The sequence below is a fragment of the Olea europaea genome, chromosome 2, assembly GCF_002742605.1.
Source record: "Olea europaea var. sylvestris chromosome 2, O_europaea_v1, whole genome shotgun sequence".
In the NCBI taxonomy this organism is placed as follows: Eukaryota; Viridiplantae; Streptophyta; class Magnoliopsida; order Lamiales; family Oleaceae; genus Olea; species Olea europaea.
In genome coordinates this window covers 13,765,100-13,837,188 of record NC_036238.1, presented here as the reverse complement: position 1 = coordinate 13,837,188, position 72,089 = coordinate 13,765,100, and the positions used below count along the sequence as shown (strand labels likewise).

The following is a 72,089-nucleotide window of genomic DNA, read 5'->3' as shown; positions in this document are numbered from 1 at the left end:
TATGGTAGTGCCTCCCAGTTCTTTTATAATTAACCAACTCTTGCAAGACTTCTATGATTCACACATTGGGGGCCATTCAGCAGTGCTGCAAACATATAAAGACTTGCCCGTCAATTTTATTGGCCATCTATTCATCGGGTGGTACATGCGTATGTCTCCTTTCGCGATATCCGTCAAAGAGCAAAAGATGCAATATTGTCTCCTGCGGGACTCTTACAACCCTCACCCATTCCAAGTATGGGATGATATCACCATGGATTTTATCGAAGGACTATTAAAATGTGGAAGAGGAATTATTCAAAAATTAAAAATGTCTTTAATTCAATAAATAAGATTATCTAGATGTTCACATGTATATTATAAATTCAATTTTTTTCCTAAATTCGATGATCAATTTTGAATCACGAACTTTCAACTTTTTAATTCTAAAAACTTGATGCTTCAAACCTTCAAGTTTTTTATGTTATTCTCCAAAATCAAGACTATATTGGTGGGCAAGCACCTTATTTTAAATAAATAAATGAACTAATTTTTGATCTAGACAGTTGATAAAAGCAAGAAAAATAATTTCTCTCTCACTTTTTCTGTCTCTAAATTTGAACTCTATGAAATTATGTATTATTGTTGTTATACAATCCCATAGGATGTCTAGTATCTATCTAATCTCTATTCTTAGAGATGGAATAGATACAATCCTTGAACAATAATAATTCCATATTCAAATAAGAACTCTAGTTAAAAATCCAAGTAGGCATTTTAATTAAAGTCTAAATCCAATTAGTTTATATTTAGTTACACGTGTAGTCCTAAAACTTCGATTAAAATTATAATTAAGTTTACAAATTTCATAGTAATTATAACCAGGTACAAAACTTTATTGTAACTACAATTAAGCCAAAAACTTTTACAATTATCGTAATTAAAATCCAATACTTTATAGAGTTACTATAGGGACATGATTAAACAATACTATCCAAGTTCCAATAATTACATCCCGTCTAGTCGACCATAGACCATTCAATCTAATTATTAGTCTTTGCTTGTTCCACTAAAAGTAAAAGATTGAACTCTTAAAATAAATAAGATCACAAAAGTCAATAAATCTATAATACTTTCTTTTGACCTTCAGCATATGTATTATATTTCCGTCAGATAATTAGGTAGGAGCATAAATGATTGTTTTGCCCCTCTAATTATTCTCACTAACTTAAATATCATTTTCTTCAACAGTCCTGTAAACTAATCGCAGATGTCGAAGTTTAGCGGTTGCTAAACACAGAATTCGAATTTTAACCTTTCAATAGAAAAAACTTAAGTACTCACTCTACCACTTTTCAGGATGACGATTCCCGATACGAATTCATATTCTCAACTCTGCTCATTCTCAAATTCCCAACTCATCGAAATATTTGACCAATCAAATTGATATCACATATTGATAAATCAAAAAACCATTAATATCATGTAAAGATATGCATAATCCTGTAAAGGAATTTAGATGAAATATATAGCGGTCAAGTGGAATTTAATTCTCTGACGCTCATGCTATAGAATTAAATTTGACACGCGGTTCGTTCAATACACTCCAAGTATAATAGTGTCACCTTTAACTATTTTTTTTTATAAGAACAAATCACAAAATTGAATAATGAATCGCTCAACATTACAACCTTCCAACACCAGGTGTCAAACCTTATACATTGGTTGTGAACAAACTATTTATGATCAAAATATAAGCCGTGTCACACTATAACTACCCAATTTATATTAGAAAAATGCTACTCAACCACATTGTTTGATACAAAGGTTGACACACCTCTCATAGTCAAGGTGTGGGTCCCGCGCAAATAAAATAATGCCAAGCTCCCATGTGTTGTGATGTGTCAACCCTTGTGTCAACCGATGTGGTCATGTAGCACAGCCCTTTATATTATTACAAGTGATCATAGGCACTTTAATTTTCATGCTCAATAATAAATAAATAAAATCACAATTTATTTATTATAAATTATTATTTTATTATAACAAAATATACTATATGGACACACAACCCAACAAGGACTCTCTCCATCAAACGGCAAAGATACAATTTTAGTTGTAGTGGATCGTCTCAGCAAATCAGCACATTTTCTAGCCTTGGCTCATCCTTTTACAGCAAAAATAGTGGCTGAAAAAAATTTGTGGAAGGTGTAGTTAAATTAGACAGTATGCCTAGGTCGATTGTTAGCGATCGTGACCCTACTTTTATTAGCAACTTCTAGCGTGAATTCCTCAAGTTATCTGGAACCCAGCTGAAGGTGAGTTCAGCTTACCAATCATAGACGGATAGACAATATGAAGTTGTCAATCGATTCATGGAGCAGTATCTTCATTTCTTTGTCCACCAACAGTCGCGTAAATGGAGTTCTCTACTTCCATGCGTCGAATACTGGTATAATACAGCTTATCATGCATCCACAGGGATGACGCTCTTCCTGTAAGTATTATGCCCTAGGTCCAATCAACTTTGGACATAAATACTTTTGATATATAATTAATGCAATTTAATGGTAGATCTATTATTTAATTAATAGACAATTAAATAAATAATAGAGTCCGTAGATTCAAATTTTCGTAATTTGCTAATCACAAGGAGTTGTGATTGTGAGATACAAATTACATCTGATTGAATCTTAAATCATCCGTGGTCGTAAGTAATAACGAGATACGGATATCGTTATTATGGATAGACCGTCACGTGTGGCATTTCTTACTTGTGAAATAAGTAGCTGATCTCACAAGTTAAAGTGTATGAACACGTGGATGTTTTGTTATAGAACGAAACATTGGAAATTCGCTGAGAGATTCCACATGGATAACTATCTGAGTGTCAGTGGTTAATCTCTAACGTTCGGTAGTGGAATTGGTCCTTTGATTTGAGGTCATCATGGTACCTTATATGAGGACAATCATACTTTAGCGGTGTTGGATGTTGCTTTGAAAAGGGCCGCTAATACGACATCGTTCGAGTACGTCAAGAATCGTATGAAAGTTGTGATTGATCAATAAAGGATTTGTCACACTTAGATAGTAGGAGATTATGATCTGCATTTCATTCAATTAAGTCGATGATGAAATCCTTGGCTAAGGTGTACTCATAAGTCGAAAAGGAGTTTTCGACTTTTATTGACTTAATAGTAGAGTGAAAGATATGATTGATATTTGGGATTGACACAATTCCAAGTCTCTTAATTGATCGGATCATATTGACGAAGGGATTATAGTTTCACGATAAACGAACGAGTTTGATTTTGTCATACCACATGACATTTCCCGTCACATGTATTGCCCTGACATATTGCTAGATGTCAATCTGAGACGGCGAGTGTGAATTGACGATAAATTAAAAGGGTGTTTTAATTTATCAATTTTGATTAGATCAAAATAATATTTCACGTCATTAGGTATCGTGATCGGGAATCTGATGGGTCACACACAAAAGAGAATTGGAATATTAGAATTTGTCGATTAATTAATTTAAAAATCGTTGGATAAATTAATTAATTGGATTGGTTATTTATAACCCCGAATTAATTAATTGGATTAATTAATTCACGGACTGAATTTAATTAAATGGATTAATTAAATATTGGACCGGATCGAGTCAGGCCCGTTTGGGCTTATATAAATACATTGTTAGGGTTTTCAATTCATATGGTTTTCATTATTCTTGGTGGCACAAGAGGAAAATCCTAGTAGCTGCAATCTTGTTCTCTGTGTGGATCACCGTTGGAGGCTGGACAATTGGACAGCTGTGGTGGTGAATCAAGGTTTTATGGAACGAAAAGAAAAGCAAAAGGATTGCAGAATCCTAATCACCATATTCCTCTAAGAAATTTAGCAAAAGGCTTTAGACATTATTTACTGATCCATCATATCTACCATAGTATTCACCACCATGGCAATATATGATGTATTTTATTCTTTTGTTGAGTTGATTTTCTACCCCAAACTTAGAAACATTGAACATGTCCAGCGATTAGGATTTCTCATGAATGATATACATGTAGCCATAGTGAGAAAAATTCGTCTACGAACATAATAAATTACTTTTGACCATTCCATGAAACCAAAGGAAATAACCCATGGATATCCATAAGAGTTAGTTCTAAGACATCTGAAGTTTTTATCTCCTTAAGTTGGTTTGTTTTCTCTTATTGTAATTAACATAAACACTTGAGTCTGAAAAATTAAGGGAATCAAGAATTCCTTCTGACACAAGATTTTCAATTCTCTTTTGAGAGATGTGACCTAAACAATAATGTCATAATGAAGTGAATCCTCATTGGTTAATTTATGTTTAATACCACGTGAATTCACAAGCAATGTTTCTTTGTAAGAGACAACTGTATTAAGCAGATATAGGTTATCATAACCGGATAAAGAACTGATACCCACAATATTTGAATTAAGAAAAAGATGAAAGTAACTATTTTCAATTGAACAAAAGTAATCGAATTTGTTCAATATATAAACAAAATTTAATTTTTGTCCAAAAAGATGGTACCACAAATATCTTTCAAATCCAAATAATAATTAGTCTTTAATAATGACTTAAAAGCTCTTAGCCCCAACTTTAGCTAATTAGTCACCGTCTCACATAGATGAATCTTTCAACTTCTTGACTTTAGACTGTTTAGGCAACGCCGCATAGACACGCTTATTTGAATAGTGACAACAAAATTTATCAACAAAGCATGTCTAGGTACTGAAACTAAAATAACGTCAGAACAGACCAAAATAAGAAGTGTACTTGACTTTACACGTCAAGCGTGACATTTAGCATAATCTTTCTTTATGTGTCCTAGATTTTCACAAAAGTAACAGTGAGATGATTTATCCTTTTTAGGCATTTGCTATTTTTTTAATCAAACGATATGCAATTTTCTTATTCTTTAACTTGTCTTTAGAGGTACTTACCAAGTGAGTACTTCTAGTTTTCTCTTTCTTTAGACTTTCTTCTTCTTACTCAATATGAAATGAGCTCATTAAGAGTCCATTTCCCTTTTTGACAACTATAACTAATGTTAAGTTAATCGAATTGTGCAGAAAGAGAAATCAAAACCTTATGCACAAACAAATTATCTGACATTTCAAACTTCAATGCCATTGGTTTTAAAGCAAGATGACACACATCGATGAAGTACTCTCGTATGTTTTCTTTAGCTTTATACTTTAGTGAAATCAAGTTTGCCAAAATTGTACTAGTTTCAACCTTATCATTTTTCGCAAAGCGCTTTGAAATATTTCTTTAAGAAATTCATTGGCAGTTACCTTATTAGACACAGCGCCTCTGAATATTGCTGAAATTTTACGCTTCATGATCATAAGACTTATGCAATTTGAATTATCTCACTTATTCGAGTCCCATCTTATTAGCAAATCTCTCATTCGTAAGAGTAATGAATTGCTTGGTCCTTAATGCAAGGTCTAGATCTATGTCACGAAGAATGATACAAATGTTCTTGTATCATTCTTGGTTCAAACACAGAAATCAAATTGAGACATGTCCATGATGTTTGACTTGATTTATTGTCAATATTTGATCACTACACCAAGAGTACCATTTACACGGGAATTAAATTGATGTTGGCAGATATTGCAAAAGTATATGGATTAACCGAATAAAGAACCTAAACTTAATTAACATGTTCACATGAAAATTCGTATTGAACAATCAATAATTTCAAAAAGTGGTGGCCCCATCACAAGAGACAGAGCATAAAATTAATATTTAGTCTTTGGACAAAAATATCAACTTGTAAATGGTACTCTTAGTGTAGTAATCAAATATTGACAATAAATCCAGTCAAACATCAAGTATATCTTTGGACCGACTCAATGTTCACATAATGGAGAACTTTACAAATGTCATATATTTATAATCACACGTGTGCAAATAGTTCAGTCCAATATTGACCTTCAATTGGGCCGTGAATATCCACAAGAACCATAATATTTCGAATAAATTAATTTAGGCAAGAGGTTACTTTGATAACATATTGCTTCAACTAATCTATTTTAGAAAATTAGTAATCCGAAATAAATATTAAGTACCAAGATTTGAAATTGATGGTCCCTTTATACGAAAATCGTCGCTGCGACGGCGCTACGTGACCAGCGTTGTAGTGCTGGTCGTGCTGTCTTACAGTAGCTGACGGGCACAGCAGCACCCAAAAGTGAGGCCTCAAAGCAGCGGATCCTGTTTTGAATTAAAATTTTCGAGGAAAAAAAAACCAACAAATTTGAAATTGTGAATTTTAGGATTAAAATTCATATCGTAAATTGAAAATTTCAAATTATAACTCTCAACCCTAAAATTCTTTCTTAAAAAAAAAAAAATCTGAATTTCAAAATTTATGGCTAAAATTATATTCAAAATTAAAAGATTTCAAAACTCATATGAATTTCAACCATAAATTCTTCCTTTAAGCTCACTGGTTTAACATGGAGTTGGCTTTGATACCATTTATGAAACTTTAAAATTTTTAAAATTAGAAATTTTAGAATTTGAAAACCTAAATTCATTTATTATCAAAATCTTCCATGTCGAATAACCAAAAAAATTAATAATGTAGAACATACCTTAGTTCTTTGGAAATATTTTTTTATTATTGAATCTTGATTCAGGATCTTGAATCTTGAAGATCTAATGCAATCTATTCATGTTTGGCTTCTTCACTTTTAATCTTGAGTTTTGCCTCCATTGATTCTTTAATTATTTTCTTGGTTTTGCTTCTTGATCTAGTCTCGATTGTTGAATTTATTCTTCTTGATTCTTGATTATAGGTTTTGGATCTTTCTTTTCAATATGTTTTTTCTTTTATTTTTGTGTTGATGATATGACACGAAAAATAAGAAATTATATATGAATTGGAGACCATAACTCTATATATAGTTTTTACATATATTTCGCCCATCATAAAATACAATTTTAAAAGAATCTCTGCACATATAATCACGCCATACTTTATTTAGATGCCCTAAGTCCAACAATTTAATTCTTTATTAGATCATTTTAAATTGGAGCTTAACTTTAAAATAACTTTATACATAATTAATTACATATATAGACCCACGGGACAAATTAAAAATTTCCCAACATATATGCCATATTTAAGATGAGAAATCAATTTTTGTAATTCATATAGGTTGTTGATGGTCAGCATAGTCAATTTAGATAAATGATATTTTTCTTTTTTTCTTTTTTCTTTTCATACAATATAAAAATCAAATAAATTGGGACAATATTATTCCAAAAAATACAGTCATACAGTAGGATGACTTGTCCTCTTTTCTTATTTGTTTTTGTACAACGTGGGTATTCACAACCTTCAAAAAAATAAAGCTATTCACAACCTTCAAAAAATAAAATCTTTGTGAATGGTGAAAGTTTTTTATTCTTAATTCTTCTAGTTATACTTTTGTAGCCAAGCAAAGATAATTTGATTCTTGTATGATAATTCTACGAAAAAGTGATTCATCTCAATTTTGATTTTGAAATACTTCACAAAATACTGAATATATTATAGGGGTGTTTGCATCTTTAGACTCGTTATCAAAGCATTTCATGCATGTCATCAACTTATTTTTGTTCGTTCCCAAAACATTTCATACAAATTTAGGCCACCATTGATTCATTTGTTCTACACTTCAATCTATTCTTCGAAGTCCTTTCATTCTTCAACTACAGAGTAATCATGATGATAAAATCATTACTTTTCTCCACAGCTCGCCTAGTTATAAAATTCTATCCGATCTTGCAAGACATAATTGTAGAATAATTTCAAAGATTTGACCTTCATGGTGGGCAACTTCCCAAAGAAGGTGCTACACAGTAAAATTCTACAAAAAGAAATGATATAATTAGTAATTGCCACGTTTTAATTATACTTGTGTAGCTAAGGAGGACAATTGGGCTCTCCGGCTCGGGCCAAATGTGACTTGGCCCGAAAAATGCCGGAGCCGGCCCCGCTCGAGGCTCAGGCCGAACCCCATTTTTGGGAGTCAGCTCGAGCTCGAGCCCGAGCCGGCCCGTTAAAAAAAAAAAAAAAAAAAAAAAAAAAAAAAAGATAATCTCGAAGCTGCCTCAATAGGCAGCTTTATAGCTGCCAGCTACAGCAAATTTGAGCTGCCAAACAGGCAGCAAAGGGAAGAAAAAATTCGAGCAGGCTCGGCTCGGCGAGGTCGAATCCGAAAGTTCGGGTCGAGCCTTAATTTTTTGGCCGAGTTTTTGCTCAGCTTGGTTTGGGCCAAAAAAAAGTCGACGTAAAAAAGCTCAAGTCGGGAGTTTCGACTCACAAGCCAGCTCATTGACACCCCTTTGTGTAGCCCAATTGGTCATTACGGGCCCAATTTCTCTTTATGAATTTTTAAGACAGTTACACTTAAGTATCAACATTGCTAATATGTTGTTTTTTTCAATAAAAACTTGTTTGGGCATTAAATTGATGGATGTATTGTATTTTGATTACTCAACTTCTAATTTCTCATCACATTAGTCATCATACTCAAATCTGCATTGAAAAATATGTAAAATTTGGCACGTGGCAGGTGGAAATCCTAAAAGACAACTTATTCATCATATTTACGATTCCGCCAACGAAAGATTTCATCCACCATATGCAAGTTCCGTTAATTTTCAAAGACTGAGTTGAGTATAGTAAATAGAGTACGCCCATAAATTTTTAATGCCTAAAAAAGGTTTTTAACCTTATAGTTAGTACATGTTAGACAAAAGTTTTACTTTTTAGCTTTATGCTTTAAATAGTTAGAATTCAAATGGCAATTTTCGAAAAAAAATAAAAAAGTACATGTCCCTTGGACGAGATTAAAACTTTAGGGACGAGAACGAAACATAGACAATATCCTGGGGACGAGACTGTTATTTTCCTTTTCAATTTCCCAATTTTTGGTTAAAGTCAACTACCAAACGATACTGTGTGCCGGCACCAGAGCAGCTGCAGCTCCGTTCCTCCTCCTCCTCCTCTCCGCAGCCACTCTCAAGAATTTTTATTGCAAACTTTTCGAATCCCATTAAAATGCTGTCATCATCCAATTCCAATCCCAATCCCAATCCCAATCCCAATCCCAGTCAATTTGTAGAACACGTTGTGCTCTTCAAAGTGAAGCCCGATGCCGATCCTTCTGTAGTCAACGCCATGTTCAGCAAACTCAACGGATTGAACTCCCTCGATCCGGTGCTCCACCTTAAGGCCGGTCAAATCGCCCGCACTCTATCTTCCCCTCTCTATTTCACCCACATGCTCCACTCCCGTCACAGAACCAAAACCGACTTGGGATCCTACGCCGACCACCCGGCCCACATCAGCGTCGTGACGAGCTACGGCAGGACCATAGTCGACGACATCATGGCCGTCGATTGGATGTCTGATGACATCACTGGTTCGATGATCGTCCTTCCCGGGTCAGTCTTGCGGGTCACCTTTTTGAAACTGAAGGAAGGCGTTGAAGAAAGTGGTAAAAACGAGATTTTGGGAGTAGTGAAGGGGATAAAGGAGAAGTTTCCATCAATTAAGCAATTGACTGTTGGGGAGAACTTCTCCCCGGGAAGGGCTAAGGGTTTTTCAATTGGTTCTATTGCAGTTTTCAAGTGTGCGACTGAATTGGATGCGTTGGATTTGGAATCAGAGCTCGCGAATGAGCAGAAGGCGTTTCTCGACGGCATCCTGGCGTTTGATTTTGTCTTGCCATCGGTATATGTTGAGACCAAATAAATGTGCCTCACATTCTTGGCCCCTTTAAAGCTATTGGGTCGGGTTTATTGAAATGGTCTTGGTCCATTTACAAAGAGAAGTGCGTTCTCTTGAAATGCGATTTTTGCCATTCTTGAAGATATGATCTGGCCATACATCTGGCCATTTTCTTACCGTTGATCAATGACCATTGACTTACTTGATTAAAATGTTTTGAACGCCTCATTTTCTTTCAGAGAGATCTATTTTGAGTGTGTATTCTAGGTTTCTCTTTTCTCTCTCACCATCGATATTTTCTGAGTGAAAATCTCTTCTGTAAATCTGAGTGATTTTGATATTACACTTGATGTATAATTGTGATACTGCTTCGTGCGAGTTTGTGGTGGTGTTGTGATAGTTGTTTGTGAGGCGAGATAAAAAAACAGTGAAGAAACTTTGTGTTTCTTCGTACATTTGTAACATTCTTGGTTAATTTTTTAGTGGATCTAGAGCTAAATCTACTTAGTAGATGCTCAACGTGGTGAGTAGGCCGTAAGGCTGAACATCCGGGCCTTTGTAGCGAAAAAATCCTTCGTGTTCAATTTCTATTTTCTGCAATTTTAATTTTTCAGTAAATCTTGCGATAATTTGTATTCATTTAACCTCTTGAGAACTTATAAGTGGTATCAGAGCTTCTTCTCTGGAGGATCTAGATACGTTTTTTAAAACCCTAAGTTTTTGTTTAAACCGTTTTTTTTTTTTTTTTTTTTTTGTAAATCTGTAAATCTTTGAAACTTGAAGTTTTTGTTTTTTAAATTATACTTCTCTGAAAATTTGATGGTAAAAATTGTACTCCTTGAAATCTTGAATACTCTGTGGGTTGATTTGTAAGATCTTTTGATATTCATCGAGTTCTTTTTTTTTTTTACTCATTCTTAACTTTGTGAAATCTGCTGTTTGTGCTGAGTTCCTTGGTGAGTCAAATTTTTAAACTCACTATCGAGTCACAATGATATTCTTGACTCACTCCGAGTCCTTGGTGAGCTGAGTCAACTCGTTTCGATTCTTACTGAGTTTCCAATGAGTCACTATCAACAGTGAGCTGTCTGTGCTTATACTAAATTCTTGCATTGTCTCTGAAATACTCTGTACCCCCTTCTTATTATTGTTGATTACCTGTGTCAATCTTTGAAACTGGTTATGAAGGTAAATAACCCTCCAGTGCTTTCCTTTGTCCAAGGTCTCATTTGAGGACTTGGGAGTCTGAGGGAGTATTGGAACGAAGGGTAACCACTCCTTAAACCTTTTCAAGATTTGAGAATAGCACGTTTAATTACAATAACTGTGATTTCGTCACTACATTTATCATCATATCCATTGCACACAAAATTGAGATTGATGTATGGAATGGAAATGGTGACTTTAGTTTATGGAGACAAAAATTGAGGGCTCTGTTGTTACAACAGAGATGTGCACATGCTATTGATAACACTTATTTGCTGAAACTAGTGCATATAGAAGACAAGAATTAGATGTTATTGCCTAGAGTTCTATTTTCCTTCATCTGTTTGGTAGTGTAATTGAAAAAGTTGGTGAAACTACCTCTGCACAAGCCTTGTGGGATAAGCTGGAATCCCTTTACTTAACTAAATATATTCCAAATAAATGTTATCTTCTAAGGCAGTTTTACAATTTTAGATTTGATACATCCTTAGGACTAGAAGAAAACATTGATAAATATGTTAAACTAATTCAGGATTTAGAAAATTGTGATGAAAATCTCTCTAAAGATCAACAAGTTGTTGGCCTTCTAAACTCTTTAAGTGACAGATATAGGGAGATAAAAAATGCCTTGGAATATGGGGGGGCAATATCTTACAGTTGACATAATAATCTCTTTCCTAAGAAATAGAGAACTTGAATTGAAAGTTGAGTCAAAGGATTCTAGATATGGTGAATGCTTACACATAAAAGAAAACCAGAATCAAAATAAGAAGAATGCTATGTGTAACTTCAACTCCCATAAAAGAGGTAAACCCCAAAATTCAAAATTCAAAGACAAAAACAGAAACCAAGTAAAATCCAAAAATCAAATTAGAAAATGCTACTATTGTAGTAAAACGGGACACCTGATTAAAGACTGTTTTAAGAAATTATCTTATACAAAAGAAAAACAAAATTTTAATGGTTTTGCAGCTGTTGTCTGCAAAGGAGAACCAGATATACAAGGGGTTGTCCTTGTTAATACCATCAATAGGAACCCAAATGAGTGGGTTTTAGATTCTGGGTGCACTTTTCACATGTTCCCCATTAAAGATTGGTTCTCTGATTTTGTTAATCTGAATGGGGGGGCAAGTGCAGATGGGAAATGACATGAGTTGTCAGATAAAAGGGATGGGAAAGATGGATCTCTTGATGGAAAATAATTTTGTCCTCAAACTAGAAAAAGTGAGGTATGTGCCTGAACTAAAAAGAAATCTAATTGCTCTGGGAGAGTTAGATAAAAACTATGACATAAGAATCCATAAAAGCTCTATCAAGCTGATATCTAATAACAGAGAAGTTGTCTCTGCTCCTAAGATCAATGGTATCTACACTCTGCAAGCTGAACCTCTGGTAGGTTACAACTCTGCAGCTATTGATTCACAATGTGATAAGTCTTTAATCTAGCACAGGAGACTTGGTCACGTCTGATAAGGGATTAACTATTTTAAACAAACTGGAATTTTTGGAAAAAGATAACTTTGAAAAACTAAGCTTTTGTGAAGACTGTGTAATTGGGAAACAGAGTAAATTACCCTTTAAATTTGGAACTCATAAATCCACCTTTATTTTGGACTATCTTCATGCTGACATGTGGGGTACAGCATCCACTAATACCCTTAGTGGATTTAGATTCTATATACTCATAGTGGATGATTTTTCTAGAAAAGCATGGACTGTTTTATTAAAACAAAAATCTAATACCTTCCAAAATTTTAAACAATGGAAAACTATGATTGAAAATCAAACTGATAAGAATATCAAAGCACTAAGGACTGACAATGGCCTTGAGTTTTGTAATCTGGAATTTGATTCCTTTTGTAAAGAATCTAGAATATTAAGTCATAGAACTGTGACATACACCCCTCAGCAGAATGGGGTAGCTGAAAGAATAAATAGGACCCTTTTAGAAAAAGGTCAAATGTATGTTACACAGTTCAGGGCTTCCAAAATTCTTTTAGGGAGAAGCTCTAAAAACTGCAACCTTTTTGGTAAATCGAAGTCCTTCTAGTGCCATTGACTTCCAAATCCCTGAAACACTGTGGTCAAATACTTCACCATATTATAGTAGACTTAAAATGAAGGTAAGCTTGAACCAAGATCTCAAAAATGTGCTTTTTTGAGATATGGGAAAGAAACTAAAGGGTACAGGCTTTAGCTTAAGAGTCAAAATGGTTTTAAAGTGATCATTAGTAGAAATGTTATTTTCAATGAGAATGAGTTTCCCTGCAAAATACAATCTGAAACTGAACCTATTGGATATATACCTGTGAAAGAAACAGTTCTTGAAAATCCAGAAAATAATCCTAATGATTAAAATGATTTTATTAAGGTGGAGACTTCCTAGTCTGATGTTAAGCAGATCTGAGTGAACCTGAATCTGAGACTAAATATAATAATCCTTCTCTCATTGATTACCAGCTAACAAAAGATAGAGACAGAAGAAATAGGATTCCATCCACCAGATATAATAATGATGAATTTGTTACCCTATTTTCTGTCCTAAATTCTCTAAATTCAGAACCTGCCACCTTTGAAGAAGCTGTAACCTGTACTGATTCCAAGATATGGAAAGATGCTATGAATGAAGAAATGGACTCCTTAATCAAAAATAAAACTTGGATCCTTGTCAACAAACCTAAAAATTAAAAGGTTGTTGATTGTGAGTGGATTTTTAAGATAAAAGAAAGAGATCCTATTACTGAAAATAAAAGATACAAAGCAAGACTTGTTGCAAAGGGGTTCACTCAAAAGGAATGAATAGATTATAATGAAATCTTTTCTCCTGTTGCTAAATACACTTCTATAAGAAATCTTCTTGCCTTAACTACTCATTTTAACTGGGAGCTTGATCAGTTGGATGTAAAAACAGCCTTCTTAAATGGAAACCTTGAGGAGACTATTTATATGAGTCAACCAAAAGGTTATGAGGTAAAATCAACTGTGGAAAAGGTATGTTTGTTAAAGAAATCCCTCTATGGCCTAAAACAGGCCCCGAGACAATGATATAAAAAGTTTAACTCTTATGTTCAGACTTTGGGTTTCATTAGGAGCAGTTATGATTCTTGTTTCTTTTTCAAAGGGTCGGGTGGATCTGAATCTATTTATCTACTTTTATATGTAGATGATAAGTTACTTGCATGCCTCAACATATCTGAAATTGATGTTATTGAAGCAACGTCAAAATCTGAATTTGAAATGAAAGACTTCGGGCAAGGTAAGAAAATTCTTGGGATAGAAATAGAAATGATTGCACACTAATCCTAAAACAATCTGCTTATGTGCATAAGATACTTGAAAAGTTCTCCATGCTTGATTGCAAACCTGTTTCTTTACCACTTTCCAACCCTTTTAAATTGTCTACTGAACAATCACCAAAGACTGATGAAGAATTTAAAAGAATGGAAAGAATTCCTTATGCTAACACTGTAGGATCTGTTATGTATCTCATGGTATGTACTAGACCAGATTTAACTCATGGTATAAGCATATTAAGTCGATTTATGTCTAATCCTGGTGAATTACATTAGCTTGCTATGAAATGTATGTTGAAATATCTGAAAGGAACATCTAATTTGGGCCTATTGTTTAAAAGATGTGATGATAGCATAATTCTAAAGGGCTATACTGATTCAGATTTTGCTGGTGATTTAGATAAAAGGAGATCAACTTCCTCTTATGTTTTCACTTTGTGTGATAGTTGCATTAGTTGGAAATCACAATTACAAAAGCTAGTAGCTTTATCATCAACAAAGACAGAATATATAGCTACCTGCAATGCTATTAAAGAAAGTCTTTGGTTAAGATGTCTTCTGAATGAAATTGACTTTATAAATAGCTCTGTCAAAATTTGTACTAATAATCAAAGTGTCATCCATCTTAGCAAAAATCCAATGTATCATGATCGCACAAAACATGTTGATGTTAAATTCCATTTTGTTAGAAATATGTTTGAACAAGGTCTAATTAAGTTAGAGAAAATTTCAACTGAATATAATTCTTTTGATTTGGGAACTAAGGTTCTAGCCTTAAACAAGTTGAAAAACTGTTTGAAGATTCTAAACTTGAAGGGTATCAATTTTAGAAGATTCTAGATTCTAAACTTAAAGAGTATCATGTTTAGAAGATTCTAACTAAAATTATTTTTTGTCCTAATTTTTATTTTTTGTTTTTTACAGGAGAATAAGAGCAAATGAAACAAGTAGTTATCTAGCTACTAGAAATTGTCAAGAAGTGTTCAGCAAGGTGGAGATTGTTGAGCCCAAATAAATGTGCCTCACATTCTTGGCCCATTTAAAGCTATTGGGCTGGGTTTATTGAAATGGTCTTGGTCCATTTACTAAGAGAAGCGCATTCTCTTGAAATGTGATTTCTGCCCTTCTTGAAGATATGATCTGGCCATCTCCTTACCGTTGCTCAATGACCATTAACTTACCTGATTAAAATGTTTTGGACGCCTCATTTTCTTCCAGAGAAATCTATTCTGAGTGTGTATTCTAGGGTTTCTCTTTTCTCTCACACCACCGATATTTTCTGATTGAAATTTTCTTCTGCAAATCTGAGTGATTTTGATATTACACTTGATGTATAATTGTGACACTGCTTCGTGCGAGTTTGTGGTGGTGTTGTGATAGTTGTTTGTGAGGCGAGATCAAAAACAGTGAAGAAACTTTGTGTTTCTTCGTACATTTGTAACATTCTTGGTTAATTTTCTATTGGATCTAGAGCTAAATCTACTTAGTAGATGCTCAACGTGGTGAGTAGACCGTAAGACTGAACATTCGGGCCTTTGCAGCGAAAAAATCCTTCGTGTTCATTTCTATTTTTCTACAATTTTAATTTTTCTGTAAATCTTGCGATTATCTGTAGTCATTTAACCTCTTGAGAACTTACAGTATAGTCTGCTACTTGTCATTCCCAGATTATTAAGGTTGCTTTACCATTGGGCATTGTTTGTTTCTTCAGTCTATCGATGACATTTGGCTTTTCACATTCTGTAAAAACTCATAGCATCTCCAAAAAACTATTATTTGAAAAGCATTTATGAATTTATAGGGTTAAAATTTTAAGGGTCTTACTCGGCACACATAATTTAAGTAAATAGGGATGTCCACACCCCACCTCATATGGGTAGGTTCTGTGAGAGGTGTGAACATACCTATATACATATTTTATGTACAGCAAAACTCATCCAAATTTTAAAGTAGTCCAACAAACTCTTTATATTTAACACTTGGTTTTACTATTTTTTTTTAAAAAAAATTATTTTTCTCTATCTTTAATTTTAAATAACTTTTCTCTAAATTATTTTTCTTTTTTTTTTTTACTTTGAAAACTCCAACACTTTTAATTCATTTAACCATACTCTCTAAATTAAAATATTAATTTAAAGGGCCTCTTAAAGCTTGATTTTAAGAGTTTGACTCTTTAAAATAGATAACATCTCAAATTTAAAGAATATATTGAAAATGCTCTTAACATATAAAAAAATAAGAAAATAAAAAAAAAATTGCAAAACATTACTGAATATAAATCCATTAAATACATAATAACAAGTATTTCCACAAATGCTTAATCGATTTCTTATAACAAAAAGAATTATTGAGATTACATTTGAACATACAGTGCTGCGTAACCCGCAGAAGAAGAGCCTTGTGTTTTTGCCATCGTACATCATCTTTATAGAGGAGAATGAAACCATCAAACAAAACTGGCTGATTAACCTAACATTGTTTTCCTCCCTTTTGAGTGGAGGAAAAGCACGTTAAAATCACAATGACTCGGGACTAGTAGAGGGTCTGATTTTTGATGGCATCTGGACAAATCCATGTACTCTGCCTCCGAATTTTGCACTTGAATCTCTAGGCGTTATTGACATTTTGTCTAGAGAGTAGTCGAATTCATCAAAATGAGCAATGTCCTCATCAACGCTGATATCATCTGCCATGTCGACCCCAGCCTCAGTAATATCTTCATCACTTGCACTTTCATCCTCCTCGTCTTCATAATAACTGCTTCTTACCATTGACCAGTATACAAAATTTGGTCGGATGAATCTTCAGAACAATAAGAAACAAGTGCATAAGTATTATATCCGGTAAAGCTAAAAACTGGTCATTTTAATCTTAAAATAGTTTTGCAATTTGACAAATAATGATTCAAATTGGAAAATAAAGTAGGCATCTACAGACTTGGAAAAGTACAAATAAAGCAAAGACAAACCTGTCAGATTTCCTTAATAAGCAGGGATCAAATGGGAAAAACATGTCAAGCCTTTCTATCCCACCAAATGCCCGCGAAAGTTCTGATTCCAGCATACCGTAATCTGCAAAGGTGTCTGGCACGGCAAATATTCCATTTGTTTTTGCCAACCGGAGAAATTCTTCTACTATTGATGGCAGGCATACCTGCTCCAGAAAATTGAAGCAATGGAAGACCGAAGTTAACGAATCTACTATAGTGACCAATACAAATCCATCAGGTCATATACGAAAATGGAATTACAAAGACGTACGAAAAATGACCATGAGCAACCACCATCAATATATGCACTCAAAAACAGAGGTTCCATGACAACTATGGGTAAATTTGACAAAATTTCTACTACTTAATACAATATTTCACCTGTAATGGTTTCAAAGGATGCCTAAGGATGTCCTCAATACGCATAAGACGAAGTTGTGATCTGAGGCGAGGCACAGATATTATTGATTTCATGCGAAAGCAAAGCACATACATAATGGCCTGCATTGCAACAAAAAAAATCATTAACGAACAAAATTTCTAGCAAATTTATTTGATTTTTGGAGCAAAATAATACTAGTAGCCAATAGGTGCACATTTGGGTTCATTATAAGGGAATTATAACGAGTAATGTGTCCCATGAAATGTGTGGAAAACAAGTATTGAGGGAAACGAAGCCATTGGTGAAAAATACGTGTAAAGAACTATAACTGCCGAAAGCAAATAACCTTTAAAAGACGCCAGGATTCAGGAATGATTCAAAAAATTGAGAATCCTCTAAAGCTCAACTACACATCAAGGTTTTAATACCTGGCAACCAGCATAGAAGACTTTATGAGCTTTGGGATTAATGTCACCATCCTGGTTATTGCAGTATTCAAAACACCACTTCACCAAACTGGAACCTCAAATAGAAGATAAAAATACTTTATGTCAGACATTTAAATTCAATTCTTAGTGGTTTTCCTTCATCCACAAGCAAATCGTATAATTGACAACCTTTCCAGTGTAGTAGCAACAAAGGAGGGAGTCACAAACTTTGCGCGAGACAAATAACTAGCAAGATATGCAACAGCACTCATTCTGCAAGAATCCCAAAATGAAGACGAATAAATAACTTGTTAAGTAACCTTGATAAGTTAGTATAAAGTATAAACAACAAGCTAACCATAACCAGAATGGAAAATGGCTAAAAAGAATAATTTTGATTCCAAAACATAATCCTATAATTGGCCACAAATAAATGAAAACACATTTTACCAAAACAATGCAAATAAAGAATAACGTGTCGGCAGTCTTGCCCATGAGAAAAAAAGGAAAGGAGAGGCAGAAATCAGATTGAAGCAAGAGATCCATGCAATTCTCTAAACACAGAACATAGTACCATATAAACGTTAATTATGGAAACCAAGACACAGAAACTTCCAGTAAAACCAATAAATAATATCATACTATTTCACCCCACATGACAAATTTTCAACTCTATGCTTACACACACTAGATTTTTATTGTTATTAGAAAAGTCTTCAGCAGAAAACTTATGGTTTCATTTGAGATAAGATTAGCCACCATGTGGAAAATTTATAAATTGTTATAAATAGGATAAGTGGCAAATCCAGCACCAATGAGCACCGGTGACATTGCGTGCTGAATTCATTGGGAACAATTTTTTATTGGTGACAATAAATAAATTTTTTGGATAATACATCTGGTAATTTCTTTTGTTCTCAAAAGTCTGTTGTAGCTCAGTTGGTCAGAGCATCTATTTTCAAATTTGAGGTCCTGGGATCAGATATCTACCAAAGCAATTATTCTAGCTACATTTTTCTTGTTTTTTTTTTTACCAGAACTAAAACAATAGGGAGGATTAGAACCCGTGTGCTCTCCGTTAGATTATGGAAAACTTGACCATCTTGGCATTTGATGAATTTTGACACTAAATATAACAGAACATTATATGTTCAATTTTAGCAGTTTTAATGCAATTGGAAATATTTGAACCTGTGCTCTTCTTTTGAATTATGCAAACCTTGGCCACTACATCATTTGGTGAATATTGACAATAAATATAATAAAATTATATATGTTCAATTTTAGCGCAGTCATTGATATATTTAATTTATAATATTTTATTGCGGGTTAATGGTCGACAGTCAATGGTTAACGGCCGCCCATGTTCAGTCGAGATCCTAGATCTGTCACTAAATCGGAAATATTTGAACCTGTGCTCTTCTTTTGAATTATGCAAACCTTGGCCACTACATCATTTGGTGAATATTGACAATAAATATAATAAAATTATATATGTTCAATTTTAGCGCAGTCATTGATATATTTAATTTTTAATATTTTATTGCGGGTTAATGGTCGACAGTCAATGGTTAACGGCCGCCCATGTTCAGTCGAGATCCTAGATCTGTCACTAAATAGGATAGAAAGAGGAATAATAATGGGTCTAGCGAAATGTGTGAATAACAATGAGTAATCATCAAAGTAGGTTTAAATTAATATTAAGTCAATAAACCAATCTCAAAGTTGTATCCAAACAGAGTGTTAATACATAATGAAGTTTTCTAATTTAAAAAGGCATAACGTACGGGCAACGTTCCTTTGCTCTCCATCCCGTCATACAGTATGAATGGAGTAAGGGACGACCTTATTTAACATAATCACCTCATTTACATGAGTAAGATAGATTTTCTTTATGAAACATGAATAACAGTCACTTCATATTCAAGATGAGAAAATATGAGCCATGTCAACATATTTGAGAAGTATTTATCATAAAGCAAAAATCATATGCATCTTTACATTGTATTATGTAGCATTTGCATTCTATGATGCTTGCTGAGACCAAGAATGTTATAAAATGTAAAATGATGCTCATTCAAAAAGTGAATTCTGACAGTGAGAGCATCATCATGTATATGCATGTGATGCACAAAGCAAGCACTTAATTCAAAAAGAGATTTTGATATTTACCTCCATGCAGGATACACACCGCTCACAAAAATATCTACAAGTGTGCTTGCAAACATCTTGCCACAATTTTCAGGATCCAGGGAGCAAGCATAGAACATCACAAACTACAAAAGATACATTCAACTTTGAGTAACAGAATGGTTAAGGAAATGTGCTACAAGTACATGGCCCACAACAAGAGCCATGAGGTTTTAACCATGATGCACCAACATGGACACGTGTGTTCGACAAGATAACGTCGGATATGTCAACAGCGATTTTTCAAAAAAATACTAACACGATACATCTCCGACGGGTTGATTAAATTCTTTAAAATTTTTCATTTATACAACATAAATTTAGTTTTATACTTATTATTAATTTTTCTTGTGAAAATCTTTTAAATATGAGTATCTATTTATTATTTACTAACAACTTTAAATTAAATATATATAATATTTAAAAAAAGAAAAAGAAAAAGAAAAATGCTTATGGTAGGTGTCCAAAGAGTGTCGGTATCGACACGTTTTGAACACGGACACGCTACCTTAGTCGAAGTATCCATGCTGCAGAAGGTTTTATAGAAAGGGAAAAATTAAAAAATAGTAAAAAACTAGAGCACTTTCTTTATTTTACATAGGGTGAAAGTGGAGTAGATACCTGAGCAAATTTTGATTTATATGCAGTCAAAACAGTCTTCTGAAATGACTGGAGAAGTGTTTCAAAAACCTGAACAACCAAAGTAGACAAACTAAGAAAGCCAGGATATTAGAGCACCAAATTAAGAAAGCGTGACGGTGGAGTTACCTGAATAAGACGACCACTTTCAGTACAGGATTCAAGGTGTTCAAACGTAAGCACCAACAAACTATCCAACTTCTCTGCAACTAAGTTTCCACCAAAAAACCTTTGAATCAAAGATTCCCTAGTAAGCTGAAAAGACATTTCTATCAGCATTTGAAAGATGATATTATAAAAATGAAGACAAAAGGTATGTCAATTGTACAGAGTTAAAGAATATCTTGCTCCTAAATTTTCACAAGCGAAAATTAAGCAAGTAAATGTCTTCAACTTATCAATTTATACGAGTCGTGATGTCTAGCATCGAGTTCCTAAAATAAAATCTAGCAAGGCTTCGTCCTCATAAGAGTTTTTGAACAGAAACTACTCATTTTCTGACAGCATAAAATGCTCAACTTTTTTCTAGTAGATTAACCCTTAATCCCAGCTAACTTAAGCTTCATGCTATCAAGAACTCAACTTGTTTTGCTGTTAAACCATGGTTTGAATAAATTTATAGAAGTAATGTGAAGAGGACAACATAGATATAATCAATATGAAATGGAAGAACAATAAAATAGGAAAACAATGGCATTCACTAAGGTTAAAAGTTGTGGCAATCATGAAAAGCACCTCATTGCCATCTTGTTGAACATGATCTGAAAACCCCTCAAGGTCCTCCAGCTCCATATCAAAGATTCCTTTAGAGAAATCATCCTGTAAAATGTCATCCCATGCTATTTCCACCTATGTCAAGACCAAATAAAACAGTATATATCAGACCACTGAAAAGTCACTCTTAAATTACTAATCTGGTGCAGCATTGAATAACTCACATCCAAATCTATTAGCCTATCCATTATTGCCACAATCATTGAGCCACCAACAAGTTTACCTGCTGCACCACTCTCCAATCTTAACATGTTCTCCACATACATAACAATAAACTGCAAAGAAAAATGAGTATAAAATTACAAGAAATTCCACATCCAAAACAAGGAACAAAAATAATATAAAATCCATATACATATACATATAATGCAACTTCATACACCGATGTAATTCGCCAAGTTCAAATGGTACTTCAAATGGATGAAGGTTCATTTTATTGCTTTCATTTGACAAACTTTGTTTTTAACACTTGAGAATGTGCAAGTATCTTATTCAGAAGAAGACACCCAATATTACTTACTAAAGTCTCGGTGACATTTGAAAAAGACATAATTATTTTATTCTGAGCAGAAAATTAAAAAGAAATAGTACATCGTGAATTAACATGCGAAGCCTTCAGTTGCCCATGCACAAAGCACGGCAATATCTGACAGGGCCATAATACTTAACCGTGCAGAACCCAAAACAGATTGCACTTCTCACAAGAATGACTTCTGACCACAAGGCAACTTAAACAAAATTTGTACTGTTGCACTCAGATCAAAGCGACATAACAAATCACATATCCGTTTGTGCAATCCACATTCAAGCAAACATGAACAAAGTAACCAATGTGGTGTGGAACTGACTGATGGTAACAGACAGACCATAGTAGCAAAAGAGACTGGCTAAAGCAAAAGATAGCTAACAAAAGTCGGAGCCTTTTGTTGTAGCAACTCAATAAATGCACATTTTGGGTGATGTAAACCAAAGCCCAGCTTAACCACCACTATTAACTATGGTTCGAAAAAAGTAGAACTGAGCTTCTAAGCCTCGAGGCACTTACTTTGGTGATTTTCTTTTACGCAGGCTCCTCATTCAGAGAGACACAATCATCAAGACAAACGCCTCACGGAGTGTGAGGCGTGCACCTCATATAATTTATAATTTGATTTTATTGATAAAATTAATTTTTTATTATGTTTTTGTTATGATTACATCTAGAGGCTTTGATTGGACAGGCCCATTTTCTCAAATTTAAAAAATATATATATTAAAAAAAAAATGACCCATTAAATTTATCTAAAGATTCTAAACAATAAAAAACCTAAACCCTTATTCAACTCATGCTTCATCACTTGTAGCTTCTTCTCCAAAAAGAATGCAAGCAGCAACTCCTACTAAAACAATCAGGTAGGTATATAAAAAAAATTCTTCTTCCTTCACATTTTGTCTCGTCTCACATTTTTTTAATTTTCTTCTTGAAGTTCTTCTAGCTCAAGAGTCGAGACAAGATGCTTTATTAACTTATTTTGGTGTTAATTCTATGTAGAGTTCTTTAAGATTGGTTTTTTGTTGTTTATCATATTTATTTGTTTATTTTACGATTTTTTGAGTAATTTTTTTGGTTTGTTTGAGGCTTATGCCTCGCCTCATGGAGGAAAAAAGCCTCAGCACCCAGTAACGCCCTTTCTAAACCTTTCTATTAACTCCATAAATTATGAGAGAATGAGAGATTAAAATTCAAAAGATAATTAAGGGATGTCTAAAATTATATCTTACAGGTTCCTTTGTGTATATGTTTGGCATTCTCTCCCTGACTATCTTCTCCAGCCTCAAAGGGGTAAGAGGAACTAAATTGGCAATATCTTGAAAAGTTGAATGAACACGATCCAGAACTTGGTGCTTCTTATCAACTCCCCGTGGTTGCTTCAGTAATTCTATGAAATGAGTAGAGGAAGAAGACGGAGGCATGAAATTGGTGACAAGCATTTCCAAGCACAAATCAACTAGTTGACCACTTGATGCAGCCTATATTACAAATTACAAACAGGAAGAAAATGGCACTGGATCAATTATTAAGTAAAATCCTTAATAACTAATAAGAATGTTTAATAGAAAAAATTGCAAAACCTACATACAATCACATACCAAGGAGATTAGCAGTTCAACCATCGCATCCATCACATCAGTCCCATAATTCCACAAGCTCATCCCAAATATCTGAAGTTCCAACCACCCACTAAATCAGAAATTACCAATTAAGTATGATAATGAATATATGAGTTTAGTGTTCATATATTTTTGTTACTCACTGCAGCAAGAAGAGATCGATGATGAACAATGTGTATACAAGAAACTGCTCCAGTCAGAGCTTTCAAACATGTCTGCAATGTATCATAAATTAAATTAAAGATATAAAAGGGCCAGGAAGCAACTTACTGAAGTAACTATTTAATTATATATTATGACAACATACCACGAGAAGGGCCACCTCCTCAGGGACAAGACGGTCTTTATGGTGCATCACTGCAACAAGCTGATTATAAAAGTCACGGTCGCCCTACCAACCAATAAGATTTATCAACATTACACCTGACACCATTTAGTAACTACGACTATATCTAAGTCTAGATTGCCACCATAAAACATCCAAACTACAGAGTATTTAGGGATTTTTTTCCTTTTTTTCTTTTTTATTTTTTATTTTTTTTTTTTTTTACCTGGACAGCAGCTTTAAGGGCATTCCTAACATGATAATCCAACTCAGTATCCGTGAAACTAAGTTCATCCATATCAGGTAACTCTGTTTGTGGAGTCACCAACTCTATTCCCATTTGTCTCTTTTACACTTGAACCACTAAACTCCAATTCAGGTCTGAAGATTGCTAATCTACAATCACTGTAGATAATCCAAATTTATACTCCACGGGATACCTATAAGGAATTACCTCACATGCTTAGCAAAAAAAGTTAAACAGTAAAAAGCATTCAGCAACTCAGATTTTTTTGTCATGGTTATTTCACCAATTACGCTTCTAAAGGCAAGTAGGAACCCATAAACAACCACATCAAAAATTCAAGAAAGATGGTGTCGAGAAAATCGCTGTTGCATATGGAAGCTTAAAATCAAGAAACAACAATTTAGGAAAAAAATTATAATTTCTAAGGAGCTAGAAGATGAGAATCTTAGATCAAGGTTGTGTTAAAATCCACAACAACCAGAATGAGCGCGAAATCAACATATAAAAAGCTCGTTTTTTATACAGATAAATTGGATACTACCTTCCAAGTTTGATGATGAACAAGTTCACTTATCCTTGTAGAAGTCACTGCAACACAAAGATAAATTGATGGCAAGGAGGTGACTCCTTCACAGAAAAGAAAAACCCTTGCCGCTCGTCCCTCCTCCTGTTGCCCTATCAATCAATACAATACAAGACTTAAAACAGGGCCTGTGTTTATTGTTTGATATTGGTTTTTAATTGGGCTTCACATTTGCTGGCCTGGTATTCAACAGGGCTTCACTAGGGAAAAAGTGATGGATGAATAATGGAAGATATTAACTTTAATCTAAATCAAAGTCAATAATTAATTTTAATCGCATATTTTTTTAAATTCAAAATTTTTTCAAGAATATATTTATTCAACTTTTATCAAAAGCTACTAAAAAATCTGATTTCAGTAAAACTGATTTCTTAATTTTGAAATTGTGTTTTGTAACCCCATTATGTTTGTAGCCCATGTTTGGTGATTATTAAAATCATATTTTTAGTATATTTTGATAAAATTTGATAAAAAAAAATATAATTAAAAATTTGTGAGTCCCAAAAATACATTCAATTGGTTGTTGATTTTGATTTAAATTAAAATCACTACCAAATAGTTGCTAAATTTATTAATTAAGTATATTAGGTCTACAATATTATACGATTTTTTGTCACAGTTATGTACTACTTACAATTATAGACATTACATTCACAAATCACAAATTTTATAAGTTATAATTTATTTCTCAATAATAAATTATCAAGGTAATTGGTTACGTATTATTTTCAATCACAACTCACAAATTTTATAGGTCACATTTTTTTTATCAATCACAATTATCAAATTAACAAGTCACACATTATTCTTTGATCATAAATAACAAATTTTACAAGTCACAACTTATTTTACAATTACAAATTATCAAATTATTTGGTCACAAGTTAATTTTCAGCCACAAATTATCAAATTAAGTTGTCACAACTTAACAAATTGTGAGTTTTTATTACAAATTTAGTCATAATTTCACATTTTTAAGTCACATTATTTATTGATCACAATCTGTACCAACAATCACAAACACCATGTCCGCCACATCACAACCACTAGTGCTTGTCTCAACAATCACCATGCGACCTCCTCAAATCCATCATCTCCTTCACCTCTACCATATCACAACCATCAACACCAATGCAATGATGTAGATTAAAATAGAGAAAACAGATCGATGGTTGGCACCTCACAACAATGAAACAACATCAACAGATGAAACAGAAAACAAATCCCTAAGAAAATAGATGAAACAAGTAAGGCGGCACTGCACCACTTGACTATTGTGTGCTATGGTGTTGTTGCCGTTGTGAGTTGCAGTTGCAGCACACACGATGGTCATGTGTTGCATTCACGCAATGTCACTGCAAGAGGAGCGACGCTAATCTCGCAGCAATGCCGAAATAGAAAGGGTGTGGTGGAGAGAGAGGAGAGGTAGGGAAATGAATTAGGGTTTGAGAGTGGAAATGAGTTGGGATAGATGGGGTAGGGTGTGTAGATTAATTTAATTTTACAAATATTATTATTATTTGAAAGATGAATTATGACCTGTTTTTTAAACCAAAAATGTTTAAATCTTATTTTTGAATTTGGAAATTAAAAATTGTCGATGGATTTAATGTCCCCTAAATAACACCACAACCCTCTTTTCTTTTTCTTCAATCAAAAAGTGCAAATATACCCTCTTTTTTAATTATTCAAATTTTATCCTATTTCTAAATAATACCTATTAAAAACACCTCTACGTCTTGTTATATAGAAATTTGTAAAATATCAATTTACCATTCTAAACCCTACATACAAGAAATTAATCATAATTCTCTCTTTTCAAAATTTCAAACCTATCATTGACCATCACCATTATCAATATTGACAACACCACTACGCGCGTAGGATCTTCTTACGAATAGAAAGGAGGTGATCACACCACCATATACGAGATTTGTTTCTTAGTTGATTCTTTCGTTTCTACGGGTAAGGTAGATTTTTTTCTCGAAGTGACTAGATATGCATTTGTAAACTTTAAGCATAATTAATACACTTACAAACTTTACTTTCACATCCAAACATGCTAAATACCATGTCGTGCCTTGACAATCTAGAAAAGTATCGTAATGTTACATATGTTGAGTCTATTAAATAAACTGCATAATAGTTTGGAAGATTGTAAATTGTATTATATAGACGGTCGTTTAAAAAGTCTAATAAATTTTGAACAACCTATTTACTTTTCTGGGCTTGATTTCTAATAGATATAAAACTAAGAATTGTATCTGTTGAACCTATATTATAAGTACATGCACTTAACAGGCAGAAAACAGCTCATAGATATGGCGAACAAAAAAATACAATTAATTAATTCGAGCATGTTGTATTCACAATGTCTCCTTAAGACAAACTTGCTTCATCTAGTGCTAAAAATTTCAAAATATTATTTTTAAGGATAAAACGAATTTTGTTTTTGTAGAAATAGCATCTGAATCTATCATAAACTGTTTAATTGAACGCATTGACTCTTAAAATCGAGCTTTGAAAATGGAATTTAATTATGAACGAAATTTGAGAGAGAATGTTAAAAATTGGGGAATGGAATGTCTTTAAATAGCCACAGATGTAGGCGGGTAGCCATTAATCCATGGGATATGACCTTTTAAAGGGTAGAAACACACCAAAAAAATGTGAAAGAGAATAGATATTACATTCAGGAAGGAAGATAAAATTATTGGGTCATTTTTTACCATTTATGGGCTTCAAGCCCCTGTTTGACATTCTTAAATTTAAAAATATTATTTTTAATAGTATTTTTTGAAGGATGTGGTTGTTAGTCTAATACGATACGAATCGAGCCAATGAAAAGTGATTTTTGATTTCATGATACCTTCGAGTTTGTTCGTTTTTGACGAATTGCTAGTTTAACCTGATTGGAATCGAGACAATAGGTGTTAAGAATAATATCTATAACATGTACAATCGTGTATGATAAATCGTGTAATTAATGCATATTGTTTATATGAATTCGGATTAGGAATAAGATTGGATCGTGTTAAACATACGTTTAATATATTTTGAAATAGAATATTGGATAAAAGTATATTATTGATTGTCTTGAATGCATGAATTTACTACATTACGAATGAAAAGTTGAATTAAATGGCAATACGAGGATTCACATTTCCAATACAAATATTCACATACTAGATAAATATTTTATTTATCTTCTTAGTTTAGGATTAATATAGAAAACATACCAACCATCTCTTTCGATATTACATGATTTCGAATTTGATAAAACTATTAAACTAAATATTAAACCTAATTCCTCATATGAACGATAAACTCGAAGTTCACTGATTACTACTGCATGTCAATGATCACGTATGCTTACAGGTTTTGTCCGAACAACCACTACCAGATGAGTGCCACAACAATAACCACCAGATCATCACCCCGCCACTCCACCAAGCAGATAATTAAAAAAGGTGAACTCTGCCAAAAATGGCATCAAAATATACTTTGATGACCACTCCATCAAAACCCTAACCATCAACGACCAATCCCATGCCTTCCACCACCACCACCAAGCCAATAACAAAAATAATAAAAAGAAAAAGTGAACACCGCCATAAATGGTGTCACAATATTTCACCACCACGACGTTCTGCCTCTTCTTCTTCTTCAGTGAAGCCAACTCCAAAAAACCCCAACTGTGACCATTCTTATGTCTTCCAACATCACAGTCGCCTTCCTCCTCCACTACCACCACACTCAGAAAAGCAAGCTAACAGACCTATCTTCTGCATTTTCCCCATCACCAGCATGGCGAGCTCATGGTGGTGGAGATGATTTGGAAGGTTTTGGGTGGAGGTAGAATTTTTGGAAATGTGTACATTAAAAAAAAAAAAAAAAAGGAGAAAACCAATGTAGATTTGGAATTATTGAAGGTTACAAAGACATCGGGCATAATTTCTTCTTATTTCAAAAGCAGTCAAACTTTTGGGGTCAGCACATGAAATCATTTGGTCTCTTTTTAAATTGTTTCATAAACAATTAAAAATTATATTTTGTTCAAAGTTATTTCTTAATTAACCAAACCTGAAGCTGTCTTCTTTTCTTTTTATACTCCAACCAACATGGTTAGTTAACGAATTTTTTTATTATCTTTCTCAATGAAGGCAATTCCTCCACTCACTTTTTAACCTCAAAGAGTATCATGAGGACACATTACAAGTTCATGACTTGTCAAGAATATGCTATATATACAGGACACTCTTTGGATCAAAACATAATATTAAATACAGAAAATGATTAAAACAATAACGGGCTATAGTTATTTTTTCATACACGAAAAACCTCCTTTTTCACATCATATTTGTTCCATTTTTACAACCATGTGTGGTAGAGATTTTAATTCAATTAACATCAATTATTTGACTGTTATTTCATTATTTCAGCTGTCATTTTTGAATTCTTCTCTCACACGTAGGATCTACTTTATCTCTAACGATCAAAAAATCAATTAACAAAATTCCTACCAAACAAACACTAACCTCACCAATCTTTTCAAATTCTCATTTTAGCAGTGATTTGAATGTCTAAAGTTCGTCTGCAACCTCCCTTGTTTAATTTGCAAGCTACTATTTCTCTCATCTCTTTAAGCATATGACCAAATGCTTAAAATTTTCGAATCTGAAGCATGACTATGGCAACGGGACAAAGACACGACAAGACACAAGCTCATCGACACATCTTTTCAAAGAAGGACATTGTGGACAAGTCAATTGAAATTCTTTAAATAATTATTGTATCCTTATTGTAATATTTTTAATTAAATTAGAATTAGTACTCTCTCTGTAGCTTCAATTTTAAAATACAAAGGTAAAATCTTTTGAATTTGAGAAGTGGGTATTTGTTGTGTTAAGATAACTTAGTATTATAGTTAATACGTGTCAAAGATGGATATATAAGTCACATATACGTATACGTATATACGTTATCTAGTCTTACGTGATATACACTTTCAAATAGAAAGTTTCAATATGATACAAAAAGAAAACATTTTTTTCTTACTAAATATGGAATGCTCAATAAGTAATATACAAGTTGTACTTTGCAACTCGTATTTTTTTGAACTATGCTACCTTTACGGTGGGTTACAAAGTTGGTTGACAAAATAACATCTACAGTTCTACACCAATCATTTCAAAAACAGATTTTTAAATCATTTTAAATCAATGGTCTAGATTTTGCCAACACACATTGTAATCCAACTTTGTACAAGTGACTTTATTGTATTTGTTTACTTCCAAACAAAATTCTCGTCCTTATTCCATTAATGCCCACTGCAATTTATACTTTCTAGAGACGTATCACGTATCTAATATGTGCGCGTAAATATATACACACAAATTCTCCAGACTATTTAAAAGGCAAGAGTTTATAATTTGATTGTGAGTAGTTTAAGTATTTAGTTTTTAGTATTTTGTATTTCGATGGGGAGAAACCCTTGCTGTACAAAAGTAGGGTTAAACAGAGGTGCATGGACTGCTGCTGAAGACAAAATTCTTAGAGATTACATCAAATTCCATGGTGAAGGCAGATGGAGAACTCTCCCTAAGAGAGCTGGTGATTTTTACTTCTTTTTGCTTTGCAGATTAGAGATATTTGATCAGTAAATATTTGATTTTCTGTTGTTAATGCAGGTCTGAAGAGATGTGGAAAGAGTTGCAGGCTAAGATGGCTTAATTATTTAAGGCCAGACATTAAAAGAGGCAACATAACCTGGGATGAAGAAGAAGTTATCATTAGACTTCACAAATTATTGGGTAATAGATGGTCTTTGATAGCTGGGAGGCTTCCCGGGCGAACAGACAATGAAATCAAGAATTACTGGAATACGAATTTAAGAAGAAGGGTTCATCAAAATGATCCTAAATCTGCTTCAATTTGTGATAATCTTTTGGAAAATCCCAATAGTAAGGGCAAGATGAAAATAGGGTTGAAGAATGAATCACCTCCCGTGGTACGAACAAAGGCAACGAGATGTTCTAAGAGTTTTATAGATCAGCAGGACATACAGAATGAATTTAACAAGAAAACTGACAACAGTTCATCACTTGTTGTTAAGGACAGTGCAGATTTCAGCAGAACTCAACCGGGTTCTCACAACGAATTCAAGCAGAATTTGTCGAGTTTTAGGCCAGATGCTTGTTTTGACGATGATTTGCTTAATTTATCCAATGTTTTGAACTCGGAATTATGGGGAGTTCAAGAACTCAGTGATGGAAATAAGAAAGTTAACAATGGTTTATTATCGCCTTCTTCTGGAGGACCATTCTATGATGAAATGCTGGAAGATTGGATTGATCCTCACATTTTGACTCAAATTCCAGACTTTGGAGGGGATTGGCTTGCTAATGTTTGAATATATCTATATACTTAGCCAAATATATGTGATAAAAAGAACTCAACTAGTTTCTAACATAGTATGTAGTTAAATAAGTTTGTAATCAGAAGATATTCTTTGAAGAAAAATGAAGACTATTTTTCTCTTAATTATTTGCTTTTTCTTGAATTAATGTTGAATAATGATATTTGCAGTCATTCAACGTGGCGTACATGTGACTATATTTGATATATAAGGTAAGAAAAAACTAAAATATTAATACGTCAAATCACAAACCGCCATGTAAGATGTCACGTAAGGCGACTATTGCAGTGGACGACTATAGTTAATATTACTCATTAATGTTTCTTACTTATCTCTAACAATTTTACCTCAAATTTTCAAAATTATTTCGTTTTTGGACACAATGAATAATTAAGTTCAATGCGTAAAAGGAGTTTGACACATAATTCTAAATTCTCGACCAGAAATTTATCATCGGCCACAAGGGAATTAGTGCATTCATGAAAAATTGCGTTTTCATTCTTTGCTGAATTAAGATGATAGCTAAGGCGAGAATTAATAAGACGTTTAAAAGTTTGTTAATTCTGTTAATATTCGAAAGTTTTGAGTCAACAATTAGCAAATTGGTCCTTTTCTTTTACCAAAAATTAATGGGTAATTAGCACAAAACGTCCCTACCTTTCGATGTTTTTGTGGAAAACGTCCATACCTTTCGTTTTTTGGCGGATTACACCCTCACCTTTACCTTTTTTTGCGCAAAACGTCTTTCTGTCAACTCTCCGTTAAAATGTTCCATTAAATCAAAAGGTAATTAGCACAAAAGGTCCCTACCTTTCAATATTATTGTGAAAAACGTCCCTACCTTTCATTTTTTGGCATAATTAGCACAAAAAGTCCCTACCTTTCAATGTTATTGTGCAAAACGTCCTTACCTTTCATTTTTTAGCATTTTCACCCTTATCTTTTACCTTTCATTGCGAAAAAGGTCATTCTCATCCATTTTTCAATAAAATGACGATTTTACCCTCCTATTCAAATAAAACAAAATGAAAAGAAAAGAAAAATAATTAATTAATTGTAATCATAGTCATAAATCTTTCAAAACATTATAGATAAATTCTAAACTTTCCACTACCGCCACTTTCATAATCCCACCAAGCCACTACCTATAGATCCATATAGCACTACCTTTTGGCCACAGCACCTATCGGACTCCACCACCATCAGCCTCGCCTCACTCTTCCCAATATCCTCCTCATAGTATTGGTCACCAATCTGTCCAAAACAACCACATTTACGGTGGCAGAGTCTGGTGGGAATGATGGCAGAAAGGTGGTATTATGTTGATTTATAGTTGGCAGCTTGATATGTTGTGAAAGTGGTGGTGGTTGGGAATTTATGATTTCTTTGTAATTTTTTAAAAATTTAAGGACTATGATTGTAGTTGGTTATTCATCTTTTCTTTTTGTTTTATTTGAATAGAAAAGTAAAATCGTCATTTTATTGAAAAAATGGACGAGAATGACCTTTTTCGAAATGAAATGTGAAAAGTAGGGGTGAAAATGCTAAAAAATTAAAGGTATGGACGTTTTGCACAATAACATTGAAAGATAGGGACCTTTTGTGCTAATTATGCCAAAAAATGAAAGATAAGGATGTTTTGCACAATAATATCGAAAGGTAGGGACCTTTTGTGCTAATTACCTTTTGATTTAACGGAACATTTTAACGGGGAGTTGACAAAAGGACGTTTTGCGCAAAAAAAAGTAAAGGTGGGGGTGTAATCCGCCAAAAAACGAATGGTGAGGACGTTTTCCACAAAAACATCGAAAGGTAGGGACGTTTTGTGCTAATTACCCAAAATTAATTTATCACACTTTTGATATCATTCCTAATCACCATAAAGCCTAATTTATTTAATAAACGTAACTCCTAAACATATTAAAACACACTCAATCAATCAAATTAAAATATTAATGAACGAGTTTTATATATATATGGAAAAGTTTCTTCTACGCATGGATTTGACAAGTATTTTTGACAAATAATCATGACTTTTAATTTAAGCAAATCCAACGGTCAAGTGGTTATAACTAACTCTCCCATGATCCTAATGAAATATATACTGACCGTTAGATTTACTTAAATTAAAGGTTATGATTATTTGTTAAAAATACTTGTCAAATCCTATATATATATATATATATATAGACACACACACACAAAAAAAATAAATGATCGTGCTACGCCTAACCTACTGTACAAATTAGTTTGCACAATATATCTTTTTTTTTTTGATACCCAGGTGTCCGCCTTACAGCGATAAATCCTGGGGACTACGATCCAGCCCCTCTTCATGCAGACCAGGTAAATTGCAGGTTGTGTCCCAAACTGGCTAGGGTTCAAGAGCCCTCCCAACTGAACTGCCAAAGTGCCGAGCAAGTCAAACTCATGTATGTGTTTTACCTTCTAGGAGAAACCTTTGAGGAAATATCCTGCCTTCCAAGAGCCCCATGAATCGAATCCGCGACCTCTGAACTGCCCGCCTTGAAGAACACCGTCGTTTGCCAGTTGAGATATCATTCTACAATATCAAGTTGTCTATGTACGTTGTTCCCACTCCCACCCATGACTATACCATTTCACGAGCCAATCCGTCTTTACTAGTAGGACGTACAAGCTAGGAGAACCAACTGCTTGTAAACTTTGTTATTATTTTTTTCTTAAAAATCAATAAAAAGCGAATGAATTAACAAAAAAATAATAATAAATAAATGTCAAGTTCAACGTCCCTTTAAATTGTTCTAGTCATTTCAAAAGTGAATAGATTGAACCCCTTCAAAAAAAAAAGTTCCTTTTGACAACTATACATACTCATTTTCTACACACATAAAAATATTTTACACATAAATTTAAAACTTTTTCCTACTTTTAATCATATATTATGTTAAAAATCTCTATTCAAAATATTATTTTTTAAGAATAATGACCATCAAACAGGGGTTAAATCTCTACCCAACCCCCAAAAAAAAAAAAAAAAAAAAACACACACACACACACCTTGTTGACTTAAATGTGCAAGAATTCCTACCAACAAAGTCAAAATTTCTTATAATTGATCAAACTAATTTGAGAAAAAAGGCAAATTTTGAATATTCTCAATTTAGATATAACTATCATAATCTTTAGACAAGAAAATATATTCATTACAAATTTGAATTTGAGCAGGTCAGTATATTTCTAAATTGCTTGTTTTTCATTTGCGTACGTCTGTTCTTTCTTCCACAAGCATAAAAAGTAGAGGCGGCCACGAAAAAGAGTTTCGTATAACAATTTTGTTAAGATGATAATTTTCCATAAGAAGTAAAATAGATACAGTAACAGGGAAGAGTTCAAGTTATAAAACCGTTGGGAGACTATCTTGAATGATTTTATCTAAAAATTTCATCGTGGCTTAGAAAGTAAAATTATTTACTAAGATTATATGATTGTCAACACGTCTCATAAATACATGACAACGAGTTATCTCTTCAAATACCATGTTGACAGTTAAAGTTTTCTTGAACCGAGTAGCTAAATCAATTTTGTTGTATTTCTTTAATGACCTTTTGTTTTACGATGAGGATTTGTGTTATATTCGATAATATTAAAAAAAGAACAAAAAATCTTGTTCGTTCATTTAAAATGTTATGTTATATCAACTCAAAATTAATGTCAGTTTCGTGAATGTTCACTATTGTAAAAATATTTTTATTTGTGAGAATGTGTTTTGGTTTAAAAAGTGCAAAAGTTTGTGTAATATTGTCAACTACAAAAAAAAAACAAAAATTTTAGGGCCTGTTTGATTGCAAAGAGGGAATTGAATTGCCTATAAATTATTTTCTTAAGAATTGTAAATTATTATATTTAATTGATATAATTTTTCACGTTAAAAATGTTGAAATTTTGAATCTTTTGGTGTTCGTTTGGTCTTTTTTCATGAAAATTGTCAATTAAATTGATACTTTTTTTTACAATTGTTGACAAATTTTGTTTCCATTGCTGAAAAAAAAAACTGTAAAACCGAATTCCCACCAAATCCATTTCAAGGAAAAGGAACATGTGTAGGGAAAATGTGGAAATCGAATTCTCTAGAAAATTTAGCAATCAAACACCACATTTTGGTTCTATGGAAAATGTGTCCAATCAGACATAGTCTTAATGTAATGGTGGATTAGAAAGAAATCAAGTGCTTGTTAGTAGGGAATAAAGTCAGATTTTTAGTTGATTTTGATAAAAATTAATGAATATATAATTGAAAATTTGTGAGTCGTATGGAACGTAAATTTATTGTAAATGTGCTCGAAATTTATCCTTGAGTTTTTAACTAAAATTACCAAATCGGATGTTGCAGAAGCTCTCTTAAAAGATGTTCAAATCGGTGATTTTCGGGCTAAATCCAGCGTACCTTTCTCAACCAACAACAATCCAATCGGCTCCAAACCACAACCAATTAATTCACCTCGGTTGCTATTCAATCTTACCAACATATGACAAGAAAATATGATGATTTGTGGCCACAAAGGCTTGAAGAAGACACCACAAAGGTATACTATGAAGGAACTACCAATTGCACGCGTTAAACAAGTGTTTTAAACATTTCTAGATGCTATTTTTCACATACAAAAGGAGGCAACCTGGATTCCTCTATTTTTCTCTCAAAACTACACAAAACATCACAAGAAAGTGGCTAGGATTATATATATATATATATATATATATATATTAGGGTTAGGTTTTAAGTTAGACCTTTAAAGAGATAAACGGGTTAAGATTCAAGCCATCCAAAAAGGAAAACAATTGGGCCAAGTTTAGCTCGTGGACTTGATTGTTGGACTTATTTCATTCATTGGCCTATATCTATGAAATAATATTAATCCACGTTAACATTATAGTCCGAGATTTATTAAGTATAAAAAACTCAACAAATCTCCACCTTGATGCCCAATAAATCTACAAGCAATCAAAACACACAGTTAACACTTGCATAATCAAGGTAGCTAATAAAATTGGATCACAAACCTTACCTCTTATTTCCAACCTGAAACACATACCATACTTGCTCCATGTACTCATCGGGATTAAGGTAAAAAACATCCAAGTAGAAGCAAATATTTAACAGTAAACAATCAAGAGCAAATACACGTACGATGACGATATACTATAGGATAACATATATAGATCTTTTCAGAAATACGTTCACATAGAACCATAGATTAACACCAAGTCAATCAAACCACGGTCAACCACATGTGCAACACATGCATAAATGACACTACGAAAAGATCTCACCACACTTATCATATCTCATTCCGTGTTGCTCATATCTCGAGAACACATATCTGCTCTCATCGCCCAACATGCTTACTAGACTGACCACCCAACTCATAACTAACTGGCAAGTCACAATAGATCATAAGTCCTCGAGCTAATCTTCTATCTTCACGTCACTTCTCCCAACCTATGTGGATAATGGGTCTCCACCTAACAAAAGTGATAGAAGTGTCTCTTTCATACTCCACCTTATCAGGGTTTCTTTCATAGATAAACGATTCTACACATTTGGTCACATTTCCACTAATGATCCAAATGTCACACTCCACATCCCCGGTACAAACGGCAATGTACCCTAGACATCCATATTCCACCTTACCAAAAGACATTTAACACACTGCTAATGCATTCTAAACCACTATGCATGCAAACAATTACACCAAGTAATCACATTACCTCAAATTCATGCAAGCGCACATATCAAACAAATTGAAATGCAACATATAATCATGCAATAGAATTTAGACAATCACATACATGCAGAAAGGATCACACACAGATGTATATGCAGTAACTAGATTTACATTTAATAAACCTCACTAGGGTCATAACTCGACCCCTCAATCACATTCATCTCACATCTAATCTTACCCTTCAGCTTATCTTTCTTCTTAGGGTAATCCCTAATAAAGTGCTCAGATTTACCACAACTGTAACACTATTTACCACTAGACTTGTCTCGTCCCTTGCCCTTCTTCTTACTACCCTCATCACTCAAGTCACTACTCGAATCACTACCGTCTTGAGTTCTACCCAAATTCATTTGCTTAAACTTCATCCTACTCCTCATCATATGTAACTTGCCACTCCTCTTATCCTCTTTTTCAGCCTTAATCTCCATCTCTTTACTCATAAACGAGTTTATGACAATCTTAGGTATTAAAGTGTCCCTACCGTATTTAATTGCATTCTTAGCTTCTATATATAAATCAGGTATGAAATTAAGTAGGATAATAGCTTTATATGTTTCAGATACATTTTCATCACAATTAATGATATCTTGAATTAACTTGTTAAAAACATCCAGATTGTCATCAAGATTCTTTGAAGGATCTATTTTAAAGCTAAAAATCATTCAAGCAAGTATAGTTTATTAAGAGTAGACTTAAGCAAAAATAAGTCCTCCAACTTTTTTCAATGTTGTTTTGTAGAATCCAGTTTTCCTACTTTTCTCAAAATAATGTCAGACAGGTGTAAAATAATTGAAGTGTATGCAAGTTCATTATACTCTTCTTTTTGTGCTTCTGTTAAATTTGCAGGAATTTTCCATCTATAGCTTATAAAACTTTTTGTTGGACCAAAAACATTTCATTTTTTGTTGCCAAATTAAAAAATCTCCTTTCCCATTAAAAATTCCAACTTCAAAGTGTGAAAACATTTTAAGAAAAACAGAATAACCAAAACACAAATAGGTCACACCAAGTAATCTTAAAGTCACAATATACACCGTTCTAGATTCCAGGGTTTCGTAAAATTCACGATCTTAGATCAAGAGAATGTTCGAACGGGTCAAGTTCAGGTGTTCTAATGGGATAATTAATGCAACCACGAAGGTGTATAAACAAAAAATTCAAATTTTCATGCAATAAGTCTCACACGGTGACTATATGACAGATAAGCACAAAATCAACTACCAACTTGCAATCAAAGTTCAACAATTCAAAAATAAAGCAAATAATTCCTAAATTTTCTGGCACAAGTAATGACAACCCCCTAATCCTAACGATCATCCCACACGATGATCTGCTAATGCTGAAATTTAAATTGAGTTAAGCCAATATACTAGAGCGGACCTATCTGAGTTCGTAAATTACGAGAGTTGCGAATTTATCACTTTAGGACCATCACTTTTCGTCCTAAGGTCTCTGGAAACTACAACAACCAAGAAATCACGATCGAGTCCCAAACGCCCAAAGAACAACGCTATCCAGATTTTTCTGCAGGCCCTGAAACAAAAAACTTTCAACAAGAAAAATGTCATAAATAATGTAAGGAACAAATTGCCCGAAGAAACCTTCTCGATATTCTCCCTTACGCGTCCTCGGGCGTGAACTCTTCTCTCTATGCGTGGTCTTCACGTGCCGCTCTGCAGGGTTCACCTACACCTGTACGTCACGCCAGTGGTCTTCGTTTCCCAAAACTCCTTCTGGATTGATCAGAAAACAAGAAAAATGGAGGCTGATTTTGACAATTTTTGGACAGCTTCTTCGATCTGATTTCTAGTTCGGTTCTGTCGGTTTCTGGACAATTTTTTTGCTATATTTCAAGAGCCAAAACCACCACCTTGAAGCTCTGATACCAAATGTTGCGGAAGCTCTGTTGAAAGATCTTCAAATTAGTGATTTTCGGGTTCAATCCAACGTACCTTTCTCTACCAACAACCAATCCAATTGGCTCCAAACTACAACCAATTAATTCACATCGGTTGCTATTCAATCTTACCAACGTATGACAAGAAAAGATGATGATTTGTGGCCACAAAGGTTAGGAGAAGACACCACAAAAGTATACTATGAAGGAACCACCAATTGCACACGTTAAATAAATATTTTAGACATTTCTAAAAGCTATTTTTCACACACAAAGGGGGGTAGCTGGGATTCCTCTATTTTTCTCTCAAAACCACACAAAACATCACAAAAAAGTGGCTAGGGTTATATATATATATATATATATATATATATATATATATTCTAGGATTAGGCTTTAAGTTGGACATTTAAAGAGGTATACGGGTCAAGATTCAAGCCTTCCAAGAGGGAATATATATATATATATATATATATATATATATATATTTTAGGGTTAGAATTTAAATTGAACCTTTCAAGTCATCCAAAAGGGAATACATTCGGTTGGATGTAGCTCATAAACTTGGTTGTTGGATTTATTTCATTCATCGGCCTATATCTATGAAATAATATTAACCCACGTTAGCATCGTAAGTCGGGATTTATTAGGTATCAAAAACCCAACGTCGGATTATGTTTTTCTTGGACTAAGTGCTAATAGTCTAAATATATTCAAGAAGGATATTGCTTTTAGTCCCATTAATATTCATAAACAACATGTTTGGTAGATTGAAATAGACAACATTAAGTAGATCAAAAAAAATTATCCATTATTTTTCGATATGGTCTAATATCAAGTACCTAACATGCCCAATTTAGAAACATGTAGCCCATGTTTGGATACAACTTATAAATTGATTTATAAGTTCAATCAAAATTAAACAATAATTTTGATTACATATTCATAATGACTAGTACTCTTTATTATACTCATATTTCGTAAGAATTACTAATATTTTTTTTTCTATGAATTTGTCTAACGGAAGCTTAATTCCGTAAGACAACTAAAATAGATACATTTTTTTTTAGTTCACTTATCGTAAAATTTATTCGTTTTTGGTAAATAAAAAAAAAAAAATCTAAATAGATGACTTTCTTGCAAGAAGTTTTCTTGCCGACTGCTTAGTGAAGTAGTTGGTTTTGGCCTTTGGGTATTTAATTTGGGCGGCATCTATATATATGGGAACAAATCCTTAATCACCCGTTGTATTGTTTAGCACAAATTAGTAAATTCTGAAATAAATATTTAAACAATTCAAATCCAAATTAATATTTTGGCTCTTCGTCGAATTATCAAAACTAAGATATCTTGGACAATATCAAAGTATTAAACAAGAAATTTTTTTTATCCACAATTTTTATAAAATGTAACAAATTTATCATCGACGTTTTTTTAGCATAAATACATCATCAACCTTTCAATTACGTAAAAAATGGTCGTCGTTTCCTCCATTTGGATAATTCCCTTTGTACAAGAAATGGCTGATAGGGTTTTTAAAAATGCTGCATGTATGGTCCATTTTTTTTCTTTTTCATCTTCCGATGAAACTGCTTCAAGTGTTATCTGTCAAAAAAATCTATGAAAACTTTATGTACTTATAGCATCGATCCTCCATTTTGATCATAAAAAGATGAATTTGACCTTAACTTTTCAAAAAGTACAAATAAATCACATTTAAAACAATGAAATCCATATTAACACACACAAAAAATAAAAAAATCTTTCCCAGCCAATCTCACCCACCCCACCCCATGGCCGAAGACCACCTCAGGACTGGTGATTTTTACGAAACAAATGTGTGTGTGTATACTTGACCTACAAAGTTCGTATTTGTCAAACGTACCTTAATTATTTTTCTGATAATTACATAAAGTAGACCATTTTCTTGCATTTATTACCACAACAAATCTAACTAGATTTTCGATTATATATATATATATATATATATATATAAGAGTCGATTCATTATTATCTTTAAGAAAAAAGAAATCCGTCCATTTTGAACTATATGAAGCAGTATTGTGCTATTTATACAAAGTATGTTTATAAATTTGGTTGACAAAAAATTCAGGCCATTGATTTTCAATGATTTAAAAATCTATTTTTGAAATGATTGGTATAAGTATTTATTTGTCAACCAACTTTGTATATATAGCATAACTCATATAACGCTAGTGTTAGACCGCGACTAGGAGTGGATTAGAATGGGTGAGCTTAGTTGATGAAGATCAAATTTTTCTACACTCCTTTTTGCGTGTGTGTGTTAATATGTATTTAATATTTATTTGTACTTTTTGAAAAGCTAGGGGGATTAAGTTTGCAATTCCCCCCCCCCCTCCTTTTTTTATTGTTTTACTAATTCATTTAATTAATTTGTTATTATTATTATTATTTTTTAACAAAAGGAAAATTTGCCACTCAATTATGAAAATGAAGAAAATGACGAGTTTTGCTATATAACTGAAAAAGGGATGCATTATGCTAAATAGGATTGAGGATAAGTTTATCATATTTCACGAAGATTGAGAACGAAGAGTACATATTTTCTGTGGATTATAATATTGTACAATACATATTAGCCTGTTTGAGCCCCATTTTAGTTTAAGAATGCATATCGGAAACAGTAGATTGGTGAAAAATATTTCGTTAAAAAATAAAGAAATATTTTGAATTTGCTTGCAATATTATTTTATGAATAATGTGTGATTGAAAAGAATAAAGAGAAAAATATATTTTAAAAACAATGGGAATGAAACAAAGTTGTCGATGTGGGTTGGAGGCAACTTGAGCTACCATGTCAAATTTACTAAACATTATTATAAAAGAAAAATAAGACAATACCGTCCTTAGATAACAAACATGTATAGAGTTAAAGGTCGATTGTCATCATAGTTTTATTATATGCAACTTTTTAATTACAAAAGTCATTAATCTTTGCATATTTTCACATTTATGTTCTTACTTTTTTTTTTTGGTCGAATTTTTATTCTCAAATTTCTGTTGAATATCAATTTGGTCCTTAACAATGATTTTTTTTTTTTCCAAATATTATGTTGGTAAACTTTGAAAATTAAGGACATATTAATTTAAAAGTTATTTTTTGGAAAATTGACACTATTTGTCACCAACTTTACAATCTCTTAACAAGCTACCCTCGATCGTTGGCTATCAAACATCCTTAACTTTTTCAGAAATATAGCAAAATCATGCTTTCACCATTTTGACCACGTGAAAGGATGAATTTACCCCATCATTAAATAAATAAACAAAAAGAAAAAATTACATCAAGAGTCTTAAATCTTTTCGAAATGAACAAATAAGTTTTCTTCTCCAACCTCCTCATTCCCCCACTCAATCCACCTCCAACAATTCCCAATCAAACCACCACCAACCACTTACAACCCTAAAACCATGCGGTTTGCAACAAAAAACCATCTTCAACGCCAACACATTCGCATCATATCAAATACTAACCAACTCAAAAAATCATCAAAACAAAAATTATTAAACCCCATTTGGCAACCATTATTTCAAACTTCCCTTTTTTTTTTTTTTTATGTACTTATTTTCAATCGCACATTCTCACAATAAAATATTTAAATATAACTTCATACTTTTTAACCACACAATCTCCTAAAAATCACTATTCAAAATATTGTTTTAACCAATAATGACCATCAAATAGGGGCTAAATCAAATCGGGAAAGAACAAATTTTATCAACATTGGATCTTGAGTAGGTCGTGGGACCAGCCCCACTCGTAACCAACACATGCAGGTCCAAAACTGAATCGGCCGCGCCAATTCTCACAGGCCCCAATTTTTACGCCAATATTAAAACAAGGGAGATCATTTATGTGAGATGCTCTTACGTACATATTACCTATATATATATATATATATCACGAGACAAGTTTCTTATAGCTTTGCTAATTTCTTTATCTTTAAGTTTATTTATAACTAGTTAATATTTTATACAGATTTCAAAATCAACAATTACATGATCATCTTGTTGATGTTCTCATCAAGCTACTCCAAAGACCAAGATTGATACAATTTTGTTCCAAATTGATCATTTCGAAAAGGTAACGTCGAGCCCTATTAAGCCGAATTTTCTATCAAATTTCGTCTACCAATTAAAGGACAGATGCTCCTAATGTGAACAAATCGTGATGGACAATAGAAGGACAAATGTTTTATAGTTTTAGGGGAGCTTTGTTTATTATTTGATTCTTATCGCGAATCAAATACATTGAAAATCATGCAGAGTTATCGCACTCAACTTCTTAAAGTGCAATTACTCAATGACCTGATCTAGTGTGGATGCTTTTGCATTGAGAAGTAAAACATTATACTCATAAGTGAAGATAATAACAATTGAATATAAATTAAATTTATTAAAGAACTTAAAGAAAATATTGCATAATTTATAAAATCTTTTGTTTTACAAGGATTTCATGCAATTGCGTTCCAAATTGGTCTTTTCAATCAAAGCACTTGTTTGAGCCCCATTTTTTGTTAATAATGCATTTTGAAATAATAGATTGATGGAGAATGTGTAATTAAAAAATAAAAAAAAGTTTGAAATTAGTGTAATATGATTTTATATTGAAGAATGTGTTGTTGAGAAGAAGTGAGAGAAAAGTATAAAAATAATGAGGATCGGACAAGAGCTAAATAGCTTCTCCTCGGAGCCCTATTAAACAAAATTGTAAAAAAGTTTCTTCCAAAGAAGGGATAGTAGTTCATAAAGTGAAGAAATTTTAAAGGACAACGCATTGAAAATCCGCAGTAACCGAGGGAATTACATTCGATCAAAACTTTTAAAAACATTTAAAAGTTTGGAAATATTTAATGTAAGGTTTTTGAAACCCTCTAAAAGTATTGATATATTCAACGAAGGCTTTAATAAACTTTTAGAAAATCTTTAAAAGTCACATTATATTCAATTAAAAGTTTATTCAAAATATCAATGACTTCTAAATTTTTATCAATAATCTCTAGAGAGTACAACTTTTAAATAGAAAGCAAAATATCAAAATTTGTCCCTCATCACTCAAGTCTAAAGTGAAGAAATGCAAAGTGGAGAAAATTATTTTTGCAAGTGAAGATGACACCAATTCAATATGAATTACAAAATTTCAGCGTATCTTGCATCACATAGAGATGTCAGCTAGGGGTGGCAACGAACCTTTTTGAGACGAGTCAGTGTCTTGGGCTCGTGGACCATTTAATAAAAGGTCCAATTTTCTATTTTCATAAAAAATGTCATAATTGTTATTTATAGACCGCACTTCACTTCAAAATTTTATTATTATTATTTTATTTTTTTTGGCATAAATCTCTACTTTCTTCACTCACAATTGTTATAAATTCTTTATTCTCCCAATTTCGTTCATATGTTATTCTAAATGAATTATTATAATCCTTATGTCCATGTCAATAATCAATCTAAAAACCGGTGAGATCAACCAATAATACCTCGAACTCGAACTTTTTAGGCTGATTATTAACTTGAACAAATTAACTGCATCCTTGGTTTTCCAAAAAATTCTAAAACTATTATTCTTTATTACATCTTAGAGTCCCGTTGTCAAGTCATCTCTTTCAATGTCATGACAAATCATGTAAGCCATGAAATAACAATTTCAAAATTTTCCAAGAGGTAAAGAATATAGTCAATTTTTCAAGTCAATAATCGACCTAAAACGTTCCACCAGTATTCTTACTTCAAAGACTCCCTCTATTTCTTCGAATTTCGTGAAAACACATTTCATATATTACGTCTAGCATAAGTTCTAACGTATTTAAAATAATGATAAGACTCAGACATCTGAATCCAAATTAGACATATTAGTAGCTGTAGATTTTAAAAATTTTACTTCATAATTTGTAATTTTATTTTATTTAATTTTTCTGACTTTCTAAAAAATTGTAAACGTATTTTGTTTGTGTACATTTTTAAATCAACCTCCATCAAAAGTAACCTATCTCAGACTCAGAAAAAGAGAATTTCAATTTATTTAATAATGTCTCTAAATAAAATGACGAGAATACTCATGAACTCATGGATGGTTCGACCCACAAGGTCACGATCCAAACGGGCAAAACCGAGCAGCTTTCGTGCATACGATATGAGATTCTAAGGGCCAATGCCACTCGACCATTGTCACCCCCAAGTTATGGTAATTCAATAGAATATGACAAAAACTAACATGACCTAATGTCATTGTAAAGATTTAATTTCACTAGTTCTTCTAAATGATGTAAATCGTGCTTTAGCAAAATCTCTATAAACAAACCTACCGAATATTAGAAGAAATCTATATAACATACTCTAAATTTATGACAATTACTTTGTAGCAAACCAAGTTAAACGGAACTCTTTACAAATCAAACACAATTTCATATAAGCAATATTATCAAAAATACTCGTAATAAATTCCAAACAAAGGAAACAAACTATTATATAATTATTGCTAGTATTTCCGATGGTATTTCAACTAAATATATTGTAACGTTGAAACTTCCAACTGTCACTTGGACAAAACCTCTTTAAGATGCTTGGTATTATCTAGCTATCAAGAATTGGCTTAATCCTGCACAGTACAGAGAAAAATGAGATAATATATAAAAATCTATCAGCAAATCAACAAAAATAAAATAAAAATAAATCAAGCCCACTTAAAAATGTCACATTTAGTGGAAATGATAAGACAAGTTACAGCAGCTTAGTAAACTTGATACATACTGATACTTTCATAATCAATAAATCAAACAAGATCGACCGCCTTCCTTGCCTTGCATATGGGGAAAGAACACAAATACATAGACCCAAATTATATGATATGCAATATGAAAAATGGTTTACTTCATATAATAATGCATTCTAGGTGGTAGAGGGCAGATAAAGTAAAGAATCCTCGTATGGGAATCTGAAGTTGTATTAGTTTAGGACGGAATAGACGTCCCACTGTGGGATAATTAAACATTACCAGGTCCATAATGAATGGCAGCACTATTCCTTCTGGAAGAAAGAGAGCACAAAATCTGTATGTACGGAGAAGAGTTGTGTATCCCCAAAGAGCTGTAATTCGTCAAGGAGAATATAGCATTAGCAAGTCGACACAATTCTTGTATGAAACTAACTGAGATAAAAAGCCGAAATTGGGATTAAATGAGCAAAGCAGCAAACCTTCATAAAAGGCCGATCTCGACTAGGGAAAGACTCTATGAAACTTTCCTTCAGTAGTAATGATACCTGACGATCAACACAACACTTGTTCATGCTAATGTGGTGACAAGGAGAAACGTAATGGGATATTTCTGAATTCCGTAAATCACAACTATGCAGCCGGATTCAAGTTACCAATGTTTCAAGAGATCCAAACAAACATTAGAATAGAAGTGCGTAAATTATGACAAATACGCAATTGAAATAAATTTCAAGAAGCAGAACCTTTTTTTGCAGGTACGAGTAACCAAATGGGAAATGAAGGTTAAACTATTATTGCAGACAAAAGTTCAAATTTATATATTCTAGAAATGTAGTACAAACCTTGTCATCATTTGATTGAACATTTGTAATCGTATGAGACCGAAGGTTAAAACAAAGTGAATCCAAATATGACCGTAAAACTACAATAAAACCTTTGGCAGCATCAACCTACACAGATTTCAAAACCCATATTAGCACAGGAATATACACGAAAAAGTAGCCACACCAATGATATAATGCTGACTTTATCTCATTCAAACAAATTGAAACACGTTTGACAATTTCCTTGTTACATGTTTTGTCATTAATATTTCTGAAACTTGAGAGAGAAGCGTGAGAGGAGAAATCTTTAGTGATGAGGTTAACTATTTTCAAAATTTAAGGAACGGCGTTCCTTGAAGGAAAAACAAAAGCAACTGGGTTCCTTAAAGGAAAAACAAAAGCAACAAGATTGCACAAGTGACAAGAAAATGAGAAATGCTTTTGTGGATGGGTCGGTCAAAATAATTCCACCAAAAGCACCAATGGACTTCTGCAAGCAAACAGGCCAAGGGCACAATTGGTTCGCAAAATAAATGTAGACCAATTTAATCATGGAAAATAAAAAAGGGTAGTGACAGTGAAAGAGTCATCCTGGACAGCCTAATAGCCATAAAAGGAGTGCCAATCCTCCAAGCAAAAAGCACCGTACACATCTCCACCACTCCTTATGTCTGATATATAGCTAAATCTGCAGAATTTAAAATGCAATATATTCCTAGCCTTCTATCCCCAAGGCAAAAAAGAAATCTTCTCTACTCTTCAATTTATTCATGTTTAGCAAATCATGATCAGTTTGAAGGCATTGACAAAATATTAACCTATAATTGAAATTTATACCAGTACAGGCATCATTATTTGCTTGTGGTTGTTATTAATCTCCAGACAAAATTATTCCGAAGAACAAAAAAAATAAAAAATAAAAAAATGACAGGTGAGTATAAGCCACATGCCTGCTCATCAGTACATTCATAAACCGGTCTTTTTTTTCCCAAGTAACTTTCTCCAACCAATTTTGCATAATAAGGACTAAGGTGAGAATATAGTTCCCGATGCTGAGGTAACTGTGGTATCGTCGGGGTTTTCACCTGTCCCAATACAACATAAAAGGATCAGGTAAACTATCTTGAAGTGAAAATGCATGTACAAAATTTAACAATCTTAGAAAATATGGCATCCGTGAGCATTTAAATGAGCTAGCACTTGCAGCAGAACACACTCCTAAGCCATTAATAAGCGATGTGATTTAAGTGTTCTTAGTTGTTCATATGGGGCCCCAGTGTTCAAAATGAAGAATCTTAAACGATAATAAACTCAATTGACAATATTAAAATTTTCTTCAAGGTTCAAGATATAGAGATAATACTTCAATTACAAAGGTGTTTCATGACCTTAACAATGTTGTCTAGGTACATATGAACCCAAGAAAACAAAAACAAGAAGATATATTGAAAAACTAATCCTCTGCACTAAACAGTCAAACTTAAATTTCTTGTAACATCTTGACAAAGATGATTTTTTTCAGAACCATACGCCTTACATGCCTCTTTGCATGTCTTTCTAGTTCTGATACCTATGATGGAAATTATTAATTATGTGCAATACAAAACTATATGAAACCTGTAATCCAGCTCTCCTAACCCATTTATGTGTGTCCATTTTTTCCGATTAGTGTTACTTTTTTCTTATGGAAAGCCTTTTTTACTACATGAAGATGTAATAGGATCATCTTCTCTGTAAAAACTACAGATTGTTTGCACTAACAGAGCAACTCACATTTAACTGAAGTAAACGCGTCTTGTATTGCAAACACAGCTCTACTGTTGGGAGCAACTAATCTAAAATTGGTATTTGTGTGAATATACACACCTGATTCTTGTTTGCATCCACTAGAATGACATTTGTTAACTTTGACTGTACCTCGCTCGTCTTGTTCTTCACACCCACCTGCTCAAAATACACACAAATACAATGAAACAATTAAAATATTGAATAGAATCAATGCGAAAAATCAATTCGGGTTTAGTTTTAAAGATTTTCTAATGTTTTACTGATCCAATATTATAGAGATAAATTATTTATTTAGTTTCCTACTCTGATTCATATCTTAGGAAACATGATTAGAGTATGATTTAATTAACTTTTATGGCATTTGTTTACTTAGTTATGATTTTTGAAACCCTATATAAAGGAGATTATGGAGATGTAATAGAACAACTTGATCATATGAAATAAATTGATTTCTCTCCTCTTCCTCTCTTCTTCTCTCTTCTCCCCCTGCTTTCTCTTTCTTCTCCCCTCCTTTCCCCTTTTCCTACAATTCTCCTACTGTATCCGGCATCATTTACATTATTTCTTTAGTTATTATAATAAAGGTCAGTGCATTGATTTAATGACACTTTGATATCATATAAACTACAATTTCTCTCTCAATTGTTCTCTCTCTCATCTGTCCCATGTCTCTCTCTATTCTCTCACCTTAGTTCCATCTCTTCTATCTCTCCCTCCTCTCTCTTCTCTTCTCTCCTTATTTCCCCTCTACCTTAACGGCTCTATTGTTAGATATGAGAGTCCGCCGTCAGCCCTTTTTGAAGGTTTGAATTTTTTGAGAAAAATATTACGTGTAAATTGAATGTTTTGAACCTTGTACAATATGGACTGAATTATGCAGCAGATATCACATGCCCAAAGGCATGTGTTCTGGTCTTGGGTAGCGATATGAGATAAATCATGCAACTATCATACACTGCATGTGAAGCATTCCATTAGGAACCAAGAAACAAAGAGAAGTGATGCAATTATGGGACAGAAATGGAGTTTAAGAAAATTGCGTGTTAGGTCTCCATCTCACGTGCAATGTTTGACCAATCATCTGATATTTGATCCAACCAAACATGCAAAAAATGGTGAAATAGAACAGCCAGAATTACGAAAACTCACTATGTAAGGAACCGGTGCATCCAAAAAGTCCAGCATGTCATTAGGCAAAACCTGAATATGATACAAGCCAAGGAACAACGATATTATAGCAGGAGAGTAAGTTATCATTATATAAATCAATTAACAAGATCAAGTCGAAACAATAAAAGGAAACTATAGACAAGGAATACCGGCATTAACAAGCTCTGCCACTGATAAGGACGAATCAGGGGGATAATTGACAGAACCAAAGCACTCAAAATACCCTGCATACAATAACTAAAGATAAAACATCTAACTCTACACTCTTTCTCCATTTAGCATCATAGAAGCACAAAAAGAAAAAGAAACATCGTGATGCTAATAGCAAGGACATTAAAGTTAGCTACATATGGATTAGTCTTCTCCAGACCAAGTTTCCAATAGCAATATAGTCCTTGAGTACATCCAAAATATTATGACAGCTGCACTAGTTATGGACAAAAGGACAGCTATGAATCTAAATAAATGAAAACTTACCAAATTTGAACAAATAACCACAATTTGTTTCTCCAGTAGAGCCCCAGCAACTAATGTTAATACCTGTAAGGCAACCATAAGCAAAAGAGTTAGCCTCACTACAGCAAAAATTTATATATTGTTAAAAATGGTCAAACTTCGTTTTCATCCACACATTCCAATTGACCAACAAGTAATATCCACTTATTCACCACTCATTTGGTTTCTATTTATAAATGAAACCATTTATAAATTCTTCCCAAACGGGGAATAAGGAACCTATAAAGGTCAGTGGACAGGTCTAAAACTTTCCCAGTAGATACGTCCATGGATACGAGTAGCCTCTGCCATGTTTTGTATGTACGACAAGTCTTAAATTGAAAGCATTAGGAAGATTTCCTACATATCAGCATTCACGTGTATGAAACATAAAAAAATTCCTGTGTGCATAATTGATATACTTACATGGTCCAGTCGTAGGGAACCACATAAGCAAGCAACAGCCCATACGGATAAAGCAGTTGCCTCCTCCTCTACCAGGAGCGCACTGTGAACCTACAAAGGATCAATATATGAAATTATGACCTTTAGTAGATAGGACATAAAAATGCCACAAAAAGTAACTAAACAGAGTTGAAAACAGGTAAGCCGCAAACACCTAGACTAGTCCTTGTTTCTGATTGATATCTAATTAATTTCTTCGTTTGTCCATTTAACTGATGGTAAAGGTTTATTCATTTTTAGAAAGAAAAAGGAGTTAGTCAGACAGAGGGAAGAAATGGGGGGGATGCCAACTCTAACGTACCTCAGCTAGCTCCAGACTTGTCTTACATGATCTCAAATCAATTGTTGATCCAGCAATGCGTAAAACTGATTCATCAGATCTGTAATATTCCAAAGGATGCAGGTGATCTAAAGGATGAAACTTTATTGTCGAACCCCTTGTTGGGCAGCTTAATTGGTAATATTCACAAATTATTCGTAGGGACCCATGGTTATTTGCCTGCAAAGGAGAAAAATGGATGAGCAAGCTATTGAAGAATTTCAGTAGCTAAATAATGTCCTCAACAAGAGATCAAGATGTACATGGGAAAACAAGAGTCAAACCTTAGCCCACTCAAGGATATCACCGTGTTCGCTAAAAATATCTCGGCCAGATGACGATGCCTCTTCTGTTTCTGTCTCGTCAACATCACTTCTGAAATGTCTATCTTCACTTGGAGAGCCATGAAAACTGCATCAGTAGGAAATTAATTTTGGTCAATCTTGGATAACAGAATTACAGAAAATTGCAAAGTCGAAACATCCATGCTGCAGTAGATAAGGTTTCCCACTGGTAGGAAGTATCAATAGAACAACAATCAATGACAACCTACCATTATAGAACTGCATATTTGTATGTATTTATGCATGCTTATTGGCAATATACAGACAAACACTTAAACGGGGATAACTGACATTCAATATACCCTCTACAAATAATGAAATAGGAATGGTCTTTAACATGAAGTTATGCCTAAGAAGGTGATAGAAAAGATTCTAGTGCAGTAGGTGATCAAGCATCAGATTTCATGTTCTCAAATTAATAAAAACAAATTCCTGCTATCTAGATACTTGAGATATTATAAGAACCTATCACATACTTTAATATGGCTGTATGAAGGTAAGAAAATCAGAACGAACCTAAACATGCTTATAACAGGACCATTAGAATCAGGTTAAGAAATCTCTTTAATATTAAGCATGTGGCCTAAATATTTCAAGTTTTAGCAAAAATATAGAGAATACAGAAAAGGAAAAAAACAGAATCATATACCTGGAAGAAGATTCAGAGCTTTCACATTGCTGATACCGTAATAGCGGTGAAACAGCATTGGTTAGACATTTGTCTGCTGATTGTTTGTTGGTAAAATTGTTGTCGACAGAGGTATCAGGTGCAAACTCTCTCCTAGAAACAAGCTTCTCTGTCCCAGGATGAAGTGGAACAACATTACTATTAAATTCTTTGTTTGAGTGAATGTTCCCACTTAAACTTTCATGACCAAGGTGAGATGTATCATCTGTTACTCTTCCTGGGATAGAAACACCTGTGCTTAGAGGGGAAGTTCCAACTGTCCCATTCTGCAAGTTGACTGCTCCATCTTCCAGAAATATGCCACCAGACTTTTCCTCCAAAATTTCAACCTCATCATAGCCCACGGATGACTCCAAATCTAGGCTGCTAATCTGTTTTGTCAACCTTTCCAGCCTCTCTTCAGTTAAGATGCTACAGCGTAAAGCAAAGGTAAAATAACTATATCAGTAGAAGAACTAGCAAGAGAACAATTTCTATGTTCTCTCAGTTAGGCAATCTAAACCAACAATGAAATTTACATACATGGGAAAGAAATATATATTAATTTAACTCTTTAACAGCCAATGGCCAAGAAATAATATCTTTCTGCAATAATAATACAAAACCAATACTTTTGAAGCATATTTCAAAAAGAATCATAAAATTAGCTAATAATCCTTTCCTTCTTCATCTTGAAGTAATTTTAAATCTCTGGCCACTGAAAAGAAAATGGGAACATAAAATTCTAATAGATGTGAAATCCTTGGCCAAGTTATTAAAATAATATTTAAAACTGATGTATCCCTGGACAATTGCAGGAGTAGATCTTTCAGTAGCTTCATATGCAATAAATTTTTCATCCTGTATTCTCTCTGTCTGAGGCTGCTACTTCCAGGTATTCTTTGCACCAGCTCCTTTGCTTTCCTCTTTTTTTGACTTTTTTTTTAGACCCTTTTTTCTTAAGAAATTGGTCATGTGTGTGTACCTTTTCACTGAAAGTTGATAATCATATAACAACTGTGTAATGCAGTAACTATAATACAAACATCTTCATGCTACACATGCAGCTTTCAAAATTATGATCATAACTTCAAATTAGGAAAGCACCATATGCAGCAACATACACACGAGAATTGGTCACATACCTATTCAGTACGCCAAAATGCATTTCAAAAAATGGAAGCCTGGAAAGAATACAGTAGCAACGGCGTGTAGTCAAAATGTGGCGGCTCCGACTTGAGGGGGATGCTTGCCCTTCTGAAATCATGGAAATCAATCCAGACGGCTTGTGTATGATTTCTTCAACTAAAATGCAGCAACCATACAGAGTTGAATCATCGGCTCCCTGAATGACAAGGAAAACATTAAAAAACTTTAAAGGTACCTGAACATTTAAAACAAAATTTTCACTTTTGTTACAAAAGAAAACAAATTTAACTCGAGCATGTGCATAACAAACAAAAGCTCCTAAAGCAAATCACTTCAAAAAGTTTTAAATGTCTCTTGACATACCCATTGTTTTCCTACAAACAAGAAAGCCTGTAGAAAACTTCAATGAGCACAAAAATGCATAAGGAAGTTAAACAACCGGGAATTCAGATGGCAGTTCCAAACTCACATGAACATCCTTTAATGTTGAAATCCATTTTTCAAAAGTAATATTTTCTATGCCACGTCATACCTGCAGTCGGAAGACGAAGGACAGATCACTCTGTTTGAGATGTTCCTGTAAAAATAGCAACACATTAAGTCATAAACAGAAGATAAAGGAATAGAAAAGAAAAAAATTCCTGGGCCGTATTTACATAACTAGCTCAAATTGGATAAGAATCAATTCCCATACTTCACATAAATCCCTATTAAAAGCACAAGAAATGTTATTAAATAAAACAAAACAAAATGGGTTCAAGTTGCAAAGAAAGGTATGGGGAGTTGAGGAAGGAAAATTGGATGACAACTAGGTAGATTGTCAACACAATCAGCAATGGCGTTCTTTCCATTCACCAAGGTAGATAAGCACCCTAAAGATGACCAGCTAAGCAAAAAAGTTGCACAACGCAGAGACAAAATATAAACTTAACGGTTTAACCTAAGGCTTTATCAAGTTCCTTTGCACTATGCATCATAACTTGATAATTGAGAGGTTTTTCTGTTGGGTATCGAATTAATAGTTGCAGAATTATCAAGGCAGAAACAATCACGTAGATACCTGTCCAAGCAGTATCTCATTCAACTCACTCATTGAAGGAGTTCTTTCAACAGCATTAACCTGCAAAGATAGGAGTCAACTTTATACACTCATAGATAAAAGTCAAATCCACAGACTATGGTTCCTCTAGGCAAGTGATGCTGGACAGAACAAATATTTTGTTTCTCCTTAAATCCAGATATTTTAGGATAGGGATGAAATAGATCCCTCAATCCACATTCTCCAAAAAAGCTGTGGGATCATTTGAACATGAGGAGGACAATAAATATAGGTCAAGACCCATCATTTCTTTTATGCACTTATCATAGAAATAGTCGAAGGATGCAAGGATAAAATTCAAAGAAGACGCAATTACCACACAAAAACAACAAAGTAAATTAAAGTAACTAACAAAAAATACGTTTTAAGATATTGAATTACCGCAAACAACAGAATTATGAACCAATAAAACTTTCTAATTAGACATCTTATGAAGATATTTTGTAACAATTTCATACAATGCAGAGAATAAGGGAACATGGCATGAATTGGCTCATTAAATATAGAAAAATTACAGATGTCAAGGAAAAGAACTAGAGCTTGGATTTTAAACATTATTAGAACACATCAATATTAGGTATTGTTGGGACCTAGGATCCATCCCAAAAGGTTAACCTCTTAGATGGAATAGCCAAAGACCTTATATACCCATTATCTACCTGGTGTCTAGCCAACATGAGAATTTGTTTGCATTTCCCTAAAAGTTATAAACTTATCATTCAGAAAACTAGATTGACTTGTTCCCATCATATGCATGCTTCACACTTTCAACTATAAGAAGATTGCAACTTAACAGGCCAGAAAACAAACCATCCAACAGAAGGTTAAAAAGAAAACAGAAGATGTGGTTTTTGGAGTATTGACTCAAACATGAATTATGAGAAGCAAAAGAAGCCACTGTGCTTAACCCCACCTCTACCCCAGCAGGAAAGCAGAAAGAAAGGAGATCCTTGTAATTGAGCGGCAACTGCTTTTCCGGGGGGTAAACAAACAAGACCTGAAGCCAAAACAGAAAATTGTAAGACATACTTGTAGCGATTGTCAGATTCCAAATTTCAATACAAACACGTTAGCAATAGAATACACAAGTCGCCACCTGAGGCTCAAGGCTAGGTTCTACACGAGACTGATGCTGACCACCAACGGCACTACGAAATCTCCCTGATCCTTCAAACTTTCTAGCAAAGTAAAGATTTTGAAGAGCTGCAATGTCACAATTAGGATGAAGTCCCACAACTACCATGCTCTCAAAAAGCTTTGATGGCTCTTTCCAAACTCTGTGATCCTGTGCACTTCGGCAAGATAATTATATGTGCAAAACCCTAAAAGGAGCAATAATCACAGAAGCAACAAGAGAAAGATCTAAAGATCCTAATTCTAGAGTCTAAAGGAATCACCATATTATCAAGCGGAAATCTCATCATCATTGAGAACCTCCAAAAGTAATTTTGACAGAGAATTTGTTACTAAAAGGTAGGGTCTAGTTCTGAAAAGTAAATCATGGAAGATATTTCTTTATTTATAACTCTTTTTCCTACATATCGAAAGAGCAAACAAGCACGATTAATAAATTAGAAGTGAGAGAAGAAATCCTACCAGGGACTGCAGCTGAAAGCTAGCCCACTGACGTTTTTGACTAGTTAGTATTTCAGGGTTATACGGTCCATTTCTAACTTCTGGAGGATTTGACAGCCCCTTAAGTATTCTAGAAACGCGGTTTTGAAGTTTATGGAGCGGACTACTGCTATCATCTTTTGAGGAATATACCACAGAAGGTCGTGCTGAACGGACAGCAGCCGCGGCTGCGGCGGCTGCAGCAACAGCTCTTGCAACATCTTCAGTTGTTTGCATGATGAATGAAGCACCCCAACCAGGGCTATCTGACTCTTCATATTCCTCCATCTCTAAACTTCACTCTCCTGTGTTAAGCCGATAGATTTGAAAAATCAATGAAATTAGAATAAGTTTTTGTTGCTCAAATGAGACGCGTAAAAGAAAAGAAAAGCAGAAATGAAAATTTGCATTGAGTTCTTTCATTTTCTTCTTCTTTGAAAAACAAGAAACATCATTTACCCTTACACTTCTGAAACTCTCCCTAGTATATGAAACCCCTGCAAGCCAGTCAATTATACAACTATACCAGTGATCATACATGTATGTGATGGAGAAAATAGAAATTGAAATCCAGGCAACAAACCAATTCAAACAGGTCTATTAGACTGCTAATATAAATCAATGCTTCATATTCAGCAAAATACCAATTATTAATTATGAATTATCTCATCCTCTCCCTACATGATACATACACACTGGCCCAACAAGAATACTATTTATTAAATTAGTAGGATTACAATCCCATCTCTCTCTCTCTCTCTCTCTCTCTGTAGGTGTTATCGGCTTATGCCATTTTCGGTGCTATACCAACCCACCCCAATAAAGGAGGAAAAGAAAAATGAACGGAACTATTAGGTGGTGTTTAAAACAAGCCCTAGAGTCATTCCAGAAATTCTTGAATTAAGTTATCAAACACAAACGGAAAAACAAAACAAAAGCACAAATTTTCACTTCAAAAAACCATGACTTTTTTTGAAGTAATTTTCCAGTTTCACCGAGAAGATCAAAACTTAATTATATCAATCACGAAAAGAAAAAACAAAACAAAAGCACCAATTTTCACTACAAACCACGACTTTTTTTGAAGTAATTTTCCAGTTTCACCGAGAAGAACACAACTTAATTACATCCAGCGTGTGCATATAATAAGTAAAGCAAAATCTATGTCGCTTGAGCCTAAACCTCCGATTTCAAACAAAATCCGAAAACAAAACAATCGAAATTAACTCCTCAACAGAGGCACAAAATTTCGAAATATTTTCAGAAAGGCACAGAATGAGAAGAAACGCATCGAGAATGACATAAACGTGACAAAATAAATCGAAATGACAAAAAGGAAGAAAATTCCAAATAAACTCACCTTTAAAATTTCACCTGTAATTAAAGGAGAAAAAAGAGTGATATATGGAAATCAATTTACGTATTTATGAGGAGAGAGAAAGAGACAGTTAAGGCGGCCATAACAAAGAGATATAGAGAGAGAAAGCTGTGTTCTATGCTGTGTTCTGCAAATGAATGCAGAGAGGACAGAGAGGGGAAGAAGGGATTATAATCCTACTTTTCTCATAAATAGATAATTAATTAAAATTAAAATTAAAATTAATTAGTGATGTAATTGAAGTGATTGGTTTCAGATTTTTCATTTTTCTGTTAAAAAGGAAAATAGAGATGGGCCAGCAAGTCAAAGATGTGGGGCGCATGGGGAAGACGGCCTTTTTAGCTAGGCTCTGTTTGGTTGGTACGAGAATTGGGGGTCTCGAATCTTAGAAGCGCCCTATGTAGATTATTAATGTGAATTGCACTAAAAAAATAAGTTAAAATAAATATTATTATAAAACATCAATTCCAACACAGTATGTCTAAGGGTATGTTTGATTGTCAATATTTTTCATGAAAAATATTTTTTTATCTAAATTTCTACTTTTATACTGTTTGATTGACATTTTTTTTCATAAAAATATTTTTCTACTTTTGGTCACGTGACCATATTTTTCTCAAAATTAAGGAAAATGTTTTCTTTAGGGGAAATAGAATTTTATTTTCTATGTCATTCACTCTCTCTCTCTCTCTTCTCTCTATCACTTTTCTCTCATCTACTCACCGTTAAAAAATGGATAAATATAATATTTTTTAAGTTAAAAACTAAATCAATCAAACACGTTTAATTAATAAATTGCATGCACATTTCATACTCACAATCAAACGCACCCTAAGATTATATCTAGCTGATATTGTAAAATATAAACATTATCAATATGACTGTCCAACATACAGAATGAGTCATGAAAATTTAATATGTCAAATTTTTTTGTTTCTCCTGCTTATTATTGTTCGAGAGATAAAATTAAAATTATTTCGTCCCCGCTTGGTGCACCTTAATGTAAAAATGAGAATGAAAAATATAATCGTTATGGGTCCCACACAAGAGATAGAAAGTCAAATATTATGACTTGATGTGATAAATAACGATTATATTTTTTATTTTAATGAGCAAATAATGAAAAACAAATAGAGCTAAATATTAATGAAACGTAGAACTGCATACTCTTTATTTAGATGACACCGTGATTGCAATCCGCGGAATGCCTTTAGATGCTCTAAGCATCAAAAAACTTTAATATAATTAAATTTTAATGCTTGGTGTTTGGCTAAGCTCAAATGTTGGTGTAAATTTCTTTCCCTACAACTGTACTTCCAATCAAGAAATTATACTTTAATGTTCACTCAAATAACTAAACTGTAATCTGTTTTTAATTGGATAACTATGGTTTGGTTTGATTTCATTGAAGAAAAACTCCAACCAATTTCACTCTTGAAAATTGATAACGTGGTAATTAACAAATGACTGTCATCCATGTGACATTTAAGTCACTGTATGGCTCTCGTTACAATTATAATTCATTTTTTACTATCTTCATATCAATCATACTTTTTTTAATAAAATAATTTTCCACGTAATCCCAAAATTTTTTCTTTTTCTTTGATCATATATTCTTCGAAAAATTACTATTTTAAAATATGTATATTTTTTTCCAAATTCTCATTATAATGGGGTCCAAAAAAGGGCTTGTTCCTTCATTGGATTTCTACATTGTCAATTTTCGTCAATTCAAGTATCGAACTAGACGGAGTTATCAATTGTAATCAAATTGAAATGTAGTTACCCGTTGAACAAATTGAATCACTTTCAAAATAAGTAGTGTATTTTCAACTTTAATTTATCAAAAAGAAAAAAATTATTTATTTTAAACTTGACTTATCGTAATAAATAAATATACTTTATAAACTTGCTGATATGCAAAAATTTTAGGCTTAGACGAACCTGGCATACTTCTGCTTCACAAGACTCTATAACTTGGATTTATCCTTTCTCAAGTTTGCAAGTAAAGTTGACATTTGCTAGATTAATTCACAAATTTGAGGATAGATTGCAAAAATATGAATTGAGCCTTAAAAGTTTGAGTAACATCTCGTTAATGTGACAGCGTTTTTCAATATTAATAATCAAATAAATAAGTTTATCTTAACAAATACTTCTACGTAATATGGAACTATATATGGATAAATAATTTATCAAACATTAAAAATATAACTTCAACAAAAAAAAAAATTTGAAATATTATTTGTTGATCTCAAATTTTGTACTCCTGACGTGGTCAACAGATTCTAAATCACGTCTACACAAACTTAGTTTCTACACACTTGAAGAAACTATTAGCCACACGTGACTTCTTCCAATGGTGGTGGAGTTGGCTGCACACACTTCGATGGTTAAATCAATTGAAGTAATAAGTATATGACCGTCGGAGGGCTTTAGATGCGAGCCTCCAATGTAAAAATGGGGAGTCAATTTTGGAGAACGATAGAGCAAAGTTGTAGCTTGAGATTTTAAACTCACATTACCTTTGGAATGGCACATTGTGATAGTTTTTATAGTAGAATATGATGAACATTAGCCGTAAGATGAAAGTGTACATAGCCTCATTAGTGCGGTTGAGGCGCACTGTTGAATATGTCAATCAATCATGAGTATTAATTACTAATACAATTTTATTGCCCACAATACCTAGCATGGGGTTTAAACATGATCTGATTGGCTAGATAAGTTGTGGTAGTAATGAGTTGTCAAGTCAATCACATCTCAAGGATTGAATGAAAGCTCTCCTGCCGAGTCCCTTTTCCAACCTCTCCTGTGATGAGGATTCGATTGTCTCAAATGGGATCAACTCAATCAAATGGGTTCAATATTCGACATTGGTTCGGCCTCTTTACAGTGTTAGGCTAAATTGCCTTTTGGCAGTTTGACATGAAGTGTAGGGCCCAAGTTGACTTGTCATGTAGGAACTCTAGAGTCTTATCATGTGAGACGTAACACTATTTAATGTTTATTTTATTGTACAAGCAAATTAGACCCAGATATTAATTTACAAGCTCATAAAGTGAATTCAATCTTTAAAATTAATTTAGAGTTCCATTAAATAAATAAATAAAAATCTTAAACTCATCAAACTTGAATAATTAGTGGTCATCATATGGTATTTTTTTTCAAACTTGAAAGGTCTAATCCCTTTTTCTAAAAGACATTTGGTGAGATTAAGCCTTACTACAACTTGAGGTCCGTTTACCACTAAGGTTGACTATTGATACAAGAAATCTTGTCATACGGGGACATAAACAAAGAATCATGCCTTGGATCAATTAATAATTAAATTAGAAACAAATTGTTTATGTTATCCAACTAAAAAAAATTAAAAAAATGGCAATCTCATGCCTTTTCTAGTAAGTTAGGAGGTGTACCAAACAGGCCTTTTTGGCTCATTTTGTATTAACGTTAATGTCTATTTTGTTATTTTGTCTTAGCTTTGATAACGCGTTATGGAAGAAGTGGTTAGGTTAGTTAAAAGATAGGAAGTGTTAGATATTGATTTACCTTTAAAAGTTGCTTTAATTGCTTATAGGCATCCATTGACTACTTTTGATGCAATCACCTTTTTTTCCCTCTCTCGAATGTGATCATCTCCCCGATGTCTTGATGTGAAAAGGTAAAGAATGTAGAATCAAATGACTATGAGTGCAGTAAGAGGATCCATTTAATATGTTAACATATTGAATGGTCAATTTTTCTTATTAATCAAGACTATTTTCGAGTGTTGTCGAAATTTTTTTGTTGTACATCTTCAACGACTTTCCACATCACCAAGACGCATATTATCACAGCCGACCTCAAGGGATGACTCATTCCATCCAATTTATTCAACTAAAAAAATAAGACACTCCATTGAGATGTACTTCATATTGATCAGATTGAGCTTGTTTTACAATACGATGTAGAATATATTTTATTCACTAAAATACATGCATGATATTATTTATTATTGACATGCAAATTATTGAATAGTATTTTGACTTACCAAAATCAAGATACATGTATGAAAAATAAGTAAAACAAGGACTTATTGACATTTGGGAAAATGCATAAATTAGAAGGAGATGAAATGAGGCAAGGTATGTGAATGCAAATTTCCTTAAAACGAATTTCGCCCCCAACAATCTTGCTAACATGATCAAATAGATGTTCATCTTCCAAGATACAAAGCTTCTTTCAGAATGAATATAGTACAACATTATTTTTTCGGACAAATCAACGCTTGTCTGTACTCTTTTAGAACGGGGGCTATCGAATACTATATATCGAACATGTAACTTGAAAATTATTTTGACATAATTTGAAAGAAAAGAATTAGAAATCAATTATATGGAATTGTTTAGAAGTATAGAAAATGAAATTACAATGGTTGTAATTATAGATTTTCATATATTTTTTCGAATGATCGCATCTTTTGACAAAAACTAATTTTAATAACTAGATCCCACTATTTCAAATTTAATGGTTTAGATTGCACCTTATCAAAATGTCATACCCGTTAAAAACAACATGATTCTTTGATATGCACCATTTGTAATTGAAGAATTGTGTCTAGTAATTACACTTTAGTGTGAATTGACCAAAAGATTATGACAATAATGAAGTAAAATAGAACAAAATAAGAACACAAAAATTTTACATGAAAATTCAAGACGGAAAAAAACTACAGGTAGAGGAGAAGAAATCCACTATAATTAACAGCAGTTGTATTTACAAGATCTCAATACTATCAACTAAGATCTAAAGTTCTCAAGATATATATTCTGTTATGTTTATAATACATGCCGTTTTATATGTATAAATCCCTAAAAATCAAGTTGTAGATGAATAAAAGTCCAAAACGCGTTAAAACGCCAAAAAAAAAGGGAAGTACTGTCGCTCGAGCAACAAGGGGCATGGGAAGCGGGCGAAAATTCTCTATTCCAAATTTGACGATTTCGCTCAAGCGTGCAGCTAGCAAAGAGCTAGTGAAAATACAGCAACAATTTTTTTGGTCCATAATTTTGATCTATCCAATACCACTTCAAATACAACTCCAATGCCATTAGAGTTTGGGTCACACTATAACAAATCTCCACATTGAACTAAATTTCAATACAAGGAACTCTACAGTAAACACTATTCTACCTCTTCCAAATAAATCCCAATGGACTAAATCAATGACAAATACTAACTAAGTTTAAACAATGCTCAAACTTAGCAATGAGAAGCAATTTTGTTATCATATCAGTGAAATTATCCTTGGTATCAATCTTGTTCGCTACATTATCACCACGAGCAATTACTTCACGTACAAAATGATACCACACATCAATGTGCTTAGTCCTCTCATGGAATATCTTATCTTTAGTCAGAAAAATAGCACTCTGGCTATCATGGTATACTGTAAAAATTTTAAAGTCTTCACTAATTTCACCAATTAATTCCCTCAACCACATAGCATCCTTACATACCTCTATAATGGCAATGTATTCTGTCTTTATTGTAAACAATGCTACTGTATTTTGCTAAGTAGTTTTACAGTTGATAGCATAGCCTACAAGAGTAACACAAACCCCATAAGTGATCTTCTTTTATAAAGATCCTACATAATGTGAATTTATATACCCAATGACTCATTTGCATTTCTACCAAAATGCAAGCATTAGTTGAACCCTTCAAGTATCTAAATATCTATTGCACAGCTTTCCTATGTTCCTTACCAAGATTTTTCATGTACCTACTAGCTGCACTGACTGTATGTGCTAAATCTGATATTGTACAAATCATAATATATATAAGCGAACCAACTGCACTAGAATAAGAAACACATGGCATGTAATCAATGTCTTATCTGATTTAGGACACAATCTAGATGACAATTTGAAGTAGACAGTCAAGGGAATACTGGCAGCCTTAACATTTAGCATATTTAATCTTTGAAGCACATTCATATTTAGCTTATTAAACCTTTGAAGCACCTTCTTAATGTACTATTTCTGACTCAAATACAATTGCTAGCCTTTCTATCCCTTAAGATTCTCATACCAAGAATCTTCTTTGCTATACTCAAATCCTTCATCTCAAACTCCTTACTAAGTTGATATTTCACATTTCTAACCGCTACTACTTATCATTCGCTGCAATGAGCATATCATCAACATATAACAGTAAATCCGTGATCGATCCATTATCTTTCTTTCTAAAGTACACAAAACTATCATAATTACTCCTAATGAAACCATAAGTAGTCATAAATGAATTGAACATCTTGTACCACTGTCTCGATGATTGCTTTAGTCCATACAAAGACTTCTTTAACAAGCACACATAGGCTTCCATTCCATAAGCTATGAAACCCCTTGGTTGTTACATATAAATGTTCTCTTCAAGTTTTCCATGCAAAAATACTGTCTTGACATCTATCTGTTCAAGTTCCAAGTCATTCTTTGCCACAATTCCAAGTAAAGTCCGAATTGAACTTTACAACCGACGAGAACACATCTGTGAAGTCAACACTGGAATCTGACTGTAGCCTTTTACTACCAATCTGACCTTATACTTGGTAAGTTCACTCCCTGATGTCCCTTCTTTTCTTTTGAACACCCATTTGCAACAAACAACCCTTTCATTTTTGGTAACTTTACCAAGTCTCAATTACAATTATTATTTAATGACTCCAGGTCCTCATGCATAGCAATCAACCATCTGCTAGAATCACTGCAACTGACTACCTTTATATATGTACCAGGCTCCTCGGTAGAATCAATTTCTTCAACCACATTCAATGCATACACAACCAAATATGTTTTCCTATACTTTTATGGAGGTTTAATTTGCCTGCGAGGTCTATCATTAGCAATAAAATATTGTGGTGTAGGCAAAGTATTATTGTCTATCAATTCTGAACTTGACTGTTCTGAAGCCTCTGATTGTTCTCCTAAACCAATTTTCAACTCTACCTCAGTTGAATGATTTTGTTCCTATGTCTTATCAGAATCCCCACAAGATGAACATTGAACCACAGCAAGTTCATAAAATACTATGTCTATACTAATCACCACTTTTCTTTTATCAAGACACCACAATTTTATATCCTTTCACACCTGATTTGTACCTAAGAAATATACACTTTCTAGACTTTGACTCCAACTTCGCATTATCCACATAAGCATAAGCAGAACACCCAAAAATTTTCATATTAGTATAATAAGAAGGTTTATCAAACCATACCTCTTCGGTGTCTTTTTTCCAATGGCAGTTGAGGTTGAACAGTTGAACAGAAAACAAGTTGTGGCAACAGCTTCAGCCCAAAAAATCTTAGGCAACTCGGAGTTTGAAAACATACATCGAACCTTTTCTGTCAAAGTTCTGTTCATCCATTCTGCCACACCATTTTGTTGAGTTCCCAATACTGTCAAGTGTCTCAAGATGCCTTCAGTCATGTAGAAGCTATTGAATTCATCTGAACAAAACTCCAACCCATTATCTGTTCGTAGACGTTTGATTTGCTTTTCTATCATTGTTTTCTATTCCTTGGAGGTTCCAAACATATCATTCTTCTGTATTCAAAAAAAATACCCAAACTCTCCTGGAGAAATCATTAATCATTGCTAACAAATAATAGTTACCTCATCTTGAAAGTACCATAGTCGATCCCCAAAATTTTGAATGGATATATTTAAGTGTTCCCTTTGTGTTGTGTCTTTCTGTAGTGAATCTGACTATTTTTTGCTTTTCCAAAAACACAATGCTCACAAAATTTCATCTTACTGGTCTTCTACCCATCAAGAAGTCCCCTTTTACTTAATTCTACTATGTCATTCTCACTCATATGCCAAATTTGCATATGTCAAAGTTTAGTAATTTCTTCATCGGTCAAAGAAGAAGTAGAGACTGTTGCATCACCTGTAATTGTAGAAACGTGCAAAATGTACAACTATGCAGAGTTTTTCCATCCCTTCATGACAAAAAGAGTGCCTCGACATACCTTCAAAACTACAACTTCACCAGTATAATTATGACCCTTTGAGTTAAGTGAACTTAAAGATATGATATTTCGCTTCAATTCTAGAACATACCTGACATCTGTAAGTATTCTGATAACACCATAGTTAAGTGATCATCCAATGAAGCACCTTCAGACATCCGGTGAGAATATAAACGTTGTTTCAAGTGTAACTTGCTGGTCAAGCTATTTATCATATAAAGTTGTTCCAATTTCAACCACAACGCAGTGACACTATTCTCCTTGAAGACATCTTGAAGAATTTTATTTGAGAGATATAGATGAATTTTGGTTTGAGCATTCCGATCCATACTCTGCTTCTCTTCTGGCGTTCAGGTTGAAGACATCTTATCAAACTCAAGCAAGGTTTCCTCCAAATCCATCTGTGAGAGAATTGTTCGCATCTTCATTTGCCATAAAATAAATATCGTATTTCAATCCAATAACGTAATAACAAACTTCATTGTTGCCATGCGAAATAATCAACCTTTACTATGATACCATCTATTGCGAATTGACTGAAAGATTATGACAATAATAATCTAAAGTATAATAAAATAAAGAACATAAAGATTTATGTGAAAATCGAAGATGAGAGAAAACCACGAGCAGAGGAGAAGAATTCCACTATAATCAATAGCAATTGCATTTACAAGATATCAATACTTTCAAATAAGATATAAAACTCTCTAGATGTTGTATATTTTGTTACGTATATAATACACGTCGTTTATATATATAAAATCTTAGAAACCAAGTTGTAGATAAATATCAGTCCAAAACACGAAAAGCAAGGAAGCACCGTCACTCAAGCGAGCGACAGCCCTATCACTTGAGGGACAAGGGGGTGAAAAGCTGGCGAAAATTCTCAGTTCAAAATTTGACGGTTTCGTTCGAGCACGCAGTTGGCGATGAGCTAGCGAAAATGCATGTGGCAACAATTTTTTTCGGTCCATAATTTTGATCTATTCAAGGCCACTTCAAATACAATTTCAAAACCCACTAGAAATTTGGGTCACACTACAACACACTCGTTGAAGACTTTTTTTTATTTCACACATTTAAATCATATATATTGAACCATTATTCCAACAAAAGATAGACTTCACCTCTTTTAGAGTTCCAAATAAATATAGAATCTCTAACTATTACAGTTAATTAATTAGGATCCGTGCCATATTCTGAAAATCTCCCTCATACATTCAAGGATTAATCTTGCACATCAAGAAGGCTAAATTTGGGACATGGCCATGGTAACATTAGTTGAGGCTTTGAAGCTTCATCTCACAACATTAATTTAATGATGAGTTCAAAGTAAAAATAATTGTAAGATTTGATTTGGACTTCGCTTACTAATCAAATTTTACTCGATCGTCGAGAGTAAATTTAGTCCTACATATTATTTAATTAAAGTTCTTATTTACTTTTTCGATTTTTGCAGCTACATTTCATGAGAATCGTTTTTGTATGCGAATAAATATTCAATTAGACATTAGTAAGAAAACAAATAAGGAAAAAGGTTAAGCAAATAGCATGCCGAGCATCATTCTTGTCTGCCTTTTTGGAGTCCTTTTCTCAAATGTGCGTGCCCAAATTATATGTTCCGGCATCACCTCATCATGCCTCCCTTGTATTATAGCACCAAATGGGGCACCTAAATACCTTTATGGTATCCCATATGCATAGATCTCTCTTTTCTATTGCTTATTTTATTTTACTTTTGGTGTTAAATAAAATCTTATACACAATAGTTTAACTTTTCCCCCTTGGACATCATAGCCATTCCAATAGAGAATGAAATGGAAGCTATACTTTATAGTAAGTATACAATTTATATACAATATGTCAACGATCGAGAAACGTATAAAACAACTTACCCAATTACTAGAATATAAAAGGTCCTGTATATGCTAATTGAGAAGAGCCATTTGTACACCAAAGTGTACATCATCTTTGACATCACCCGAGGTGGCAAGATTTGATTAGTGAAAAAATTGTTTATTTTTTAAATGGTCCAATAGTGTAATATCATTTGGCACGATGTAAAAAATGATGTAATAATTCTAACTGGCAGCACTTCTCTTTATTTTAATGCATATTATTTTCTTCATTATATCAATTTCCACTTATATAATCTGTCTCATAAGCCAAAGAGATTTTTCAGGTTTGAACTTAAACTAACTCCATGGTGTGGGAGGTAGATATGCAAGCACCTTGCTGGCAGTCGCAGTATGGGGGTTCGATTCTTGAAACATGGAATTTGGCTTCTTCTAGGCACAGTGTACAGACAGCTCTTATTCCCTGACCTGTTGGGACACATTCCGTAATTTACCTCCTTCATAAAGCTCTAAGAGCGGGGCGATAGGGGGCCTTCAAGGTTGCGGTTCAACCTTTGAGGTCGATATGCAAGCAGCAATTTTTTATTTATTTATATATTTTTTAATTTCAACGTTCATTATAAGCTTAGATTATTGACTCTAATCTGTAAAATAAATTATCAAAAAGCGACCTGTAAGATGGACTTGGTCAAGAAAAGCCTGCTGTTGGCTTCAAATGTCAACAAGTGGTACAAAAACCAGATTTTCAACCCAATATGATTGTATGTAATGTGGGAGTTACATTTTTGACCCTTTCAGTCAAGAGAATGGGTTTTCTAAACAATAATTCATGTTGATTTATTCAATTTTCTTGGCTTAGAGGTATTTAGTGGGGATTAAAATTAAATTTTCTAGTAAATTATAATTGAAATGTGTAATTAAAAAGTTGTGGGATCCATGAAAATTATGATTAATATTGATTGTTTGATTTTGATTTAAATTAAAATCAAATTTTAATCCGTACCAAATGGACTCTGAGTTACATTTTTGACCCTTTCAGTCAAGAGAATGGGTTTTCTAAACAATAATTCATGTTGATTTATTCAATTTTCTTGGCTTAGAGCTATTTAGTGGGGATTAAAATTAAATTTTCTAGTAAATTATAATTGAAATGTGTAATTAAAAAGTTGTGGATCCATGAAAATTATGATTAATATTGATTGTTTGATTTTGATTTAAATTAAAATCAAATTTTAATCCGTACCAAATGGACTCAATGGTGTGGGAGGTAGATATGCAAGCACCTTGCTGGCAGTCGCAGTATGGGGGTTCGATTCTTGAAACATGGAATTTGGCTTCTTCTAGGTACAGTGTACAGACAGCTCTTATTCCCTGACCTGTTGGGACACATTCCGTGATTTACCTCCTTCATAAATCTCTAAGAGCGGGGCGATAGGGGGCCTTCAAGGTTGCGGTTCAGCCTTTGAGGTAGATATGCAAGCAGCAATTTTTTATTTATTTATATATTTTTTAATTTCAACGTTCATTATAAGCTTAGATTATTGACTCTAATCTGTAAAATAAATTATCAAAAAGCGACCTGTAAGATGGACTTGGTCAAGAAAAGCCTGCTGTTGGCTTCAAATGTCAACAAGTGGTACAAAAACCAGATTTTCAACCCAATATGATTGTATGTAATGTGTGAGTTACATTTTTGACCCTTTCAGTCAAGAGAATGGGTTTTCTAAACAATAATTCATGTTGATTTATTCAATTTTCTTGGCTTAGAGCTATTTAGTGGGGATTAAAATTAAATTTTCTAGTAAATTATAATTGAAATGTGTAATTAAAAAGTTGTGGGATCCATGAAAATTATGATTAATATTGATTGTTTGATTTTGATTTAAATTAAAATCAAATTTTAATCCGTACCAAATGGACTCTTAAGAAAACCATTCTGAATCTCACTCTGTGCAAATTTTGCTAATGAGTCAAATTAAGAACAACCTATTTGACATGATCACAAAAGGAACTTGATTTTATTTTGACAATTTCACTAAAACTATGTACATTGACGAAACACGACGTTAATGAAATTTAGTCCGTTTGATGAATGGTACAATATATCATTTTACTTAAATTACCTCGAAAAAGTTGTGCTGGACTTTTCTTTCTCTTATAATTTAGATCCCAAAACCAAATGAACAAGGCGTTTTCCTTTTAATCTCGGATTGTTTAAGGTTTTTTTCCATGTTAGCAATTAAATATTATCTCCGTCCCATAAAAATAGGTTTGTTTCTATTTTTACACAGATTAAGAACATGTAATTAATATAGTTGAAAATATAAATTTTTCTTACATTTTTTCAAATCTACCTCTACATTAAATAATGATTTAAATATGATTAGTTTATACTTGTTAGACCAAGATATATTAAATAGAGTCATATAAGAAAACTAAAAAATATTTATACTTTCGAGAAAGTAGCCTATAATTTGAAGCAGAGGAGAAAAGAAATCGAGCATATCTTTGTAGAACGAAGATAGTGTTAATTAAGGCTATATAATGTAGTATTCAGCTTGACAGCTTCAACCAATGATGTTGGGTTGGTGAACACTAATCATGTCTTGCTGCAGAATAAATAATCATGTTTAACTTAGTTAATGGTACGAGAAATGGATGAGCAAAATGATTTACTCACAAGGTGTTTTTCGTTTTAGCAAAGTAGGCGTGTGGAAGTGGAATTGTTAAATCGAACTTCAAGTGCATGTTTTCTATGTAATATTGAATAAAACTCGATAATATAATGAATAAAATTTTATTTTTTCTTTACATTGTTCAGTAATACTTAATACTCCCTAGTTACGTACCAAACATACCAAAGTGCATGATCGACGTTTAACGCTCGACAATGTCCTTGTTTGATTCCCATTCTTTGATAAAAATGCATTTTTCAACAGTGTTTTGACATCATTTCAACCGCACATTTTTCAATAAAATAATATTATCCACAAATCTAAAACTTTTCTTTATTTTTAACCACACATTTCAAATCAATACACTATTCAAAAATTCATTCTATCTCGCAAAATGGGGTTCAAATAAAGGCAATATTTTTTTAACTTTTTTTTTTTAATGATATTTGTTCCAATCCAATCTATTCATGTTTATACAACACACAAGCTTGTGTTTGATTTTGCTAAAAATAAAATTTTTAGTCGACTTTGATTAAAGTTGATGGAATGCGCGACTAAAAATTTGATGAAAATTGTAGGTCTCATAAAATGTGTTTTTATAATTAATTGTTGATTTTGACTTAAATTTTATCTTTTTTTTTTGGCTAAATAATGCTACAAAAATTGATAAGCTATATATTACTTTCTCCTTTCTATTGAAGTTTTAGTAATTAAATATGCACGAATACTTTGGTTCTTACTTCAAAATTTATTAACCTGTAATGATTCAAATGTCTTGTACTATTATCATTTCTTTGAAAAAGAATAAAGATAAAAGGTATCGCTTAATGATGATACTTCAATTTACTCTTTAAGAAATCCATAATCGTTGAGGTGAAAAAGCTTTAACTTCTAGGAAAATAGAGTCTGTATCGAGTTTTATTTCTGAGTTGGTTCAAATAATAGTATGCATTTATAAATGTTTTCATTGTAATATAAATAATTTTGGGCTCTAAATCTATTTAATAACTCGATAAATATGTTAGTTGTAACAAGAAATTAAATAATGTTAAAATAGTCACATAGATGTGATTTTTTCGATTTGTTCCCCAATAATCACTATTTCGAGTCCCCTCAGGGTTATTGAAGTGAGTACTGGCTATAAATTTCAAGACCCCATAAGATTAGTCGAGGTACGGGTAAATTGGCCTGAACACCCATGGTAATAAAATAAAATAAAATAAATCATAGATGTGATTTTGTTCTTAGTGCTGATATAATTGATAAGAGTATTAAAAAGTTGCAAAAAAAAAATCATATAATTTATTGCTTAATGTCTTAAATTAAAATAAATAAATCAATTTTAACCAACTTAAAATTATACTGTGATAATTTCAATTATGTCAGTCTCATATCTTTATGTTTTAGTGGATTCAATTATACAACAAACCAACTGTTGGAAATGCAGTGGAACTTTATCAATCACAGGGTTCTCAAGGTCAAGGCCAATGCATGGGCCTTCGTCTCTCACCGCCCATTTATAGTTAAGTAAGAAGAAAAGTCTCTTTTATGGCCCAAAATAGATTTCAGGTTTTATCTCTTGTTGATGAGAGTTCATAAATTGTTTAAATTATAAATAGATAAAAATAAATGATGAATAAATATATAATATTTGTGAATTTCATAAATATGAGGATAAATTTGATTTAACTGATCAAAAATAATTTTTAAACATTAGCCAACCATTGCCTAAACTCTTATTATTAGCTGCTTGTGTTAGTTTGGATATATAATATAATCGATTTAAATTATAAATAGATCAAAATAAGTGGTAAATAAATTGAAAGTACTTGTGAGTTTTACGAAATATATGGATAAAAATAAAATTAACTAATAGTGTCTATAATTAAAACACCTTCCAAACAAGTGTTGGATTATTCTTAGCCATTTCCTTTTTTTTTTCTTTTCGAAATGACGATCTTCAATTAATGGACCTTTCATTGACACAATAAATAGTTGAAGGACTCTCCATCAAGGTTGTATGATATTTGATTGTGAGAAACCCGAGATATAGTCTTTGAATTTCTGAGCCGTCAAGTATCATCAATAGTAGCAAGTCGATCCTTAATTTTTTAAAGAAGAGTAAGTTGATTTGTAATCTTTCATCACAGTTGCACATTCAAGCCTAACGATAGAATATGTTAAAATATACATAACATTGTCACCTAAGAAGTCCTTTTGGCTAGGCATCAGGTTAAAATAATACATAAGATTTGAGGGCAAAGCTTATATTACTTAAAGAAAATAATGCAAAACGTAGAGATCTAAGGCTTGATTCAAGTTTTAGTACTTTATTTATTTAATTAGAGTCAAAATTATTTTTTTTGGGAGTTTATGGACTAAAGATGCAATTTCTCCTTGCATTGGCATTAATGTATGGCCATCTAACCGGTT

At 33.0% G+C, this 72,089-nt stretch overlaps 4 protein-coding genes across 6 annotated transcripts in view; 1 reads left to right on the top strand and 3 right to left on the bottom strand.

Moving 5' to 3' along the window:
- The window catches only part of LOC111372688 (40S ribosomal protein S3-2-like), a 24,622-nt gene extending 15,546 nt beyond the window's left edge, over positions 1-9,076 (bottom strand). Inside the window, exon 1 of the mRNA XM_022995079.1 lies at positions 8,974-9,076. Within this exon, the coding sequence (XP_022850847.1) occupies positions 8,974-9,076 (103 nt within the window). The remainder of the gene's footprint in view (positions 1-8,973) is intronic.
- Positions 9,077-16,539: 7,463 nt separating this feature from the next.
- Positions 16,540-25,072, bottom strand: LOC111411612 (RNA polymerase I-specific transcription initiation factor RRN3-like). The gene is made up of 16 exons (XM_023042132.1): positions 24,918-25,072; positions 24,356-24,569; positions 24,112-24,195; positions 23,948-24,019; positions 23,784-23,855; positions 23,415-23,663; positions 21,818-21,928; positions 21,615-21,728; positions 21,009-21,134; positions 20,862-20,930; positions 20,223-20,326; positions 18,240-18,323; positions 18,051-18,138; positions 17,622-17,741; positions 17,220-17,404; positions 16,540-17,053 (listed from the first exon to the last, which is right to left on the bottom strand). Exons 2-16 carry the CDS (start codon positions 24,467-24,469, stop codon positions 16,768-16,770), a joined length of 1,878 nt encoding a protein of 625 aa, XP_022897900.1. The 5' UTR covers positions 24,470-24,569; positions 24,918-25,072; the 3' UTR covers positions 16,540-16,767.
- Positions 25,073-30,439: 5,367 nt separating this feature from the next.
- Positions 30,440-31,454, top strand: LOC111372681 (transcription factor TT2-like). Its single transcript, XM_022995067.1, has 2 exons — positions 30,440-30,572; positions 30,650-31,454. The coding sequence occupies exons 1-2, from the start codon at positions 30,440-30,442 to the stop codon at positions 31,369-31,371; spliced, it is 855 nt and encodes a 284-aa protein (XP_022850835.1). The 3' UTR covers positions 31,372-31,454.
- Positions 31,455-45,404: 13,950 nt separating this feature from the next.
- On the bottom strand, positions 45,405-57,271 carry LOC111411598. Of its 3 annotated transcripts, XM_023042110.1 has the most exons (20): positions 57,091-57,270; positions 55,713-56,035; positions 55,213-55,401; positions 55,030-55,113; positions 54,078-54,137; positions 53,550-53,594; positions 53,014-53,213; positions 51,851-52,300; positions 51,142-51,268; positions 50,840-51,037; positions 50,500-50,589; positions 50,056-50,118; positions 49,728-49,802; positions 49,558-49,608; positions 48,487-48,564; positions 47,571-47,705; positions 46,639-46,746; positions 46,276-46,341; positions 46,076-46,167; positions 45,405-45,679 (listed from the first exon to the last, which is right to left on the bottom strand). In XM_023042110.1, the coding sequence occupies exons 2-19, from the start codon at positions 56,016-56,018 to the stop codon at positions 46,099-46,101; spliced, it is 2,394 nt and encodes a 797-aa protein (XP_022897878.1). In that variant the 5' UTR covers positions 56,019-56,035; positions 57,091-57,270; the 3' UTR covers positions 45,405-45,679; positions 46,076-46,098. The 3 variants fall into 3 exon arrangements, 2 of the variants coding, with proteins under 2 accessions (XP_022897878.1, XP_022897887.1); XM_023042119.1 differs by lacking the exon at positions 57,091-57,270 and having other exon boundaries at positions 55,213-55,408; positions 55,713-55,844; XR_002705848.1 differs by lacking the exons at positions 45,405-45,679; positions 46,076-46,167; positions 46,276-46,341; positions 46,639-46,746; positions 47,571-47,705 and adding an exon at positions 49,261-49,363 and having other exon boundaries at positions 57,091-57,271.
- Between the last annotated feature and the right edge of the window lie 14,818 nt (positions 57,272-72,089).

Excerpts from the sequence above, each read along its gene's own strand:
- LOC111372681 (XM_022995067.1), top strand. The coding sequence starts at position 30,440 with ATGGGGAGAAACCCTTGCTGTACAAAAGTAGGGTTAAACAGAGGTGCA. Across the intron at positions 30,573-30,649 it reads AACTCTCCCTAAGAGAGCTG|GTCTGAAGAGATGTGGAAAG; the intron begins GTGATTTTTACT and ends TTGTTAATGCAG.
- LOC111411598 (XM_023042110.1), bottom strand. The coding sequence starts at position 56,018 with ATGGAGGAATATGAAGAGTCAGATAGCCCTGGTTGGGGTGCTTCATTC. Across the intron at positions 51,038-51,141 it reads ATATCCTTGAGTGGGCTAAG|GCAAATAACCATGGGTCCCT; the intron begins GTTTGACTCTTG and ends TCTCCTTTGCAG. Across the intron at positions 46,342-46,638 it reads TTCAATCAAATGATGACAAG|GTATCATTACTACTGAAGGA; the intron begins GTTTGTACTACA and ends GTTGATCGTCAG.
- LOC111411612 (XM_023042132.1), bottom strand. The coding sequence starts at position 24,469 with ATGGGAATAGAGTTGGTGACTCCACAAACAGAGTTACCTGATATGGAT. Across the intron at positions 20,327-20,861 it reads ATAAATCAAAATTTGCTCAG|TTTGTGATGTTCTATGCTTG; the intron begins GTATCTACTCCA and ends TATCTTTTGTAG. Across the intron at positions 18,324-20,222 it reads GGTGTGTATCCTGCATGGAG|AATGAGTGCTGTTGCATATC; the intron begins GTAAATATCAAA and ends GGATTCTTGCAG.